Source organism: Mus musculus, chromosome 17 (genome assembly GCF_000001635.26).
Source record: "Mus musculus strain C57BL/6J chromosome 17, GRCm38.p6 C57BL/6J".
NCBI classification, from domain to species: domain Eukaryota; kingdom Metazoa; phylum Chordata; class Mammalia; order Rodentia; family Muridae; genus Mus; species Mus musculus.
Window position 1 is genome coordinate 15,857,813 of NC_000083.6, and position 72,089 is coordinate 15,929,901.

Consider the following 72,089-nt stretch of genomic DNA (forward strand, 5'->3'; position numbering starts at 1 on the left):
CTTTATATCTACAGATAGTTGTAGTCTTCAGCTCTCATCAAGGAAGCTTCCCATTGTCTCAGATAGAGACCATTACAGAAATCACAACACGGAGTTAGGAAGTCCAGGCCCAACCAATGGCTACATCTACAAAATAAGTCCCACACTTAAGGTTCTGAAAACATCCCTAAAGAGAGGTAAAAAAGATTGTAAAGTGGAAGGATATGGGAGTCTGCTATGAAACTGAGTCTTTTAGTAATGTCAGAAGCTACAACTCTAAGTCTACCAACACAACAGCCTAAATATGAACATGTCCTTGTTCACAGGACAATAGACATGTCAAAGTAGATGAAGGTCTCAGTTTTACACAAAGAACTATAGGCAACTAAGGAATGCCAAGAGTGGAAGAAAGAGTTTTGTCCAGGGAAGAACACAATTGGCTACAATTGGTTATCCAATGCCAAATGGTCAGCCCTGAGAACACACACACACACACACACACACACACACACACACACACAAATAAATTATATAAAACCAAGCAGGTTGTATTTAGGAATATGTGCATATATATGTGTGTGTATATATATCAATTATGAAAAAGAGGAAATGAATGAAGGAGAGCAAGGGGACATTCAGGGAGAGAAAAAAATGAAGGGGAAATGACATAATTATATAATAATCTCAAAAATATAAGAAGAAATTTTAAGAAGTCAACAACAAAGACAACAATATTAAAGTATAAGATTGGCCAACAAGATGTTTCAGTGGTTAAAAGCTCTTGCTAAACCATCCAAGCCTGAAAACTTGAGTTCAATCCTTATAATCTGTGATGGAAGGAGTCCTGAGTTATCCTCTGGTTATACAAGGGTGCTGTTACATGCATAGATGTGCATGTGTGCACACACACATACACACCATACTGCTACTATCAATGAATAGATAAATATTGAACAAAAATTATAAGTAAGGCTAGAGAGAAAACTGAGGGCAAAGGTGCTCTAAGTCCCTTTGAAGGTTGGACCTCTGTAGCACAAACATCTTGCTCTGTTTACTAAGCTAAATTCCTTCTCACAACAGAGAAAATTTTTGCTTGTTAGAACTTCAAGTTGAGCCCGGCAGTGATGGCACACACCTTTAATCTCAGCACTTGGGAGGCAGAGGCAGGTGGATTTCTGAGTTCAAGGCCAGTCTGGTCTACAGAGTGAGTTCCAGGACAGCCAGGGCTACACAGAGAAACCCTATCTCGAAAAACAAACAAACAAACAAACAAACAACCCAAAAAACTTCAAGTTGAAAGTTATAGACCTAGAGTTTATCATCACATTTTTTTCCTATTTCAAGTATTCTGAATAATCAGAAAAATATATTCTCTGTCATGTTATGAGGAAGCATTGTTTCTCCAAATGAAGAGTTAATTTGTGGAAAATACTATATACCATGTTGTGACATACTTCCATTTATGTGAATCCATGCTCTGGCATGCCTCTACTACAGAGTAGAAGTAGCCCATACTCTTATCAAATAGGCCAGAATATAAAGCCAAACCCAGACAGAACAGAGTAACAAAGGCATTAGGAAGAGTTGATAAATAGAAAGTTCACAGGGAAGCTGGACTCAGAAGGAACACTCCTTTGGGTAAGAGACACAGGAAAAGACAGGAGCACAGCAGACAGGGCTGTGCAGGCACAGTAGCTATAGTTGTAATGTGCATGGAGCACATTTGGCCTTGGGATGGGATTTATATTTGAAGAATCATATGTAAAGAATTTCTCTTCAAAAGATCTCTCCAAAGTTATCCCTATTGGAGGCTTAAATGACAAAGCAAAACATTATGAAATGAAATATTAGTTGACTACAAGAATCATGGTTTACTGGGATGGATCAGAGGGCCAAGGCCCTTTCTGCATATATATATATATATATATATATATGGCAAATGAATTCAATCTCTGGAACATATATGAAGATGGAAAGAGAGAACTGATTTCACAAAGTAGTCCTCTTTCTTCCTCATGCATGCCATGGTACATGCATAGCCTCATCATGTACACAGGCACAGAAACAGCCACAGGCACAGACACAGACACAGACAGACACACAGACACAGACACACACAGAGACACAGAACAACACAGACACAGATAGAGACAGATAGACACACAGAGACACAGACAGACAGACACATACCCATGTACACATACTCACACAGAGATAGATTGATATTTTACCTCTGATAATTTGAAGTCGGCAACTATGGAGTGAGGTTAAGAGTAATCCTATAGAGCTTCGACTTAGCATATAGAATTCTCCCTGCAGTAGCCATTCAGACAAGACACTACAGGTATAGTGTGTAGTCTGGAGGACATGGGGTTGTTCCTGATGATCCAGCTGATTTGGCTTTCTCACTAGGGGTATGAACAGTGGCAGAGCCAGAGTTTTCTAGGCAGCATGTGATGTCGTTGAAAAGAAGAAAAGATGCTGAGACTTTCTTAGAAGGCACTTTTTTTTTTTTTTGGTCTGTTAGAATCGTCCCAAGACTCATTTACATTCTATCAGCCAAAAAATAAAAGGCAGTGGAGCCTATACTCAAAACTTTCATGGATAGATACACAAAGAACATCACATTTGCTCATGTTCTATTGATTAGAAATGAGTCACATGGACACATTTAACTGCAAAGAACACTGGGAAATGTAGCTTAGACCTGTTACTAAAAAGAGGGGAAGAGATGCATAAATGAGCTCTAGAGAAATTCTGTGCCTTCCTAAAAGTCACACTGTTTGTTTCATTTTTTTCTTTCTTGCAAAAAGATGAGCTCAGCTTTTGCCCATGACATCCACTGCAAATCTGTGGCTATGAAGAGTCATACTTTGTTTGCCATAAGTTGTGCTTACTTCTCAAAGTAAAACATGACATTAAGAAGAGGCTCATCTTCTTACTAAAGACCACTGACTGTCCCATTTTGAGACCCATTCTATGGGTAGACACCAATCCCTCATGCTATTAGTGATGCTATGTTGTGCTTGTAGACAGGAGCCTAGCATAGCAGCCCTCTGAGAGACTGTACTCAGCAGCTGACTGACACAGGTGCAGATACCTACAGACAAATTGAACAGAGGTCAGGGACTCTTGTGGAAGAGTTAAGGGAAGGATCGAAGGCCCTCTGGAGATGGCAACCCCATGGGAAGACCAACAGTGTCAACTAACCTGGACCCCTGGAACCTTCCTGAGACTGAGCCACCAACCAAAGAGCATACATGGGCTAGACTAAGGCCTCCAGCACATATGTAGCAGAGGACTGCTATGTCTGGCCTCAGAGACTTGATGCCCCAGGGTGGGGGAATAAGAGGGGGCTGCACTTTCAGAGGCGAAGGGGGTATGGGGGAGGAGCTCTGTGAGGGGGGACTGGGAGATGGGATCAACATTTGGGATGTAAATAAATAAATAAATAAATAGAGGCTGATCACATAACATACTTGCTGCTGGCACAAGCCCGATGACCTGAGTTCACACGCCTGAGCTCGTGTATAGGTGGAAGGAGGAAACCATCTTCCAAAAGTTGTCTTTTGTCCTATATATGCACACCATGGCATGCATGATTATATCCACACACAGGTCATACACACATAACATAATAACATAAAATAAAGATTATATAACAACACACAGTTTTTTCTGATAACTCTGACTACTTTTTTCAATTTTTCTTGAGGGGGTGAGAAAATGAGGGAGATTATTCCCATGGTCCTTATGTTCTTAAATATAGATTCTTGTTAGAGTGAAGGTTTTCTGACATATAACAACTGTCAGAAAATTTGATCCATGATGAATTTGATCGAGAAAGGGCAATCAAAATTCAACAGGCGATCACTCATTTTTTTCCCCCTTTTCTCTTTAAGATTAGCAGATGTGAATACAGTCATATAGACTTCAAAATTAGTTTTTTAAAATTGACATACATCACAATTACATATTGGAGAATATTTTACAAAATAAAATATTCTTAGAAAATGGAATTTGTAATTTTGCACATTAAAAATATGCAAGTTCTCATGAACATACCAGCAGACAAACAGAACAAACAGACAAACAGACAAACAGACCAAACAGACAAACAGAACAAACAGGACAAACAGACAAACAGAACAAACTGACAAAAGAAGCTGACCCAATGCCTTCCCTCCTGTCTGAAATATTGTCTTTTGCAAGGGAAATTTAGATATTTAAATTTTCTTTCCTCTTTGGTTCTTTCAATAGCGTGTCTGTAGAAAACATGGAATTATAGTCTATAGAAATTCTCTATACAATTTGAAAATAAAATAATACTCTTCTTAAAAAGAAGAGCCCCATGAAGATATTTGAGAAGAAAGAAGGAACTTTGTGTGGCTTTGACAGCCTGTACTCCTATGGACAGAGAAGAGAGCTGTTACCTTGTCTGCCTGCAGCTGACGTTCCCATTCCAGTCCACGTGAGTGTTGTCCTGAAGCTACCGTGTAGTGTTCAGTAATTCCTTCCCTGCCACAGAATCTCTTATATTACCTTTAGAATTAAAGAGTAGGGAGTAAGGCCCAATTTAGGGATGATTTTAGCTTATTTTCACTGACACACAGATAGGTAGGAATATTCCTAAGAATTCTATTCCATAGACAGGAGGGAGAACTGTAGGGAAGGTCGGTTCACTTGTACAAACATCCAAGGGAGGCAAAGGAGGTGTGTGGGCTTGGCCAGAGGAAAAGCAATACTATGTCTGCCAAGACAATGACAGCTGGCCATCTGTGGGCTTTTCTGTATCGGAGAATACTCAGAATTGGGAAAGCTGGGTATTTTCAGTGTGGTGGTTGCTTGAATGTCGAGCAGTTGCTTGTTTTTTCCAAGCCTTCAACATGTATAACTCGTGTTACTATGTTGCTGCAGTACTGGTATTTCATGTTGAAACTTAGTCAAGAAGGAACAGCTACCTTTGGCAAGTGCGTTTTCTCCTGTTGAGTTTTTCTGTTGATCGGAGGATGAAGGAAGACAAACATTTAAGTGGGCTTGTTTTGATGCTTATGACTATGGCAAATTCTCAAAAATATAAAGTATCAGTATTAAATCATAAAAAAATTTAATGTTTCTCATTTACATGTAGCCTTTCCAAGACAAGTAGACTTTGGCTTGTGAGAATTTGATTTGTCATGCTTTTCTTTTACGGCAAGATAAAAACTCTCTGCTTTTTAGACTTTGCTACTAAAAAAAAATCTCTTCAGTAATGTTGATTCTAATGCTTTCTCTCTCCTTACTGACTTATTTGGAAGTGGATGTGTATGCTATGACACTGGTCTGGAAGCTAGACAGAAGACAGTGCAAAGCATTCAGGTCATTTTTCCTTCCACCAAGCGGGTCCTGACTGAACTTAGGTTAGCATGCTTGGCAGCGAGCGCCTTTACCCTCTGGACCATCTTGTCAGCCTGGATATCCTCCTGAAGCTCTGTCAGGGTGACATCCCAGCACTGCAAATATACATGCAACTTACTCGCACTGTCCTCGTGTTATAGCTGGTCTGTATTCTTCAAAAACAATGTAACATGGGACTTTTGTTTGCTACAGATTTGAATACTGACAAAGAGTATAGAATTGCTTTCTGGAGTAGATGATATATTTTAATAAAATGGGTGATATTAATTTTTCCAGTTCCATTTTTCTGCTACCAATGCAGTAATTGTTAGATAGATGGTTCATGTAACATAAGAATTTCAGGCAGAATTCTTTGTGTGTGTGTGTGTTTGTGTGTGTGAAACCCCCATCCCCCTCCCCCTCCCCCTACTTCTATGAGGATGCTCCTCCACCCACCCACCCACTCCCACCTTCCCACTCTGGCATTTCCCTACACTGGGGCATCTAGCACCCTCAGGCCCAAGGGCCCCTCCTCCCACTGATGTTCAACAAGGCCATCTTCTAAGGCAGAATTCTTTTTTTTTAATATTTTTTATTACATATTTTCCTCATTACATTTCCAATGCTATCCCAAAAGTCCCCCACACCCTCCCCCCCACTTCCCTACCCACCATTCCCATTTTTTTGGCCCTGGTGTTCCCTTGTACTGGGGCATATACAGTTTGTGTGTCCAATGGGCCTCTCTTTCCAGTGATGGCCGACTAGGCCATCTTTTGATACATATGCAGCTAGAGTCAAGAGCTCCGGGGTACTGGTTAGTTCATAATGTTGTTCCACCTATAGGGTTGCAGATCCCTTTAGCTCCTTAGGTACTTTCTCTAGCTCCTCCATTGGGATCCCTGTGATCCATCCAGTAGCTGACTGTGAGCATCCACTTCTGTGTTTGCTAGGCCCCGGCATAGTCTCACAAGAGACAGCTATATCAGGGTCCTTTCGATAAAATCTTGCTAGTGTATGAAATGGTGTCAGCGTTTGGAAGCTGATTATGGGGTGGATCCCTGGATATGGCAGTCTCTAGATGGTCCATCCTAAGGCAGAATTCTTAACGCTGTTTGTTTACAGATGTCTTTAGTTGCTGTACACCTTGCATTATTCATCAAATAACTTCAGTTCTATAGTAGGTCTATACATAAAATTCAAGGACTCTCAACACTGGGTGATTTCTGAACTTCTCTATCTCATGCACGCCCATGGTTTTGGATATTTCCTTCTGTATTCCCAGACCCAACTCCAACTGCACAATTGCAAGGTTCCCCACTCCATCTTGTTTTGGTTAGTTCTCTAGGAAGGTAATGGTACAAGATATTTTTTGAAAGATGCCAACAAATCATTAAAATTTTTTATTTAGAAGATAAACCAATGATGAACAGCTAGCAACAAAGACTCTAAGAGCCAGAAAAGTGAGGGAGGTACTATTTTGGCTTAGAACTAAGTTAAATGATAGTTATTTTCGATTGACGGAAATATTTGCTCTTTTTAAAAATGTTTTTACTAAAGTAACTTTAAATAACTTGCAACAATACATTTACAATTAGTTCTCTACATACTTCCCTCTGTTAAATGCCTCCATTGAGGTAGAGGTTTGCTGACTGACCTAAGGTGCTCAGTATGTCAGTGGCTGGATTTTGATAATATTTGTTCACAGTAGACTACAGTGCTTCTCAAGTCCACAGCACAATTCATTTTAGCGTCATCTAAATTAGGAGCTGACATCTTTTGACAATACTCATCACAGTTTCTTGCCAGTAAGAGAACTCCAGTGTGGGAAATTCAGATGGCTAGGAAGGCCAATCTGCTACTAACCTGGTTGTTTCTGTGCAGATTGGAGACATCTAGAAGCTTGTCACCTTTATGGTGGCATCTACATACATGTTTATTGATGAAGCTGATAGCTCTGCAACCTACACATTTTCTTAGCAAGTAGGAGAGGAGATATTTCTGAGTATTTTCTCCAGGGTTGTTCAATATTAACAGTAAAAACTTATTAAAATACCTTGAGTTCAACAACTTTTCTGTAGTGACTCAGGGCAACTGTATGCTGAAAATGGAAGGAACCTGGCTGTTCTTATAGCACCATTGGCACATAGTTTAGAAGTGATAGCATCTCTCTCTTTCACTGCTGTGCAATGCTCTGTCCTCTCAGGTTTACCACTGTGAACAAGTGCTGCTCACAAAGCCCTTACTGATTGGATATGCAGAGCTGCCATGGACTTAGACAACTTCAGGTCAAGCTGAGCTATATACATATAAGGGAAGAGAAGAAAGCCCAGCCTGGAACAGGACCAAGCAATGTTGGATGCTGTAAATGTTAAACAAGGTATTCATTTTCTATAGCACAAGAAATACATTTACAGACTATATTTAGACATAGGTAAAAATTATGCTCTGCATTGAATAATAGCGTTCTAGTGGGAAGGAGTCTGTGTGCCATACATAACTTGTTGCATAATATTCTCTATTGTGCATATCTTTTTGAAAGAGTTGGCTGGCTTATTATTAACAGTTTAGATAGAATTTTTTTTTATTTTCATGCCTTAGGGATATCTGAATATTTAATTTCCAGAGTCTTTAGAGATACTGCCTGATAATTATCCTAATTTGAAAGCTTTTCTTTTTCCAAAATCACTTCAGTAAAATGCAACTAAAATATTCCAGGTTTAGGCACGCTTATACTTTTCTATTGGCTGTACCTCAACACATTTTAATGTTTCGAAGTTTGAAAATGTGAGCCCTTTCGGAGAAAGAATCAAATGAGTGAAGCTACGACTGAGGAATTAAGTTGAACTCTGATGGTTTCAAACATAATAAACAAACAAAACAATACCCACACAGCACATAGAGATATTAAATCACATTTCTTCTTCTTCAAAGTGATTAAGGTGTTGGGAGTTCCAAAAATCTGTAGGTGAAACCAGGCACGGTGGTGTACACTTGGGAGGGCGAGGCAGAAAAAGTAAGTTATATAAGGAGACCCTGCCTTTAAAAATTAAGGGCTGTGGCTATGGCTCAGTGGTAAGGCACTCGCCTTACATGTGTAAAGCTGAGGTTTGATCCTAACACCACAAAACTACAATAATCTTAGCTATAAGGTCAATATCTTTTTATCAATATCACAGTATCTTGTAAGAAGTCCTATATGCTCTTAACTAACAGCAAAAATAATGACTCCATTACTAGGACTATCTGTGTATTACTAACAGCATGAGAATCAACCTTCAAAATCTTATGTTTTAGAACTCCCCCCACACCAAACAACATCAGTAATGCTCTCATTTCATGTCTACACATAAGTTAAAAATCATAGGTACTTAGAAGGCAAAATCAAATGCTAAAAATAGATATATAACACAAAAGTATGCATTGTTTAGTATACCAAATTTATTGTTGTTTGAAAAAAGAAAACTGGAGCTTAAAAATATTTGTTGAGACCTGAGCGAAACTCACTTCTCAGGTCAGAGGTCATGTATCTCTGCATCTTTGACCTTTGAAATGAGCCTCATGATCCCCGCAGACCTCATTCCAAAGGTCAGAGGTCACATCAGCCACACTCTGATACCCTAGGCCCCCAGTAATTGCAGGGACCCCCCCTGTGGAGCTTACTCCCTAGGTTAGGGTTCACATCCACTCCAGCACCCCAGTCAGTGTCTTTGAGCCCAAGTGCGGCCCACTTCTCAGATCAGAGGCCATGTCTCCTGCACTCTGGCACCTAACCCTACCTAACACCTCAGGATCTCACAACTTGATCTAGGTCAGAGGCCGTATACTCTTCCCTCTAGCACCCCAACCCTGATATGAATCTCATATCTCACAGGAATCTCACTCTGCAGTGCCTCAGGACCCAAATGGAATTGTCTTCCCAGTCAGAGACTATATCTCTCACCCTTTGACACCCTAATGCTGACATCTTAGGTCTAGAGCAGAGATTCCTCCCCAGGTCTGAAGCTGCATCTTTTGTTTTCTAGTATCCTGATTCCTAGCACCTCAGTACCTGCTTATTGTCCAGATCGCATGACACACTCCCACCATCTGTGTGTCTGGATCTGTGTGGCACATATTTCTTACCTTCAGTTCAGGCTGTTCTAACCCTGCTCCCCAATTTCCAGCATTTTAGTACCGGTTTGCAACATCCACCTGCTCCTAAAAGAGCTGCAAGCATCACTAAGTTGATTCTAAGTCCAATAAGGGTAACAACAAGTAGAGACCACCCATATAGCCATTTGCAGGAAATGGGTCAGAAGCTCACACCCAAAGTCACAGCTAACAAAGGTATTCAATTCCAAATATATAGGCAACATGAAAAACAAAGTCAACATGTAACCTTCAAAGGTCTTCATATCAATTCCTTGGTAATAGTCACACTGAGAACAATTCAGATGAAAAATACTAGACAAAGAATTCAAAAGAACAATCACAAAAATGTTCAAAGAGTTCAAAGGGCATGAATAAATACCTGACAAGTGAATTTAAAGAGGTGGTAAGGAAGGAGCCACAAGATCTGTGTGTGTGTGTGTGTGTGTGTGTGTGTGTGTGTGTCTGTTTGTGCATGTTTATGTGTGTCTTTGTGCATGTGCATGTTTGTGTGTATGTGTATGTTCATGTGTTTATGTTTGTCTTTGTGTATGTGTATATGTGTGTGTTTGTGTATGTGTTTATGTGTATGTGTGTGCCTGTATGTGTTTGTATGTTTATGTGTGTGTGTGTATGCATATATTTGTGTGCTGGAAAGAGGTTTGGGAAGTGGGAATACTAAACAGGTCTTATGTGTAAGTTGAAGCAGGGAGTCCTAGAGTTGAGAAATTTAAAAAGACTATGAGGGCAGGGGTATAAAGGAAAGGTAAGGATGGTGGAGGGTCAACTCAAACTAAAGTATATAAAGAAGTTCAATAGAAGCATAGGACTTGCTCTTTGATGCTTCCCAGAGCTAAACCAGTAAGACCCTATTGCTGAAGACAATACCCATTTTGGACACTCTATTCAAAAAAACCTGGCTGGACAGGATCTCAAAGTTTTTTCCCTGCTGACAACCTTCATGTTGGTAGATGGTGATGTGAGCTGTTGAGGAAGAAGTAATCAATAATCACATGACCCTACATGGTAAGATATGCACACTAGGTTAATAGTAGCATGAGTATTCTAAGAGTAACCAACCATTTCTTGATTGAATTTGAGGCTTACTTCATGGGAAGGAATACATGTTTAGCACTGTATGGCTAGGGAATTCACAGTGGGGATATGACTATTTGGAAAATATAAACTGCCTCCTGTAGAGAGAATATCTTGTGTATTATATGGATGCATCACCTCTCAATTAAAAAAATCCTATGGCCTATAGGAAAGGGTAGACTAGAAAGTAGGGCATCCGGTAGGCAGAGAAGATTCTGGGATAGAGCCAGATGTGGGAGGAGTCACTGGGGAAGATATAAGGAGTACAGATGCTTGGTTTCTAAGCAGAGGTAACCAGCCATGTGACAGAATCTATATTACTATAAATGGGTTATTTTAAGCTATTAGCTAGTCAGGGAATGAGCCTAGCTATTTGACCTGGGTATCTTTAAGTATATTTTGAGTCTGAGTCCTTGTTCTGGGAGCTTGGGACTGGGAGGAAATGCACGCTTTAATAAACGTTTAAATACTATGTATATACCCATAGATAGTGCAGGTCTCAAGTGTGTTTAGAGAAACCTCTTTGGCAGTTAGGTAATGATCAAAGTGGGAACTCATAAGTGGTAAACGTGCTAAGAGTCAATGAGTGCTAGGCTCCAAACTGAACATCGGTTTCACTTTAGAGGCCCAGGAACGCTGTAAAAGAGGGGATAGAAGGACTAGGGGAGGTGAAGGACGAGGAGGAAGACATTAGGACATTGCCATTTGGAGATGGCATCGCAGTCATTAGAACAAAGCAGCTGTGACTGCCTGCATGGAGTTTAGAAGCGGGCATGGGGGGATGGGGGATAAAGGGTCATGAGGGCGGGAGGGGACTAGTTGGTAAGGAGGAGGTGGGTGGGAGTGGGGGGCGGGTTAGAGGCACTGGGAGGCAACTGTGATCACTGTGCACTGTCTCTAGTGTATGATGATTATGTTGTAAAAAACTTCAAAATTAGTTATGAAAGAATCTCTTGGGGGAGCTGGAGAGATGCCTCCATGGTTAAGAGCACTGGCTGCTCCCACAGAGGACCTGGGTTTGATTCCCAGCACCCATATGGGACTCAACAATCACCTGCAATTCCAGTGCCCAGAGCCCTTTTCTGAGCTTCCTGGCACTTGACACACAGACATAAATGCAGGCAAACACTCACATGTATAAAATAAAAATTGAATAATAAAAAAAAAAAAGAGTCCCTTACAGGACTTTCTCTTACAATGAATTCTTCTATCTCCACTGCTTTATGCTTTTCTGTGTCTCTCTCACTTAAATTGGGATGGTTATGGCTTCACTAGATGATATTCAGATGGCAGTACATTATAGTTTACCACTTTAACCAACAATTACAATTTTATGTCTTGTGAATTACCTCCATTCTCATTTGTATAATTTACTGTTGATTTAATGAAACTGTATCTTTAAAAAATTTGTTGATGATGCAGTAATTATTGCTCAATTTACATTGTAACTATAGCACCTAATTACTTACTTATACAGATATTAAATGGCTATTATACTTACAATAATGAATGATTCATACAGTTTTCCTGATCATGCTCCATTTCTTCCATCAATTTAGACTGTGAGTTTATCCTACATACACTCTAATATATTTTTTTTGTTTTTGTTTTTTGTTTTTTCGAGACAGGGTTTCTCTGTATAGCCCTGGCTGTCCTGGAACTCACTTTGTAGACCAGGCTGGCCTCGAACTCAGAAATCCGCCTGCCTCTGCCTCCGGAGTGCTGGGATTAAAGGTGTGCGCCACCACACCTGGCTTAATAATTATACATATATTCTAATAACCAAAAGTACTATTGTGAAGACACAGTCCACTAGGTAGAGTGCTGGCCTCTTATGTGCAAAGTGCTAAGTTCTATCCCAAGTATTGCATTAAAGAAAAAAATAAGACTATAATGCCATGCATTGGTGATCTCAGTACTCAGGTCATACAGGCAGATCAGAAGCTCAGTCTTGGTTACATAAGGAATTTGAGGCCAGCCTAGGCTCTCATCTCCAAAAAATTATGAATGCTATTATAAACCCTCAACTGTCATTTGTTAGCTCTATTTTGTTTACTTTGGCCTGGGGAGTGGGCTTAGAAAGGGTACAGAGGTGGAAATTCTCAACATTGGCTTTATGTTTCACTACAGACTTCTTGATGTATAATGTACCAATCACAAAAGGAAATCCTGTTGGCTATTTTCGCATGTCTTTCTTATATTCACATTTGAAGATTTTGGGTAATAGTTAAAATAAAATAAAAAAATTGTTTTCTAGGAGGTCAAGTGTCTCTTGTATTTCATCACAAAATACAAATGATAATTTCATTAAGTATTAAAAAATAAAAGAGTAAATTCATTTTCATTTTGCCAGAAAAAATATACTTAACAGCCTGGAACATGTAGTGACAACATCATATTAAATAGTTGGATTGATATGTGTCTATTAAAGACCTTCTATGTATGAATGTACTCATATTAATTATTGCTTCTTTTTACGGTGACAAAGAGTTTTTCAGGTGACCATGAATCTAAGATAAATACCTATTTTTTGTTATACTTGCCACCTCGATAAGTTTCTATGAGGCATGGTTACCACCATAGTGAGTTTTATATAGTAGAAAGAACAATTGGCCCATTCTACCTTTACACTAAGTGAATTTTGTGATGACAGAACTTTCTCAAACTTGATTTCACCATCCTTAAAACAAGTTTATACAGACATCTGGTAAATATAATAATAAATACGGCATAAAAGCTGAAAATGTAACTGATAAATTAAAATCTACCAAATAGTCCTTTTTGTGGTATTAACTTATAAATGAAAGATATTAAACTACCTGTGTAAGACTGGTGCTATCAGTGTAAGGATATTCTTAGCACATACAGGACCCTGGGTTTAATCTACAGCACTAAAAATACCAGGACAAAGAGGACATGGGATACTTGGAAAGGATATAAGTATCCCAACAGACAGTGAATGACGCTGTGTGGCATTGGCTTGCCTTGCCACTCTTTGCTGGTCATCCTTGGGGCTTTGCTGATGCTGGTCTTCTCTGATGACACTGCGTTTTATTGGCTTGCCTTACCTTCTTTGCTTATTATCATTTGGAATCCCCCCAGAGAACTATTTCTAAGCAGGTCCACATCCTCTTTGCCTTATTAACCTTTTCTTTCCACTACCTCTGGTGGGTGGGAGGTTAAAGAGTTTAAACACTCTTACTAAAGTAGGGTTTGAAAAATGTAAGTCTATCTTAAGATGTATATATTTGAGACTTATCTCTGAAGTCATTAAAATCTTTCTTTTATTGTAAACATTTTGAGAAATGGTAAGTTTTATTTCAACAAAGACTTGAAATTTATTTTCAGGGAAATAATCTGGGACACAATAAGTAGGTGGATGGGGAAGCAGGCAGTGAAGTTCTTAAGTAGAATATTGGATTGTCCCATAGTTGGCTCTCTCTAGCTACTGGTAAATGATGTATGGGAGACCAGAGAGGTTAATATTCAGCCAGGATATTCCAGCAGAGCCGGGAGTTTACTTGTTGGAAACATCATACTTTTGGCAAAAATATTAGTGGATTTCTAATGTGATTTTTTTTTAAGTATAAGAACTGTTTTGGGAACATTTTATTAAATACATTTAAAGAAAATCAAACAAAAACCAGAAGAATGTAGAAAATAGTCTTCATTATTTGTTGAGAACCTGTACTGATTAGGAGACACTGACCTACTCAATAAGAATGAAGGATCTAAAACACAGGGTCCCTGTTTTAGTGAGGACCTGGGAAAGCAGTACAAACAGATCAGCATTATTTCATGAGCAAGCAGGAAACCCTTGAGGATCCAGAGGTTGGGGGGGGGGGGTTGATGTCATTGCCAACTGTGTTGAGCAAGACTGCCATTTCCCCAGAGAGTCTTCATTGTTTTCAGCAGACCATGATCATTAGAAACCAAGACTGGCTATGACATGTTACAGTTGGTGTTCTGTTCCTTTGTAAGTGGACAGAGTTAGTAACTACATTTATGATGACAAATATAAACATAGTTTTGTATATACTTTACCTACTAATATACATTATAAATATACATTAGCACATTTTCATCTGTTTTTGAATCTACATGTTTTAAAAAATCATACTTATACTGATACTACTATTTGAAGTTAAGACAGATTTCTGAACTTTGTATTTATAGCATACTCCTTCCGTTATCTGAGAACCCAAGCTCTTATTACCACTGACCTAACTAAATCACTTCTTCTTGTATGTAGGTGAGCAGTGCCTGGTCCATCACATTACAGAGGTTTTCAGTAGCACACATGAGCTCTGGCATACCATGGCTTGCCACCACAATCTGAGATACTGTATTCACATTGATCAGGCCATAGTAATGGTCAACTTACATGTTACTTGCTTAATAAATATTTGACTGATTACCACATCTCAATAACACAATGTTAGGGGCTTTATCAGAGCAAGATACTGTCAAAAGAAAAACATTTTCCATGTCAACAGTCTTAGGCTTTTTTTCTCTGTTAAAATTATACTGTGTTGAGCCTGATATAGCTGTCTCCTGAGAGGTTCTGCCAAATACAATGGTTGGCTAAGAGCCTGACAAATACAGAGGTGGGTGCTCTCAGGCAACCATTGGAGCAAGAGATCACCAATGGAGGTTGGATAGAAGCAGGGGGAGGGGAAGGGTTAAGGGTTTTCTGGAGGGGGACCATGAAAGGGGATAACATTTGAAATGGAAATAAAGAAGATGTCCAATAAAAAATTAAAAAGAAAAAACCAACCCCCCCCCCCAAAAAAAAAACCAAAAAAAATTATACTGTGTTCATGTCACAGTGTACTGAAGTCCACTCATTTTCCTTCCAGGAAATAGAAATGAACTATGCAAATGTATTTCAGATGAGGTTTGAGAAAGACCAAGGTCAATGAAAAGGAAGGAAGGGGTTTCTGTTGACAGCTTAAATCGCCACATTTAGTAATTTAATTATTTTCTCTGGATTTGTAAAAGAAAAACAAAGAGGTGTGTGAAGAAATAGTATAAAGGGAGGCAAAGGGCACACAGGAAAGAGTGAAGAGTTTTAAGAACATCCTTTAGTTAATTAACACTAGTTCCTAGTTATACAAGTAGAAAAGGAGGCAGATAAAATTTATTCTTTGTCCTTACAGTATTTAAGTGTAGGTAAACTTCTATGCAACAGAAAAGAACAAGAAATTGAGGTGGGAAAAAATCTTTATATTGCTTGTTGATGGAGTTTAAGATGTATTATTTGACAACGTGGTGCCTAGGCAATTTGAGCAAACAGCAAAGCCAGAAAGTCACTCATACCTTCTTATTAAGAGTCACTGAAATAGATCATAAAATCCTTGTATGCTCTTTAGTCTGGACAGGTAGCTCATTTGGTAAATTGATTGCTTATACAGTTATAAGTACCGGACTTTGGATTTCCAACACCTATGTAAAAAGCCAGGCACACCTGTAATGCTAGCACTGGAAAGGTGGAGCAGAGAAGGAGGGTTTTTGGCCTTGTTGGCCAGTTGACCTGGAAAAATCAGTAAGCTCCAGTCTCAGTAGGAGACCTCGCTCAAACAAGTTAGGTGAGAATGAATGAGTCAGCTGACATCAATTTTTGACTGGCACACACTGAAATCTAACCACATACTCTGCACTTCCCCTACCCAGGATTCTCTGACATTAAAGCGTGACTTACTATCCCCCAAGAGAAGTGCCCACTCGACACCAGGAAAAGAATCTAAACAAACAAGCATTTCAAGGTTTCTCTGCTCCTTCTTACTAGGTCAATCTGTTGATTTCTATTGTGCATTCTCTTGGCTGCCACTTTTCACAACCAAGCATAAAAACACATGGACTTCCTTGTTTGTTTCTGAAGGTTCCAGTTTCATCTAAAGCTTAGTATATCAAATCGATTTGCAAGGTGTTTCTCATTAACGTGCCTTCTGTTGCAGGTGCTTTAGCCACCTATATATATAGGCAATCTATATAGGCAGCCTAGCAACACATGAGGAAAGGATTCGTTCTTTTATCTCCCATGAGATTCTTTTAGCTAAGTTATGACTTGGAGATAAAGCTTATTGTGTTATCACATATCTGATAGCAAGTTTATCAGCACCTGTGAACCAAGCATCAACAATCTGTGAATGTTAGCAAAATTATCAATGGTATGTGATGGCAACAGATCCCATTCCAGAAGGTTCCTGCAATCCCATTTAGCTTTGCACCTTGGACTTAGTTAACAGGATGTAGGAATTTTGGCATCCTCCTTAATGCTGACTAATGTTCTGGCTTGTATAAATCTCTTCTGCTTATCACATTCAAGTCTCAAAATGGGGCAATTTCAAGGAAGCTTCCAAAACACATGGGTCTGTCTAGTCCTTCTTCGTACTACATAGCAAGGTAAATTGAACCCATAAGCAGCATTTTGTACCAGGTGCAACTTCTGGGTGGCCCTTGAGAAGGAGTCCAATTAGAATGCATTTCAATGATGTAGGAGAAAATTCACAGACAGCTGAATGAGCGTGGGAGGTTGGTCACTGAGAGTTTCAGTCGTCCTCTGTGGACCGCAGGAGTAAAGCTTGCCCAGCTCCAGCTGTTGCTGAGACCTCAGCTCTGAGTTACTAACCAGTACACTTTGCTCACACATTTTACTATTTACCTATCACATCTGGAATTCAAGGTAGCGTCATGGACTGAGACGTGTAAGTTAGAACTCTTTGTCCACAGTATTCAGTGTTGACAAATTATGCTGTCAATTCAGCTTTTGGTGAAAGTAAGGGAAAACAAGTTTTAATAGGATTTCATAGTTTGGTGGTGTGATTCCGTGGTAATACAGTATGCTTGGGTGCAAAATTATTAGTAATATAATACTTTCATGTTGGGTAGTAAGATAGGAATGAGATTTCTGTCTGTGAAGATTAACTGAAAAATTCAAGGCCAGATTGTGAAATATAACATGAAGTTTTCAAGACCACCGTGTCAGATGAGAGCTCCCGAGAGATATGAATGTAATTCAATTCAATGAATCAGAACAAGGAAAGTTGGTGCAGCAACATTTAAGCATAAAGACACCGTGAAGCCTTTAATCCACCTTAGAGGACGGGAGACAAAACATTTGCTGAGGTAGTGGAAAAGATACAGAAAGTGAAAAATAAGTCCCAAAGATGACATAATTAACTCTAAGTCAACGCTAGAGAGGAAGACAACATAATAGTGAACAACTATCTCAAAGGCTGATATCAGAACAGAAAACAGCAGGAAAGCTAAAGGTAGTAGTGCAGTGATAAATTAATTTGAATTTATTTCTAATAAAGAATGGGCTTTCCAAGACAGCTTTGGGAGCAGGTATTATTATGATTTTAAATGCAAAAAAACCACACACAGCAGCAGCAATACAAATAATAAAAATGGGGTATCTATCTTCATTTCAGCCTATTAATATGTGGAAAAGCAGATATTGGCGTCCGGAGTTACTTAGAATATAGATGTATTTTTTACTCCAGGGGACAAACAATCTGTCCTTTGACTTTGTTTGTTACTTTGTCAGGCAACAGGCAAATAATGTTTTTGTTTGTTTGTTTGTTTTTGTTTTTTTGTAACTGCTCAAATAACCTTATGAAATGTGTACTCATTTATACCATAGCAAAGTAAAATCTAGTCACAGTTTTATTAAAATACATCCTTTTATTGTATACAGGGATATAGATGTGGGTTCTGAACTTCAGCCTGTGGAAGAGCAGCAAGGGCTCTCACCTGTTCTCCAGTGCCAGATTTGTTTTTTTGATCATGTCTACCTTTCTCGGATGTCGTATTTATGCTTGTTTGTATTTTTGTATTAATCTTTTCAAAAAGGTTTATTTATTTATTTATTTATTTATTTAATATGCATGAGTTCTCTGTCTTTATGCACACCAGAAGAGGAAGTCAGATCCTATTATGGATGGTTGTGAGCCACCATGTGCTTGCTAGGAATTAAACTCAGGACAGTCAGTGCTCTTAACTGGTGAGCCATCTCTTCATCTCCTTGTATTATAGTCTTAATATAGACTTTTTTCAACCTTATATTCCGTCCCCAATTAGTTTTATTTTGCTTGACTTAGCAGTTTTGGGATATATTCTATTCTGTACTTCATTTGATCAAATGTTTAATTTTCAACATTTCTCCCTTTATTTTATTATCAGTTTCCTTGACAATTTTTCACACATATTGCTGGTATTCTTTTGAAAATGTTGTTTATTTTATCTTATGAGTATGTGTTAGTACCTGCATGTATGTATGTGCACAGCTTATAAGCCTGTTGCCCATGGAATCTGAAAGAAGGCATTGGATTTACGACAACTGGTGTTGTAGATGGTTGTGAGCCACTGTGTGGATTTTGGCAATGGAACCCAGATCTTCTCCAAGTGTTGTATTAATGAGTTCTACTAATAATTGACTCATCTCTTCAGCTCCCATGTTGCTGATCTTATCTATATGCTAAATTGATCAACTTCCTTCATTGGTTTCTTTATTTCTGTTTCAAAGTCAGTGATTACTTTTAGAAGTAGACTTTGTTCTTCAGCATTTATATAGTTTTAGTATTATTGGACTTGGTAATTTGGCATTGTAGTCCTTGTAGTCTTTAGGCTGTCTTGCTTTTCATGCTTGTTGTGCCTCTGTACTGTAATTTGTGCACAAATTGGGTTAGCCATCTATTCCAGTTTTCTTAGGGGGGTATCTTCTTAGTGTAGAGTCTACACTTGAGGGGTAGATCTCTAAAACAACCCAGAGAAGAGAAGAAAAATTACTCTAACTATAACCATGCTAAATGATATAGAAACATTTAAATTACTTAAAGCAACTGACACATGTCTTATGATGCTAGGAAATGAAGAAACATATCACTGAGATCTGTACAGGTAGACTAATTTCTATACTTTTAAAATCCTCTCAGCAGAAAACACCTTGCCAGGATGATGCTCTGGTTTGAAATATTCTGCTGGATCTTCAGAGTTCTCAGTTGGGGTAGAAGCAAACTCTATGACAGGTAGAATCTTGCTTAAGGTAGGAGGGAACTTGCCCAGCACTGTACATTCAGCCAAGAATCCATGGTCGGGAACCTCACAGGTTTCAGATGTGACTCTCCTACTATTCTGCCAAATGCATTCTGCTAAATGCACATAGTATACTGTCCTCTAAATTTGCACCCTCTACTCACAGGTTAGTGCAGTTACCAGACCTCATCAGAGAAGTTTCTTTGTGTAGTAGATGATGGTTACCACAGGAACTTAAAATTGGCCCTAAAGCAGAAACTATGTGTCAATGGTGTATGGATGGTCTTATGTCGAGATGACACAAGCTTGAGTTATCTGAAAGGAGGGAAGCTCAATTGAAAAAATGCCTCCATAAGGTTTAGCTGTAAGGCATTTTCTGTGTTAGTGATTGATAGGGGAGGGCCCAGCCCATTGTGGGTGGTGGCAATCCTGGGTTCCATAAGATAGCAGGCTGCACAAGCCATAGGAAGCAAGTTAGTAATGAACACCACTCCATGGTCTTTGCATCAGCTCCTGACTCCAGGTTTCTGCCTGCCCGATTAGAGTTCCAATTCAGAGTTCCTTCAATGATGAAAGCAATATGGAAGTTTAAGCTAAAGAAACCCTTTCCTCTCCAACTTGCTTTTTGGTGATGGTGTTTTACCATAGCAACGGTAACCCTAACGAAGACAGGTTGGTACCAGGATGGTGGGGTATTGTTGTGACAGACCCAACCATATTGTTTTCCGGAGGATTGTGGAAGGACTTTGGGCTAGAAAAGTCATTACGTGTAGAGAGTTTAGTGAGATGTTCTGTAGGTTCTTGGAAAATAAGAATATTAAGAGCAATTCAAAAGATAAAGTCTCTTGGAAAGTCTTCCCTTGGAAGAGCCCAAAAGTTCATGGCTTAAGTCCAGATATAGGAACTTGATTTATTTACACTTTTTGGAGTTTGATTTTGCTTTGCTTTGCTTTTGACCACGCCCTGTTTCTTCCCCTTTGAAGTAAAAAAAGTATTTCATTTATTTTTGATGTTACTGAAACCCACAGTTGAGAGTCTTTGGATTTTAAAAGAGTGAATTTTTAAAAGAGATTGGTTATTTTAAAGGGAATGAAATTTTAACATGTTTGAATTTGTAAAAATTGTTGGACTTTTAAATTTCTCTATGTTTTTAATATGAGAAGAAAGGATGGAGGTTTAGTAGTAATGTATTTGTCAAGTTGAAAAGGGGTCAGTTGTCCTGGCTAGTCTTATGTCAATTAGACACAAACTGGAGTTATCCAAAAGGAGGGAACCTCAACTGAGAGAATGTCTCCATAAGTTTCAGGTGTAAGGCATTTTCTTAACTAGTGATTGATGGAAGGAGGGTCCAGTGGATTGTGGGTGGTGCTATCCTTGGACTGGTACTTCTGGGTTCTTTAAGAGTGAGCAAGTCATGGGAACAAGCTAATCAGCACCAGAGTTTTCTGCAGCATGGCCTCTGTATCAGCTCCTGCAGTTGAGTTTCTGTCCTGACTACCTTTTATGATGAACAGATGTGGATATGTAAGCCAAATAAACCCTTTCATCTCCAACTTGCTTTTTTGGTCACAGTATTTTATCACAGCAATGGTAGTTCCAACTAACATAGAAGTGGTCTTCCACAAATAGACAACTATATCATACCAGTTCTCCAAGGCTCAGGAGCCATTATGGAAGAGATGATGGGAAGATTTTAAGAGCCAGAGGACTGGGACAAAACAGTGTCTTCTGGACATGATAGGAGAGCTACATTCATGAACTCACATCTATGTTGATGGTTTCTGGGGAAAGGAGAATAAATTTTCTTTAATGATGTTGCCTCTAACCCACACTTAGGAATATATAGCCAGCACACATTGATGGTGAACATCTTCAGATTGAATTTTCCTTTTAGTGTCTTCAGTGGGGCTAGATTTGTAGATAGATTCTACTTATATTTGGTTTAACATGGAAAATCTGTATCTATTGTGATAGAAAGTTTTCCTGAGTTTAGTCTTGGCTGGCATCTGTGGTCGCTCAGAGTTTGAGGAAGCATCTTTACAGGCTTCTCTGGCTTTCACTCTCCACTGAGAAGTTGGCTATTCTCCTAGGTCTGCCTTTGTGTGTCACTCTGTCTTTCCCCCTGGCAGCATTTAATGTGTTCTCTTTGTTCCTTATGTTTAGTGTTTTAAGTATTATGTGTCATAGGGAATTTCTTTTCTGACCCAGTCTACTTGGTGTTCTGTATTATTTCTTGAACCTTGATAGGCACACTGCCTTCCTTAGGTTAGGAAAACTTTTATCTGTGATCTTGTGAAAAATATTTTCTGTACCTTTGGCCTGGGTTTCTTCTCCTTCCTCTATCCACATGATTCTTAGATTTGTTCTCTTCACAATGCGAGATTTACTGGGTGTTATGTACCTGGATTAATTTTGTTTTTTTAAAATTTGACTGTTTGACTGTAGTATCCATATATTCTTCAATGCCTGAGAACCTCTCATGTCTTGTATTCAGTTGGTGAGGTTTGCCTCTCAGGTTTCTGTTTGCTCTCCTAACATTTTCATTCTGGTTTGACCTCTGCTTGTGTTTTCTTTATTGGTTCTGTTTCCACTTTCAGGTCTTGAACTGTTTCCATGATTAGGTTTCACTATTTGTGTTTCCACAGATTTCATTTTTGTATCCTTTTTAAGGTCCTTGAACATATTCATAATTGCTACTTGAAAGTCTTGTTCTACAGCTTTATTGAAGTTGTTAGGGCTTACTGTATTAGTGTTACTGGGTTTTGACTGAGGCACAAACATTAACTTGGCTGTTAATGTTTATGTGTTGGTGATGGTGTCTAGTTATCTAGTATGATTAGGTGATTCTCGGTGTTAACATCTGGTTTTATCTTTGTCAGGTGAGTATTTAACTCTTTGGTTTTCGTTGTTCCCTCTGAATCTTAGGAAAGTTTGATGGCTGTGGGTTGTTGATAGAGAGCTCTTTAGCAGGTCAATTGGTGGCAGAGATGGATAAAATGGAGTTTGATAAAAGGGCAGAGGGGCTTCAAGGATAGGTCATTGTGACCACACCAAAAGACCAGGCACCCAGTGAGTTGCAGATGTGGTGGAGGAGGGGATCCTAAAGGAAGTTTGCAGCAAGACAAAGAATAATCTGAGGAGACGGGGAAGAAAGGGTTAGAGTACTTTGGTGGTTTCTATATGCTTGGCCCAGGGAGTGGTACTATTAGGAGGTTTGACCTTGTTGGAGTAGGTGTGTCACTGTGGGTGTGGGCATAAGACCCTCATCTTAGCTGCCTGGAAGCCAGTATTCTGCTATCAGACTTTAAATGAAGATGTAGAACTCTCAGCTCCTCCTGCACTGTGCCTGCCTCTATGCTGCCATACTCCCACCTTGATGATAATGGACTGAACCTCTGAACCTGTAAACCATCCCCAATTAAATGTTGTCCTTTATGACATGCCTTGGTCATGCTATCTGTTCACAGCAGTGAAACCCTAACTAAGACCTTGGTCAGAACCATCAGTTGGAGTCTCCAGTGAATGGAGTTTAGTTTGGGGGAGAGGCTCCTGTAATTGGGCTGTCACTGGGCTGAGTTTAAGAATGGACAGATTGTAATGGGGAACAGGAAGGAGAGTGTGAGTCACCTACTCTGTCACCAGCCAGGTGGAGCCACTTGGGATTCAGTTTAGAAAGAATTTTTAGGTTTTAGAGGCTGATGTGAAGGAATGGGGAAGAGGTGGTTCAGGGACACTGAAGGTCCAGAGGGAAAAGAAAAGGTGGGTCCACACCATGGTTTGACACCCTGCCACCATTCCTGGGAATGGTGGCAGGGTGAGAGCACGGGTCCCCAAAAGCAAGCTGGAGATGAGATGGGAGAGATTGTAATGGAAGACAGCCAGGAAAGTAAAACAACCACCTCTGTGAGTCCCAGCTCACTGTAGTCCCCAGGAAGAGTGTGTTTCTTTTCTTTTTTTTTTTTTTTAATTAAATAATTTGATTTATTGATGTCTAGTTTCTTTTTTTTTTTCCATTTTTTATTAGGTATTTCGCTCATTTACATTTGCAATGCTATACCAAAAGTCCCCCATAGCCACCCACCCCCTCTCCCCTACCCACCCACTCCCCTTAAGAGTGTGTTTCTTGTTATGGACATGTGACTCAAAGGGACTGGAGGAGGGAACAAGCCCAAACTCACCAAGAGGCTCCTTGGAGTCCAGGAGGACTGGAGGAGGTTGGGAGGAGAGTCTACTATTGGGCTGGGGATGAAACTGGATCATGATAAAGGAGAAAAATAGAGAAAGCCTACCTGAATTCAGATCTGGTGTAGCCACTGGAGAGCCCAGATAGGAAGTGTTTCTTGTTATTCATGGCTGACACAAAAAGATGGGAGGAGGGAGGAGCACTAGAGAGGCAGCCTCCTACAGGGCTGGGAAAGAGACTGGAGAGACAGATGGAGGACAGGAAGAAAAGTGGAAATAGGAGAAAAAGGAGAGTGACTCTCAGCCCCAGGCCATGGAGGTCTTAAGTAGAGAATCTAATTTTGCATTCTTGATTTGGAATTACTATGTAGTTCAGGCTGGCCATGAATTGCTGATCTTGCTCCTTCAGCCTTCTCAGTGCTCTGATTATTCCCAGCAGAACAAAGATATTAATGTTAAGATATGAAAACCAACATCGAAAAACTCTGCCCGTTTTACCACAATTTGAAGTCTGCTGCGCCATGCCAGCTTACAGAGACTGCTTTTCCATCAGGCCTTCAGACCACCCCGTGTCTACTTTGCTTCTAAATAATGACTAATTTAAGGATAGACTGCAAACCCCATCAGAGCCACTAGTCAAGGGTTTCAGTTGATATTGTCTTATCGATAACGACAGTCAGGGTGAGCCATCATTGATTTTGGAGTTCTAATCTTCCTCCAGTTGTCTTTTCAATTGCTCATTTCTCATATAGTCTAGAGGAATTACACAGACATCCAGCTGTGCTTGGACACAGTAAAGCTTCCCCAGTCTCAAGATACAGAGACTTCCTTTTTTTTTTTTTTTTAAAGAACCAGCAATTGTAAAGTCATTTTGAACACATTTGGTATCTTGGTCATCCTGGTTGTTCTTATTATCATTTTATCCAACATCTTCCCCACTTTAAAAATAGTAGAAACACAGCACACTAAGCCAGGGAAGTGAAAGTAGAAATCTGCATTCATTTCTCCAGAGACCTCTTTCAGGAAAGTGGGAAATCTTATAGCTGGAGTGCAAATAATTGCTAGCTTCATGGATCTGTAGACCAAGAGCTTTGTAAAAATGCTCAATGAGAAATAACTTCAGGGTCCTTTTCATTCAGGGTGAGCAATCCAGTGCTTTTTTTCTGAGGTTTCCATGGCAAACTCCTAGAAATTGCTTTAATTTTCTCCCAGGTGATCCTCTAACACCCTGTGCCTGGTTTGCAGTTTTCCTACGTGGAAAGCTATACAAAATCGCCCGTGAGCAACTGCTCAGTTTTATCAGACCTGTGAGTTGGCCCAGTGTGAGCAAGCAACACCAAGGAAAGACATTTCGCACTCCCCCCTTCTTAAGCTTCTAACTTTATACAAAGCCAACATACTGTACATTCCTTAAGCTTTTTTTGAACAGTGTAAGCATCCTGGCTCCGTCGTAATCAGCATTTTCCCAAAATCCTCAGCTAAAGAAACAGTTATCCATTATCATAGGAATGAGAGTAAATTTATTTTTTTGCTGCTGAAAATAAAAAAATCGTTCAATTTAAAGGATTAACAGATATTAAAATAATATTTGTTTAAGGTTAAGCCCACAGCCTGGCAAACAGAACTCTCTTGTACATTAACAATCTGGAGAGACTGTGTGTTACACTTCAAAGGCTTTAAAAGGAGCCTTTCGGCAGCCTGTGAATTAATATGGATGATCAAAAATACATTTCAATTTCTAGTTGAATGATCAGAGACGGACGTTTAATCACAGTTGCTTTCGAACAAATTGAAAATCTGGATAGTTACTGGCAAAAAATAATCTATAAGGAAGATACTGTGCAGGAGGAATTAGAGGAAGGTGAGAAAGCAGAGACCAGCTTAAGTCAGAAAGCAGAGAGAGAGGGGAGGGCTTATCTGCAGGCAACTTTCTTTGGGGAGGCAGTTTTATTTATTTATTTGTTTACACCCCAAATGTTACCCACTGCCTCCCGATGCCCCCTCACAGAGTTCCCCCCTCCACTCCCTCCCTTTTGCCTCTGAGAGGGCAGCCACCTTCCCCTGTCTTCCCCCACCCCCATGCATCTCTACAGGATTAGGCACATCCTCTCTCACTGAGGCCTGACATGGCAGTCCTCTGCTATACATGTGTCAGGGGCCTAGGACCAACCCGTGTATGCTCCTTTGTTGGTGGCTCACTCTCTGGGTACTCCCAGGGTTCCAAGTTAGTTGACACTACTGCTCTTCCTGTGGGGTTGCCAACTCCTTGAGGGCCTTCAATCCTTCCTCTAACTCTTCCACAGGGGTTCCGACCTCTGTCTAATGTTTCAGCTGTCTCAGTCAGCTGCTGGGTAGAGCCTCTCAGAGGGCTGCTATGTTAGGCTCCTGTCTGCATGCACAACATACCATGATTAATAGTGTGAGGGACTGGTGTCGGCCCATGGGATGGGTCTCAAAATGGGCCAGTCACTGGTCGGCCATTTTTTTTCAGTCTTTGTTCCATCTTTGTCCCTGCATTTTTTTTAAATGGGCCAATTTTGGGTCAAAAGTTTTATAGGTTGGTGTCCTTATCCTTCCACTGAGGGTCCTGTCTGGCTTCTGGAGGTTGTCTCTTCAGGTTCCATATCTCAACTGTTGGGCATTTCTGCTAAGCCACCTGAATTGACTCCTGGGAGCCGTGGAGGCAGTTCTTCAAGGAGGTCAGCTAGGGGAGTAAGATTGTAGGCTACGAGAAGGAGACACGTAGAAAATAAGGCACTTCAGGACTGTGTGCTCTCTAGTGGATCAATACTGTTGTTCTCTGGGGATGTTCCTTTGAGAACCTTCTTGATTCTTCCGAAAACGTTCTTAGGATCTGTATCAATTAAGCCACAGGATTTCTCCCTTGTTATTCAGTTTCTTCCAATATTAAGGACATAAAATGGCAGACATCACCGATCAACTCTCCTCCCTTTTGTTAAAGGTTGTGCTATAAAATGCTAATTGCCCTGAACACGTAGGTGCACCTACATGATGGCTGGTAGCTGTATGTTACAGTCTTCGTGTCACAGATCCAAGGAAGCCCTCAGGGAGAATCAATGAAGCTTGTGGTACATACAAGTTGATGTTTTAAAGTTGTCTATATTTTAGTTAAGTTCCTTCCTGAGGCGACAGAGTGAAACGTAGGAGGATGTGAGAAAGAGTCAATGCATGGTCTTTGTGGTTTCATCATGTGGTCTAGCTCTCCATGATAGTCTGTGCCTGTTAACACTGGTAATGTAGAAATTAGATTCTTAGCTCATCTTCCTACTGGCATGGGCAGCCTGAAAGAACAGGCAATAACCGTGGCTCTAAGTTGGTGGAACCTGTACCACGTAGCCTTCATGTAAAGCATCCTCCCTTTGGACACAGTGCCTCTTATTCAGCAAAGAGTGAGTTTTCAGTGATAAGAGCAGTGGGTTCCCTCTGAGCAGTAGTATGAGGGACATCACACGCCATCCCCTTAGTTTCTGGGCTTGTGTATCCTATTTCTTGTCAATGTACTACTTGTTGATTCATTTTATATACGATATCCTGAAATCCTTCAATTTCCAGTTCTGTAGGAGCAAGATAATATTTACCTAAACTTGTAGTAGTCTTTTACATTGAGGTTTCAGGATGGCATAGTATCTCGTGGGGGTAGTGAAGCCTGTAATCATGTTTGCATTCTTTGTACTTTTTCACCCATAAAATTTTCACAAGGCTGTGTGAACTTTTATGTAGATCTTCAAGCATCCTGAAAGTTCTTAGATGGTGGTAAGATACTACACATTGGGAAAGGCACTCATGAGAGTAGGTATCATTTTTTATCAAGAATAAAACTCCACATTTGCCAGTATTGAATAGTCTTGAGGTAAACAACCTGTCAATCAATAGGGTCTACTGCAATTTGTCTTTACTTGCTACCTGCTTATTTCTATCAAGACATTTTTTTCTATTTAATGTTTTTTCTCTCTCTCTCCCTCCATCACCCTTTGTCTTTCCATCCCTTCCTCCTATCCCATTCTCTGTTTCTCCCTCCTCCTGTTCCTCCTCCTTTTCCTTATCTTCTTCTTCTTCCTCCTCCTCCTCCGGACAGGGCTCCTCTGTGTAATCCTGGCTGTTCTGAACTTACTCTGTAGAGTAGAATGGCCTTGAATACATAGATCTGCCTGCTTGTGTCTCCTAAGTGCTAGGATTAAAGTCATGTGCTTCCATGCCCTTCCATCATTTTCTTATTTGTCATTTAGTCCAAAACACTACTCAAATGTCTTGTGGTTAGAAATGTTTCTCTTATGTAATATTGTGTATTCAGTAGGCTCGGCATATGTTATGAGTTGGGTAATCACTTCCCTTTGTGCTTTAAATTGGCTTAGTGTTTGATGGTTTACTTCAGTGCTGGTCAGAAGGAAATTGGATTTATGGAATTCTTTCCACATGCAAGACAATTTATGTACATTATGTAGGTATTGTAATTTTTGTATTTTTAGAACTAGTTGGCAGAGAGCTTGTTTAATGTATTTTAAATATCCAGTTGGACTTCTTAATACAGATTCAAGTACTACCTCATATCAGAACACTACATAGACTAACAGTTTGGGAGGAATTCCACCCTTCTAATGAATGCTTCAGAAGTGGTCATAACTGAATAGCTTGTTTGAGGGCACTACTTTCTGCTCAGCAGATACACTCATATAGCCGTAAAACATTTTTAGTACCTTCCCTGCTTTTCACCTCTTTCCCAGTTGATCATAAATTGTGTGTTAAGTAAATTTCAGGCATGCCCACATCTTGGCAATGGATTTGTTTCATTAATATTTCTGCTATTTGGCCAGGCTTATCTTTGTCTAAAAATTCAAATGCCATGTCACCTAGCTTAAATCTGGATACCTACAATCCTATTGATCATAGTCCAAGTCTTGTCAATTATGCTTCCTAAATATACTTTAATTGTATTTTTCTTTTTAATCAACCACTCCCCAAATTTGACCAAGTCCTTCTTACTTTCTAAAGCCACAGTGGATGCTTACTATATTTGTCTGTAAAATTTTTCCTATTTTTCTGTTACTAATACACATTCCTTCTTCTAGATAACTGTATTAGTCAGGTTGTCTAAAGGAAAGAACTGACAGAGAGTACGTATGTATGTATGTACATATGTATGTGTATGTATGTATCCATCATCTATTTATCTATCTATTTATCTATCTATCTATCTATCTATCTATCTATCTATCTATCTATCTATCTATCATCTACCCCTATGTATGTATCTTATCTATCAATTATCTGTATTAAAAGGAGATTTAGTAGATTGGTTGCTGTAGTATAATAATGGCTATCCAAAACTGGAGAAGCTGAAACTGATGGCTGTTTTGCCTATGAGGCTGACTATCTCAGCAGTTTCAGTCCAGCACTGAAAGCCTGGAGGATTCATGGAAAGCTGCTGGTCTTCAGTCTATGTTGGAAGTCCAAAGAAGTTGGTTCTAATACTGGTGAGGAAATGCCATAGCAATAGCATAGAGGAAATTGCCAGCGGGCAAAGATTAGTTTCCTTCTTCCATGCCTTTTTATGCAGGGTGCCAGAAGGTGCTGTCCATACTGAAGGTGGTTCTCCCTGCTTCCAATAATTTTATTAATATAAGCAGATTGTGTTTTAGTTGACTCCAGATGCAGGCAAATTACAAGCAGGAGTGGCCATCATTGTAACAGATGTTTGCTATCTTCCCAGATACTTAGGATTTACCTATGAAAGTTGCTTGTCTCTGTGGTTATGGAAGTAAGCAATAAGGCTTGACTAACTGAAGTGTTCCACCTCCTAAACATAGTGGCTGGTTAAAGGGGCCTAGGATCCATCCCTCCCATGAGTTTGCCTTCGGAGTTTTCTAATCACAGGTTGCCTGGTATCTCTTGCTTAACTTACATTTTTGAAGCTGGAAGGACAGGGTACTGAGATTATCAGACTGATACAAGTGTGTATGGCAGAGTCATACAGGGCTAGTCTGACACATGAGTGGACATCAGAGGAAATGGGCTGAGTCCTGATGCCATGACTGCATTGCATTTATCTAATCTCTGGCAAATCCAATTTTAGCTTTGTCCTTTCTATTATGAATGTCAATAAATTAAGCCCTTTCTCTTTGGTTTATTTGAACTGACTTGAGCATGTTTAATTGCACAGCATGTGATAAGTGAACTTATTTTCTTGTTTTATCCATGGCCACGCTGTTAAAAAAAATGATGAAATCGGCAGTTAAAGGAATAGAGCTAAAAAAAAAAATCATCATGAGTGAGACAATTCATATCCCCAAGAAGATAACAAGCATATATTTTCCCTCATATATTAACTTTAGCTTTTAAGACTTTATTATGATTGCTACAATCTGGATAAACAGAGGTTGGGAAATTAGTAAAAGTCTATGGGGAAGAAAAGGGATCACCCGTGAAAGGGGAAATAGAATATATTGTTATGAAGAGACTGGAGCAGAGATTAAGTGGGGGATGGGGGAAATTGAGGAGAGGGTTAAAGAGGGGCTATGGGAGGGGCAACTAACACTAAGGGCCATTTGGGGAGCTATATGGAAACTTGCTAGTGAAGAAACTTTATATATACATTATAATTGGGATCATTAAAATAATGGGGGAGATAATACCCCAATTTGACATTTTTCACCAAATGAGATCTCCAGTATCAGAAATAGGTTACATTTAGTTGGGTAACTGGCCAAAACCCCAAACATCACAGGTTATTTCCAAGATGATTGGTTGCTTTCCACAACTGACAATAAGGTCCCTCTGCTGAAGTCAAAACTTTACATATCCAATTAAACATGGAGAAGTCAAGCTGGTACCTAGTTTGAGCCTTCACCCTTACTGACTAGTGATTATAGGATTAGAAGGTACTCGGCATGCTACCAGACGAGAAAGGAATCATCAACCCAGCAGTAAACCCTGCAGCCTACAACAGTGACCTGCTTGGGAGATAGCCTGAGGCAACACTGGCACAAATGTGGGCGCAACCAACCATTTATTGAATTGGATTTAAAAGCAACTCAATGAGATGAATCTCAGAACTGATTGACATTGATGAGGTGGCTATGAAACACTAGGTAGGCCACAGCCCTAGGAGGAAACCAAATACTACAGCTCTAATGGTAAAAAGAATACAAGGATTACTAGTGGCATTCTGCTGTAGCTGTAGATCAGGACCTCGCTCAGCCATCATCAGAGAAGCTTCTTATAGTAGATGGGACTTAACACAGAGACTGGAAAGTTTGCAGAGAGTAAGAAATCTTGGAGCACTCAGTCCTAAATGGGATGTCTTCATCGAGTCTTCCTCTCAGAGCTCATGGACCTGTATGGAGGAAGAGGCAGAAAGATTGTAAGATCCAGAGGTGATCGATGACGCCAAGCAAGTGTGTCTTCCAGACACAACAGGACTGACACATATGAACTCACAGAGACTGAGATAGCATGCACACGTTCAAGACAGACGAGGTCCAAGTGCTAAGGAGGGAATTGGACACAGGTTCCCATCCTTAACCAAGAATCTCTCTGCGATTGGTATGTGCTTGCAAAGGGAAGAAAAATTAGTCCTTCCGATGGATCCTCACTGGCTATATTAACTGTATCATCCATAGATGGCCAATTCAAAAGGAATTCAATGTCATTTTAATAAACATTTTGTCTTGCATTTTTTAATTTGGGCATTTAAAACTTTTAAGAATAATTCCTTGTCTGTGAAAGAAACATGAAAAAAAAAGAAAAAAGAACAAAATAAAAGCTGGGCAGTGGTGGCGCATGCCTTTAATCCCAGCACTTGGGAGGCAGGTGGATTTCTGAGTTCGAGGCCAGCCTGGTCTACAAAGTGAGTTCCAGGACAGCCAGGGCTACACAGAGAAACCCTGTCTCAAAAAACCAAAAAAAAAAAACAAAAAAAAAAAACAAAAAAACATGATATTAGACTCAAGCCAGGTTTAGTGAGGAACACTTTCATAAAAGCATTGTAGGGCTGGAGAGATGACTCAGTGGTTAAGAACATGAACTGCTGTTTCAGAAAGCCAGAGTTAAGTTCCTAGCATCCATGCCAGGTAGCTTACAACTGACTGTAATTCCAGCTTCAGAGAAGGCTGAGGTCACTAGCCTGTGTGGGAACCTTCACATAGACACGTATACATACAAATAATTAAAAACATTAAAAACAAATCTTTAAGAGTCGAATCCTGGGTTTTATATTAGACTAAAAAAGTAGCCATTTCCATGGAAATTCTATCTCCAGTACTTAGCATTTCTACAACACTCATTGTTTTAATTTTGAAACAGGTACCATTAAGAAAATTGTTGATTGAAATTACTAGATCTAACCAGTTAGTAATAACATACAAATATTATCCTTATTATTATTTTAGCCAACAGCAATTTGGTTTCCAAATTCAAAACACTTCTCACTAATGGAGAATAGCAAACTAAAGTGAATGAGATTCTTTTTAGTAATTTTCTATGCTCATTGGCATATGTGCTTCAACTGAATGGGTTGTTCTCAAAATTTCTTGGTAACTTTAGGCAGCTAATCAAGATAATGGATATGTGTCACAGGAAACAGCTGTGTCTCCTATCTGTTCATACTGTTGGAATTTTCATAGTAATTTCCAACTCCTGTCTCTGGTTACCTGGAACAGGCAAAAGACCTGGGTATATCAGAGTAACAATTTTCACACTAGACATTCTTATGTATGGAAAAGGAGGGCTCAATGGCACTCTAGGTTGGGGAATCTATGGTTTGAAGGAGGCAGGTTCATCTTAGCTTCATTCTGCCAGCAAACCTGGGAACCTTAGGCTGCAACTGTACAGGAAAGGAAACAGTTGAAACAGTGGCTTTCTCTTTGTAACAGCTTCTCTTTGGGTAGGTCTTGGCACTCAAATGAATTGTTTAGAAGAATTTTCCTGATAATTGAAAAATAAAACTGTTGGCTATCATGGTTAAAATGGGTAGGGATTTTTTTTTCAGACCAGTTTGACGATATGAGAATTTACCTGTCATGGTCACTTCTTCAGAAATGGCAGACTCTAGCTCCCTTTTTCTAGGTCTAGCTGAGTGGAGGTGCTGACCCCAGCCAACAGCCATCTGCTTAGGCTGACCTGGGAAAGTTGTTGCCTGTTCCCACAGTAGTGTCTTTAGAGGCATTTGAGGTAGGTAGGCCTTTCGGCTGTCTAAGTCAGTCCCTGTTCCCTGAGATTCTGTGGTTTGCAGTTATTTGTTTTATCTTAACCTGCTTACTCTACCTTAACTGTCATAATGTTTTCAGAGAAGGAGCCCGTAACTTATAAATGAAGAAACAGGTTTCAAAGGGGAAATGATTTACTTGTATAGACCACACCATTATCCAATAACTTTCCCTGGGCCAAAGTCTCTGCATATTTTCTTGAGCTCCTTGCCCCAGTGCTTATGGATAACTGCTTGAATTTTATCCATCTTTTCTGTTAAAATCATACATTTTCAGAAATCTCTTCCGGAATTTGTAGCATTGTTTTCCCACAGTGACAAAACTGGCTTATTTGGCCCAAAAATTACTTCTTAATTTGAATAACCCAATTTAACCACAAGTTGTATTTGTTTAAAACCCAGCTTCCATTGAAGCACAGGGGAAGGAAAAAGACGTGAAAGAGAAGTGGAAGGCTTGATAGAAATCTGAGCCTACAGATACCACTGTATTCCAGAAGAGCAATTAGACACTGCCATGCCCAGAGTAGATTACATACTCTATGTCACATCTGAATAAGTGCATATTCTGTGTCACAACTGGACAACTGCATGCTCTATGTTGCATTCCCCCAGCCCTCTATGATTGCTGGCTATCCTAAAGAGGAGGCTAACTTTGGTTTTCATTGATTTCATGTGAGTTGTCACAGTTCACACTTTACAATTCACATGAAAGCCAATGTCCTTCCAACAACCAGCACTGTTCACTTAATACGTCCATTTTTAATGACCCAATAAATAAATTGTCTGCTATAAACTTTTGTCAGGTCATAAGAACAAAGCTGAAGATGCTGACAGGACCAATAAAGGAGTCTTTATATTTCGACACTCATTTGTATGGGCCTCTGATTGAGAAGAGATGGGGTCACCCCAAAGCCATTTAGAAACAGAGCTATGGGGTCAGATGCCACTGACAGAAGCATTCAGTTTAGGAATCACTAGTCTGTTGTTCTAGCTTTTGTCTCTCAGCATTTTAAGTAAATGTGGGCACACCATACTTCTGTGTTCCATGGGACTCACAGAAGTACTCACTGGTTGGGGCTTGCCCAATAAAATTCATTTTTGTGCTCCATGGAAAGAAAACTTAGAGTAATATGGCAACTTGCTAGTTTTAGGACCACCATGCAAATTCTCTGTGTTCATTGCTGATTTGACAGCTGCTGTCCTGCTGTGTTCTTGCTCTAGGCTGTGCAAAGACAGAGCTGTTGAGGAAGTCATAAACACTTGGTTTAATTAAAACCATTACTGTCACTATTTCTCATCTCATACCTCTAAGTACTAAGGTATAGATTACACAATAAATATACATGGAGAAAGCACAATTATGTTTATGGCTTATAAATAGTGCAAGAAGAGCCCTACAGTAATTAAATTGGAGGGAAGTTTTCTTTTGGGTTAGAGACTACAGGCAGGCAGGCAGGCAGGCAGGCAGGCAGGGAGGAAGGGAGGGAGGGAGGGAGGGAAGGATGAGGAGGACAGAGAATATGAATGAAAGAATATTCTAACTTGACTGATTCTATGCTGAGTCAACCAGTGCTGTTATTTAAAGGCCACAAGCCACAGGCACTATTCTATTTTCTGCTCCAGCTGGACAATTTCGCGTTTCATGCAGATCTGCACATTAATGCCAAGAAGAGTTCTGTCCACCCGTTCATCTACTGACTTGCTATTTAGTTTCAGGAACCTGCCATGTTCAGCCAGATGCTGTTACTAATATTGGAAGTCATTGGAGGGAGGAAGTAAATTCCGTTTACTTCTGGGAGTTTCTTGTGGCTAAATATGTTGTTGCTTTTTAAATGGGTAACTAACTTATTCTGGTTTGTCTGGGGGCTTTTCTGGTTTTAAAACTGAAATTTCTATATTCTATGAACCTCTGCAGTGTCGGAAAAGCCAATTTGGTTACTAATCCTTGTTATGGATGACTTTAAAATTCCATTATTTTATTATTTGGGAAATCTTCTTTTTTGTGATGGCTATTTAACAGCTAGCATTCACTGAATTCCCCAATACAGGCTAACCACTTGTTTTTGACGTTGTTTAAATGCATTTGCCTTACCCTCTCAATTCTAGTGAGAAGGAATGATTTATCCTGCTCCACAGAATGTGTTCTGTATAACTCTAGAGAGTAGCTCAGAGATCAGGCAATCTTTCTGGAATGGGACGGTCATTTTAGTATCCCTATTTTAGTTTTTTTTTTTTTTTTAAAGCCAATAGATCAAATGCCTTGGCTGTCATGAAACAGTAGGCAGAAATAAATGGTGCTTTCTGTGGCAACCCTCTATGAGCACTGTGAATGCGGCTGTATTAGTATCCATTATTATAGCCATTGCAATGGATGTTGTGTTTATGCCATCACTTCCTCAAAACAGCTACCATGGTTGCATTTGTGGTGCATAATGCAGCAGACTTCCTCCAACTAAATTGTTCGACTATGTTTTTGTTTTTTTTTTTTAATTTTATAGAGCAGGTGTTGTACATAATGGTGCCTAAACACTACATGCTGTTTCTGGATGAAAGTTATCTGAGATGATACCGCCCAATAGAAATTTCTATATGATATCATGATCTATAACTGAAGTATAAAAGCAGAGTAACTAATCATGCACGGCCTTGGAGCATTTGAAAGGCATGCACACAGTTGTGGAAGAATTGATGAGATGGCCATACAGATCCTGAAGCTGTTAAATTGATCAAAAAGTAAAATTATAATTTCTTACATTGGTAAAAAATTTATATATTGATACAGGCTTAAGGTTTTCATTGATATAAATCTTTATATTATGTTACAAAATTTGAAATTAATATTGTTACTCTTAGATAGACATTGTGCCTTTACAACTAGAGGCTGCCTGGGGCTGAGAATAAAGAAAAACAAACCTGGGTATGCCCCGTAGTTAAAACATTCCTGGGAACATCTTGACCATAAGATAAAGGGGAATGTGAAGACATAACAGGGCTATCTAAACTGAGTCAACAACTCACAGAACTCTGACACCCTGCACGTACATGTAATTTTTCTGCTGATGTTTGAATAAGCCAATAGTGTGTCGCTATGCTGAATTCCATACCCCTAAGCCCCTTACCCCATAAAAACCCCTAGCTTTCGAGCCTCGTGGCCAACATCCGTTATCTCCTGAGTGGGATGCATGTTGGTCCGGAGCTCCGTCATTAAACAACCTCATGTAATTACATCAAGATGGTCCTTCGTGATTTTTCGGGTGCACACCAAATCGGGAATTGAGTGGGGGTTTCCCCACTAGGTTCTATCACATCAGCAGTCTCTACAAATTGTTTTAAGGGTTAGAAGCTATGTTTTTGTACACACACACACACACACACACACACACACTGATGGGTTGAAGACTAGTTATAGTTTCATAATCAAACTTAAGTTGTTTAACATTAAGGAAGATGATCTAGTTTTAAAAAGATGGTTTTCAGATGGTAATACAAGTTAAAATCAAAACATAATTCAGATATAAAATTGTAAACTCTTTAAGTTAAGATAGATGTTAGAATAATGTACCTAAATTGACAAAGTTGATAGACTAGATATTATTAGTGTATCTCATACCTTATATTTTGTATAACTGCTATAGTTATGTTTATCTGAGAGAAAAGGCCTTTTATGGACAAAAAGGGGAAATGTTGTGGATTTGGTCTAACAGTTGTATTATGTTAATTGGGTCTCCCAAATTACAGGATAATCCACATATAAGACACTGAGGGTCCCTGTTCTCAGTTTGTTTTGATTGGTAAATAAATTTGCCAGCAGCCAATGCCTGGGCAGGGAGACAGAGGCAGGACTTTAGGATTCCTGGGCAAGGGACCAAGGGAGGAGGAAGAAGATATAGCTCTGTCTTAGTCAGGGTCTCTATTCCTGCACAAACATCATGACCAAGAAGCAGTTGGGGAGGAAAGGGTTTATTCAGCTTACATTTCCACATTTGCTGTTCATCACTGAAAGAAGTCAGGACTGGAACTCAAGCAGGTCAGGGAGCAGGAGCTGATGCAGAGGCCATGGAGGGATGTTCTTTACTGGCTTGCTTCCTTTGGCTTGCTCAGCCTGCTCTCTTATAGAACCAAGACTTCCAGCCCAAAGATGGTCCCACCCACAAGGGGCCCTCCCACCTTGATCACTAATTGAGAAAATGTCTCACAGCTGGATCTTATGGAGGCATTTCCCCAACTGAAACTTCTTTCTCTGTGATAACTCCAGCTGTGTCAAGTTGACACAAAACTAGCCAGTACAGCTGCCGTGCTGGGAAAGGAATAAAGACCAGGCCTGAGAAGTGCAGAAGAGAGAACGTAACGATCATGGAAGAGCTGGGGAAGAGCTGCCTTAGTACCCCCATCCCCTGGGTGAAGGGCAATAAAGATGGAATATAGATTTTAATAATAACTCAGGAACATCGGAGGGGAGGTGTTAGCCATGTAGAGCTTTGGGAGTAGCCCAGCCATTGAGCTGTTTAAGACATATTAAAATATGCTATATGTGTGTGTCTTTCATTTGGGAATCCAGAATATTGGGACAGGTAGTGAGGAATGTGCTGCCACCAGGTTGATTTGAGTAGAGTTAATTGGTGAGTATTACAATTTATAATTTTTATTTTATAAATATAACATAATATTTATAATAATAAATAAGTAATGTCTATTGTGAAAATAATAGCAGTTGTTCATGTTAGAAATGTAATTCCTGCTAGTGTGTGAGTAAGCAGATAAGAGAAATAAGAGCTAAAGACAGTAAAGAAGAAGAAATGATGAGCCCAGAGTCTCACAGTCTCACCCAACAATTTATCTGAGGGTGTAAAGATCACAGAGTAATTTACCTTGGGGATTAGAACCTGTATCTAGGAATTTTCACGGACAGTGCACATAGTCAGGTGAAGGCTCAACAAATTGAAGATCGTCAGGAGAACTTTAGTTTTAAGGAAAATGCTGTCAAAATGATGCTTTCAATATCAGTTAGCCCTAGTTATTACCTTCTTCCACAATCTTATTGTGTTTATGCAGAGTCTTACATTGTACGCCTGGAGTATACATTTTGTTTCCATTTACTTTAAGACAATTTTAACAAAAGCATTTAATAAAATTCTCTCATCAGTTTTGTCCAAAGCAAAGTCTGCTCTAAATAATAAATGTTTGACCTTTGACTCCTTAGAATGGTCAGGTGTAACAGGGAGTCATGCCCAAAGAGAGCTAATAATTAGACCAAGCTGGATGGCTAATTTCTCCTGGAAAAGCCTTTTGCTGGCCTTGCCTGGCCGTTTTGCCACACACCATTAGTCTTGAATAGGCTCCTCCCAGGAACGCATCCTATGTTGGCTGCCCATTGGGAGCAGGTGCTGTGCCTTATTGAGCAGTCATAGCTGCCGCTGGGGCCTTTGCTGTTGCCTACAGCTCCCTGCAGGGCTTGGCCTCTCTTGGGAACCAGCTGCATGAACCTTGCCAGCCACATTTTTTCCCTGCCTGGGTGCTTCTTGTAACTCCTGCTCTTAGCTTGAGTTACCTATAGCCATGGTCACACAGATCACATAGAGTTGTGTTTGCCTTATAAAATACAGATATACTGGTTGAATTTACATATAGGATAAAATAATGGCTCTGTTTTTACTGTGCCTAAAACTTTCTATGGGATATACTCTCACTGGAAATATTATTCAGTCCTATCTACAGTCTGTGTTTAACTAGACTGCTTGTGCTGTAATTTGTCAGGCCTGGTACTGTCATCAAGGGTGTTACCCTAGCTCCTGTCCCTTTGGTTGTTCGCCTAGCCTTTAATGGCTGAGCCATCTGTCCAGCAAGGGACTTCTAGATCTTAACTTAGTTGATACAATGCCACATTTTGGGAAGAGTTCACAAGTATTTTTCACAGTATAGTTTATCTTAGAAATTCTCTCTCTCTCTCTCTCTCTCTCTCTCTGTGTAATGACTAAGATTTTGATAATGGGAGCAATTACAGAATTTGGGTCATAGGTATGACATAATGATTCTGATGGGAAAACTGACTTGGCTGACACTGGTTGGTTGCTATGGAGTTTCCTTTAACCATCAAGAACAGCCATTCAAGCTTAAAATGATCAATTCAGAGTCTGGAATCTTTCCTTTTATGGGGCTACTGAGGAGCAGAAGTAAACTGATGTGGTTTCTGAGTTGCTTGCTTCTAACATTAGCATATACTGCTGTTTACACGTTTCTCTTTGGTTTTAGACTCTGCTGAATGAGGGTGTGCAGCAGTTTCTGCACCCTATTAAAACGAAGAAGAGACAACCATGCTAGTGATGTATAACGAACAGTGTATAGATAAAAAATACACACCTTATATTATAATACATTCTTATTAGATAGAGTCTAATACAGACACTAGGCCATGCATTGTCTACCTAACTGCTGACAATGGAGGGGACACATTAGGACTTTTTAGCCCACCTGGCAATTCTGGCTGTATCAGGGTTCACTATGCACTAGGTAAATCCACAAGACTCAGTCTGAAGAACAATTCTTTCATAGTTGTCTGTTTCTTCTCTGTTTAAATCTTGGATTAGTGGGTTTAAAATAGCAAGGCCGTGTTCATTCAGTTAGGCTGGTGTAAGCTCCACTATTCTCTGTCTCGACTTCTTTTTTTTTTTTTCCATTTTTTATTAGGTATTTAGCTCATTTACATTTCCAATGCTATACCAAAAGTCCCCCATACCCACCCACCCCCACTCCCCTACCCACCCACTCCCCCTTTTTGGCCCTGGCGTTCCCCTGTACTGGGGCATATAAAGTTTGCAAGTCCAATGGGCCTCTCTTTCCAGTGATGGCCGACTAGGCCATCTTTTGATACATATGCAGCTAGAGTCAAGAGCTCCGGGGTACTGGTTAGTTCATAATGTTGTTCCACCTATAGGGTTGCAGATCCCTTTAGCTCCTTGGGTTCTTTCTCTAGTTCCTCCATTGGGAGCCCTGTGATCCATCCATTAGCTGACTGTGAGCATCCACTTCTGTGTTTGCTAGGCCCCGGCATAGTCTCACAAGAGACAGCTATATATGGGTCCTTTCAATAAAGTCTTGCTAGTGTATGCAATGGTGTCAGCGTTTGGATGCTGATTATGGGGTGGATCCCTGGATATGGCAGTCTCTACATGGTCCATCCTTTCATCTCAGCTCCAAACTTTGTCTTTGTAACTCCTTCCATGGGTGTTTTGTTCCCAATTCTAAGGAGGGGCATAGTGTCCACACTTCAGTCTTCATTCTTCTTGAGTTTCATGTGTTTAGCAAATTGTATCTTATATCTTGGGAATCCTAGGTTTGGGGCTAATATCCACTTATCAGTGAGTACATATTGTGTGAGTTCCTTTGTGAATGTGTTACCTCACTCAGGATGATGCCCTCCAGGTCCATCCATTTGGCTAGGAATTTCATAAATTCATTCTTTTTAATAGATGAGTAGTACTCCATTGTGTAGATGTACCACATTTTCTGTATCCATTCCTCTGTTGAGGGGCATCTGGGTTCTTTCCAGCTTCTGGCTATCTCGACTTCTTGAATGTGCTACATGTACAATAAGAATGTTATTTTTTTTAAATACTGAAGTATGTTCTTTATTCTCCTGATATGATTATGTGCACTATTTAATTCCCACTCTTATTATAACTGAACGTTTACAAAGAAACCAAAGGGAGAAAGAGACAAAGGTTGCTTTTGGAATGATAAGCTTGGCTTCCTCCTGTTTCTTTGAAAAAAGTTGGAGGGAAGGAAAATTGCTTTGATGCAGAATTTACTTTTTTTTTCTTTCAGGAAACACTCTATTGACCAAAACAAATGGTGGTGAGGTGGTGACAGTAATAATTGGCAGCCTCTGGTGTCTAAAGCCATTTGTTTGAATTATTTATATCACAAACCGATGAGACTCTCCTAAGAGCAAGTCAGATAGGCCAGTGAGTATCATTTATGTACTGTGGCCACATATCTGGTTGACTGGTCTCATCTGCTGGAGCTGATGCCTTAAAAGCTCAGGGGAGGAGTTCACTTCAAAACAGCCCCATACCCGTCAGAGTTTGATTAGCCCTTCAACAGCTTCATTCTGAGCCTTGCCAAGAGCAGGCTGGTACAGAGAGCGACAGTTCCTCTAAGGCTATCTGCCTATAACAGCTGAATAGCAGGCACCATCACAGTTGGACCACCTCCTTAGATTCTTAAGGGACATTTTTACACTTTTTCCTTAAAAAAAAATGTACCTTAAAACGATTGGGAGCTAATAGAACTGGGATTTGTTGTTTTCGAGCAGTGTTCGATGTGATTGTGATAGTTGGGTTGTCTCCTGGCATAGATTATCACTGAGGCTCAGATGGTCTTGGTGTTTTCTCCCACAACTCATTAACTCTGTTTTCATCCATTGTGGTATGTTATGGCCAGGAGGGGAGGGCTGGGGGGGGGGTGGTTCTAATTATTGGTGAGTCCATTAAATTAAATTGTCTCAAGAAAATTTACATAGTCTTCCTTATGAGCACACGAGTATAGATTCTATGTGGACTTTGTGGTACATTGCCCACAAACATTATCTTCTTTAAATTTTAAGTCCATTGTATGAATTTCAAGGAAGATTTTCTTTTAAAGCTTTAAGAGAGCAATGCATTTGTGACATTTTCCTAGTAGCATGTATTGATTTTTGCCTTGAGCATTGCAAAGTATCTTTGGGAATTAAATGAATGTATAACACTGTCTAGATTTTTATATTTGTGCCTATTTTATATTCAGTCTCTTAATATATTTTAAAATGTTCACCAAAATTTCATGAAAAAAATTGCTCAGGGTATCATGGATTTTTTTTGTATAATTAATCTGTTAGAATTATTTTGATGTCAATATATAGCAATCAAAAGTAATTGGACAACTAGTAGGTAAAATAAATTGTATTTCACAATATTAGGAAAACGGGAATGAAAATTATTTTTTACATATATTTAAAACACAAAAGAAAGTATTTCCCCTAGAGAATGATTTTCATTTTTATCTGTCTTTTTCCTTCCTTCCTTCCTTCCTTCCTTCCTTCCTTCCTTCCTTCCTTCCTCCATCATCTATCACTTGTGTATCATCTATTTTTCTATCTATCTATCTATCTATCTATCTATCTATCTATCTATCTATCATCTATCTATGTATCTATCTGTGTATCTATGTAAATATCTATCTTGTATGTATGTATCTATCATCTGTCTGTCTGTCTATCTATCTATCTATCTATCTATCTATCTATCTATCTATCATCTATGTATCTATCATCTGTAATCTATCTATCTATCTATCTATCTATCTATCTATCCATCATCTGTCTATCTATCACCTGTCTATCTACCATCTATGTATCTAGCTATCATCTATTATCATCATCATCTAACTGTATCTCGTTTTGGGGACTACATATTTAAGTTTAAGACATGTTTATTGCTCCAGGCTTCAGGACTGCAGAGGCCTGGGAAATGTGTTCATCTTTTACTCGTTCCCTCCTTGCCGTCCCTTCTTCCTACTCACCTTTTCTGTTGACACTCTATAGGTACGGAAAACATCCCTATCATTTTCTTATCCTTAGGCTTTACCAGGGTATGTAGCTTGGGGCCTTAATGAACTTATAATTGAAGCAAGATTTATAGATGTTTACTGTAGAGGGTGGCTCTGATGCTTTGATCGAGAATCTGTGTTTACTGATGCTGAAGGTCCTTGTTCCCAATTGGATTTTGATCTATCAATAAAGATGCCAGTAGTCAATGGCTAAGCAAGGGGGAAGGATACTGAGAGTTGCATGGGTAGGATGCAGAGAGAGATAATCAGAGGACCGGGAGAGAGACGAAGGGAGCACAGTAGAGGCAGGAGAAAAGCCAACCAGCAACATGAGTTTTCCAGTAGGTGATCACTGGCCACTTCCGCCACTGGGCCTGGGGTAGCACGGGAATGTGTAGGAGTACTCAGTCATTGAGTTAGCAAAGGCATTTTAATAATAACTGGTGTGTGAGTTTTCTATTCCTGGACCTGTGATAGCTCCTGGGTGGGTACACACATTCGACCATCTTGGAACACAAAGTAGTGTAGGCAAATCTACACGCAACAGTTTTAGTTTATAGGTCTTTCCAAAGAGCTAAACCAAGCTGCTGATTTTTACTATTATTTAAACTACTTTAGTTTTGTCTATGTAATATGTATGATGTAGATACCGTGAGCTTTCTCTGTTCTTAGGTATGCTTAACTGTGAATTGCACAGGACTTAAGATTCATATGACTACAATTGATCAGAAATTAGGAGTTGATAAAGACGTATATCTGTCTATCTATCTGTCTGTCTATCTATCATCTATTTATCTATCTATTGTCATCTATGTATCTGTCATCTATCTAGATATTTTATATCTACAGAGTTAGTTATAAGACACATTTCAAAAGGCTGCTCAGAACGTTCACAAGAATATCTGCTGTCTACTTTGGTAATGCACCGTGGCTTTGAATTTTTATTTTAAAGATTTATTTATTATTATATCTAAGTACACTATAGCTGTCTTCAGATGCACCAGAAGAGGGTGTCAGATCTCATTATGGATGGTTGTGAGCCACCATGTGGTTGCTGGGATTTGAACTTGGGACCTTTGGAAGAGCAGTCGGTGCTCTTAACCACTGAGCCATCTCTCCAGCCCGGCTTTGAATTTTTTACTCTCACTTTTCTTAGAGTTGATGGCCAGGGCTTGTGAAGTAGGAACTGAGATCCAATCTGAGAATTAATCTGGACTTCTGAAAGTATAGGTGCTCTGAACCATGGAGCTGTTTCTCCAGTCCCTTGGTATGTTTTAGTGTTTTTGTTCACAGTTTTAATATTTTTGTGGCCTTTATGCCATTAAAGAATTTGTTTTTTTTTCTCTTTTTAAACAAATTGGTGTTTCCTGTGGATTGTGTCTTTGTCAGAATCCTAGACTATTAGCACCATGACAAGGATACCATTATGGGAAAAAACCACTAACACAATTAAATATAGAATTCGAGCTTCCAGGATACTTTTTGAGTCTAAAACAAAAACTCACACCTGGTGTATTATGTGCACTCGCGTACACACACACACACACACACACACACACACACACACATACAAGTTAATGTCAAAACAAGAAGGGGTTGGAAACATGATTGTCATTGGGATTTTCATAAGTGGGTTACCATTTTTCTGACATAAAATGTGAACTAAGCTAAAGTTCATAGATATGAATGAACATTGTGTGCACAGAGAATTCAAGGTGCTGACTTCAGTAAGGGAAATGGCTTCTCTGGAGTCTTTGTTTTGGCCTCCAGATTTTTTCTATTACTTCCAGATGAAGGTCAATATAATTTTATCATTCATCCACAATAAGGACTAATGTGGCCTTATGTAATCTATGAAAATAACAAAGGATTAATGAAAAAATAACTGATGACACAGAAATGAGAACTATATGTGATTTATTACATAGCCCAATCATGTTGCATGCATTTCTTAATGATGAGACACCTAGCAGGTGCTTCACTTGCCAGTTTTATCATTGTGCAAGCTCATACTCTATTCATAAAGACCAAGATATTATGATATCCTGAAAGGATACAATCTTATACCCATTATTGACTGTTATGGGACATATGCCTATATAGCAAGTGAATGACTCTAATACTTTGGAATCATATATACACATGTATGTACATCTATAATATATACTTCACTTTCAAACTTTAAAATGTGTGAAAAAACTCAATGCTATGAGCAATAAAGAACAGATCTTCAGAAGTGGAATAAAGGTCTCCAGATGAGGTTTTTCTTTAATACTCTATTTTAGGTGACTTGAAGGGAAAGTATCATGAAGGAGAAAGAAATGGGTGCACAGTTAACTCAATGTTACTCAGCTAAGAAATGTTACCAAGAGGCTAGCTATCTGGCTAGTTGTAACACGTACTTTAACATAATATACAGAAATATTGACTCTGCTTAGTGAAAAAGTTTTTCTTTGTACTTCTCATTTGCATATAGAAAGTGGGTGCTGAAAACTAAGTTTGCCAAGTCCAGGAAAGAGTATACTGTTTACCAAGGAGTAGAATAAAAAGTTGACAATATATCAAGTCTTTGTATCTTATAATGATTGAGCACTAAGAAATTATGGATTTATAAGAAAGGAACAAGGTTACGAACTGGTGAAGGTCACGTGCAAGTAGAAAGAAGACACTTTGGACTCTTGACATTTTCATGAATAAGCTTTTGATGAAGTGCTTTTTTGCTGCACCTAATCTTTAACAATGTTTAAGTAGCTTCTGGTTGTAACCACCCTCCAGTAGCTGTTTTAGCTGTAAGAGTGGATTCCCAGTCGCTTATCAGTTCATATACAGAATGATCATACTCGGAGCAATTTGCTTCATTTCCTGTCTCTCTCCTACTGCTCAGTTCTCCCAGGGCATTAGATGTGGGGTACTTCTCCAACGATGCCAGGTTATTTCCCTGTGAAGAATCTTAGCATGAAAACATCCAGAACTCTGATGTCTTTTTTGTCTTCATCACAGCACTGTCTGATAGTTATGTGCTAGGTTTCAGGATGTTCTGGGAGGCCTTTCTCAATTATGTTAAGTTATGCCCTCTCCTGGCTGACACAACTTTATTTTCAATTGGAGTTATTGATTTATTTCACATTGCCTTTTATAACTTGTAACTAAATTTATTTTTTGCATTTTCTTGACTTTGCCCAATAATGCTCCCTCCCAGTAGAACACACAGTTGGTGAAGGTAGGATTCACTTATTTATCAGGCAGTTTGTGTTCTATTAGCTACATTAGGAGATATTGTTAAATCAATGGGAGAAGCCAGAGAGTAGTTTAGTTATGTTTCTGTACTTAAACAGAAATGTCCTTGTTCTATCATGCAAAAAGATGATTTCCAAATATCATTTATATAAAGAACTTAGATTCTCAAATCAAACATGTCATTTATTTTTTATAGTAGAAAGAACTTTACAAGTTACATTTAGACAAGCTTCAGGTAGCTCACCAATATCTTCATGGGAATAAGAATTTATTTATACTTATATACGATTATTTTATTTCTATATGGTAGAATGGTGGCTTTAGATAATGCTTGGAGACTGCACTCACCTTCATTATTTTACTTATTTACAATATGAATGCATATTGTTAGTACATTCCTTCTCTTTTATTTGAGAAACTTTCATTTAAACCATTAATATTAGAAGTCAATAGAATCAAAGTGATGTTTGAGAGAAAAATATTCATTTTCAACAGGAAAATGGTCAAGGGGATGGTTTCAGTGGCAGCTGACAGTATTCTGCACAAAAGAAAATCAAGACTCCATTCTCACAGAGGATTCCACTCTCCAGTTGTCTCTTGCTTAAATTCCAGTGGGAATGGGTTTTGATTCCTTAAGTGCAAAGCCCTGGGCCTGTAGTTCCTCCGCATATTTGAATGCAAACAAAGGGTTGAAAGTAGCTTTGAAACTACAGAGGAGCACAAACTCCAAGTCTTAGTCAAAACTTGCCCTGTTGAAGTATAGACTCTTTCCTATGTTAACTGCAATGTAAAAGGCAGAAACGAATGATTTCATTTGTTTGAGAATATTGGCTAGAAAGGTGGAGTTTTAAAGAAGCAATCAGTGTTCAGCTGGAGGTTCACTGCAGTGGGAGGGCCCAGGAGATTGCTCCCTCTTTATTTTAAGCACAAAGAACTGGGATTTCACTGCATTATAAACCATTTCATCAACATGTCTGTAAAATAACAAGCATCTCTGGGCTTTGTTTCTTTCTTGTAACAATGTGACACCAAGTCCACTGAAGTCAGGGAGACTTTTGAGATGAAGCGGAAGCAGCAGGTTGAGATTATTAAAGACGCAGAAAGAGAATCATAAACAGAATCAAGGCCTTTTCTCCTTTATCCTTCTCTCAGAGAGGGCTCGCTTATAGAATGGGATTGGTTCTTTTGTGAAGTCTTCAGCGGCTCTAAAAGGATAATTGGAGCAATGGCTTCTAATGCTTCACTGTTTTAATCTAAGCCAGTGATTTAGAGGGGAAATGGAAGAAAATCTCTTAGACTGAGGGAATTTGGATCCAGACAGTGGGATAAGTTGGCTTCGAAGGGAGAAATCAAAGACTGTATCATTAATTTGCTCAGGAAGGTTCTAAGACAATGGTTTCAACCTGTGGGTTGAGACCCCCTGTGGGAAGCGCTATTTTCAAAGAAATTTACATTACGATTCATACAGTAGCAAAATTACAGTTGTAAAATAGGTGACCACAACATGAGGAGCTGTAATAAAAGGTCGCATTAGGGGGCAGGGAACCAGTGCTCTACGACAAATGTTCAGTGTGTGTCCATTGCCTCCTGTCCTGCAGAGGTCATCTCTTCAGAAGAGTGTGTCTTCTCACATGCTCTTTTACCCAGTCAATGCATCGATAGTTCTGCATAATTGTAAGGCTAGTGAAGATTCATAGAGGATGCTACCAGAGCAATGCTCCTTTTCCTTTAATGCATAGAGCTGCACCTCTGTTCTTCCTAGGTCTTCATTGTATATGTAGAACGGTGTAGTAACTGAAAGCTCAGAGTTTTCAGTAAGAAATTTCTTTCATCAGGTATTGATTATGTCACTGAACATCTACCCAGAGTGATTCTATTAATCACATCCTGAGTTTCTAAGTTAAACATTAAAAAACACTGTCTGCTTGGTCATTGCACGTACATAGCACTGAGCAGTTCATTCTGGGACAGGCTCATGACCAAATTAGAATTAAAGGATGTGCAGTGAGGCTTTTGCTGATATTGCTGGGCCAGGATCTTGTCCTATCCTATGAGGCATGCTTGGCTAGGTCTGGGTAAAAAGCCTGGAACTTGTACCATACAAGGAAAGCTTAGAGCCAACATAGAGGTGGATAAGACTGCATCTGTATGCTGATGGTGTTACCTGCTATTTCATGAACTCCCAACTGTGAGATTTTTTTCTAAACAATAGGTGAAAACCAACAAAGAAACAAGTGGTTTGCATAAGCATCAAATCCTGGACCCTCTCAGGAGGAGAAAGGCACATGGCAGCAGTGTCCCCTGGCTGTTCTTGTTCTCATCCTGTCTTGTGTGTCCTTTCTTAGCTCTTAGGTTTATATAGATTGGTCCTAGGTTACCTCTCTAGGTTTTTACCAACATTTCCAAGGTTAGACTATTTATATATCCAAGTCTTCTCCAAATCCCTGCTGGATCTTTCTCTGTATGGATATAGTTGTTCAGCTTGCAGATGTAGATTGTGACCTTGTCTCAGGTCTCCATACAGTTGCCAATCCTGTAGATTTCGTTTCATAGCCATGACTTACCTTGTTTGCTGCAGATCTCTATCTTCCTTGTATACAGCCACTGCCTTCTCATTTGTCGAATTCCATCATTATATGAATTGCTTCTATAGTTATGTTTCTTTAAGAGCATTTTTGGAGAAAGTAAATTATCTTTGGAAGTGGCCTTATTGTGAGTCTCATGGACTGAGGCACATATACTAGGGACTCTAGTTCAGTGCTGCCATATTATTATTATCATTATTATTATTATAATATTATCGTCATCATTATTATTATTGGCAAGGAAATTGCATCCATTTCTAGCATCATTTTACCAAACTAACTAAACTTGGTTCTTTGTTTAGCAAAGGTATATTCTCCAAGATTTAAAGCCAATGCAGAGAATTCTCAACATAGGAATCTCCAATAGCCAAGAAGCACATAAAAAAAATGTTCAAATTCCTTTGTCCTCAGGAAAATGCAAATCAAAAGAACTCTCTTTCAAAGAGGATCCTCCTCTCAAAAACCTCTTGTGTCCAGATCTTAGATTCAGTGTCTATTTTTCAGAAAATACAAAGTAAGCTAGTTAAGGCTGACCCAGAAAAAGGCAATGAAATTGACAATCTTCTCTCTTGTGCAGAGACCTTGAACAATTTTACACCCATCTTACACCCATCAGAATGGCTAAGATTAAAATCTCAAGAGATAGCAGATGCTGGCAAGGGTGTGGAACAAGGGAGACACTCCTCCATTGCTGGTAGGAGTGCAAGCTTGTATAACCACTTTAGAAATCAATTTTGTCAGTTTCTCAGAAAACTACCTCAAGACCCAGACCCAGCTACACCATTCCTGGTCATATACCTAAAAGATGCTCCACCATCCCACAAAGACACTTGCTCTACTATGTTCATAGCAGCTTCATTCATAGTAGCTAGAAACTGGAAAAAAACTAGAAGTCTCTCAATTGAAGAATGGATTTAAAAAATGTGGTACATCTACACAATAGAATACTAGTCAGCTATTAAACACAAAGACATCATGGATTTTGCAGGCAAATGGATGGAATTTGAAAACGTCATCCTGAATGAGGTAACCCAGACCCAAAAGGACATGCATAGTATGTACTCACTGATAAGTAGCTGTCTTAGGGTTTTACTGCTGTGAACAGACACCAAGACCAAGGTAACTCTTATAAGGACAACATTCAATTGGAGATGGCTTCTAGGTTCAGAGGTGTAGTCCATTATCATCAAGGCAGGATCATGGCAGTGTTTAGGAAGACATGGTGCAGGAGGAGCTGAGAGTCCCACCTCTTGTTCTGAAGGCTGTTAGGAAAAGACTGGCTTGCAGGTAGCTAGGATGAGGGTCTTAAAGCCCATCCCCATAGTGACACACTTCCTCCAACAAGGCCACACCTCCAAATGGTGCCACTTTCTGGAAAAGCATATCCAAACCACAATCATTCATATTTATCACCAGCCTTTTGTGAGGAGCGGGTGTGGCCGAGGCCCCAAGATGGCGCCCAGGACTGCTGCCAAGTCTTATGACTGGCACCTGACTTCCTCATATCCCTCAAGATAGCCACGTACCTTGAGCTGCATTGCGCAGATGCACCACGACGTAAGATCGGATGATGTGAAGAATGTAGTCCTGAGCCAATGAACTGTGCCTATGTGGACTGGGGTGATGGGGAGTGGACGAGAGGGGATAAAGGGGGATGACCAAGAGAGGTCAGGGAATTCTTTTTCCTACACATTTGTGACGTTCCTGAATAAAACTGCCTTGAGAAGGATGTCGGTTTCATCGCTTCTTTTCTGCTGGTCGGAGACGGTAGCGACAGCCATTAATAAGAATAAGATGAGAATAGCTCTCTATAATAGTATCTATTGCTTTATAATTAATATCCTCATTTCCTGGCTCATTTATACCTGTCATAGTCTACTTGACTTGTACTACTGTACTCTGACAGGACCTATGACATATCCCTTAATCTGTACACAGGAGTACCTTCTATGAAACAAGTACATAGTGGGTAGTAGAATTTGGGAAACTTCATCTTACAGAGAATGCCGTTTTTAGATATAAAATGATGTTATATATAAAACATATAAAATGATTAGTACTCAATTTCTTATTTAGCATCAATGACTAAAACAAGGAGACAAACAAGAAACACATATTTTTTTGTACCTAAAGAATATGGTAATGTTGGACTGAGCAAGTCAGACATTTGATCCCAAAGAGCCAACAAGAAAGGAATAGGAAGATGTGTTGTCCTTCTAAGGAAGGACAAGTTTGGAATCCTGTGGTTATTTCTGTCAGCCTGGCACTAAATCTTGTGAGCTGGTGGTTACCAAATAGACCCTAGCAGGGAGTTAAGTGGATGGATTTACTCTGTCTGACATGTAGGCTGTTCTCCTGTGGCATAGCTTGTTCACTAGGAGAAATGGGAAGGAAGGGTTAGAAGGCAGAAAGGAAGTCAAACCAAAGGGAAGCCCCAGGGAATAATATAAAACAAAACAGAAGACCTTTGTGAGACCTCCCTAACTCCATGATCACAAAGGAAAAGTGCCCGATGTCTTAGCTAGGAAGGAACGGCAGGCTCATGGTATAGAACCAGTTCTCTGACATAGTGTCTTGACTTTGGTTTACAAGGCATAAGAAAGCCTGGATTCAGCTTGGTTGCAGAATGCTATGCACAGCATGGCCAGCTTTGAGGTTCAGTTTCCTAGTATCACACATGCACCTGCCCATGCATGCGTGCACATGATGAAGACGGGGATGTGTGAGCCCACCTACCCCAGGGAAATAACTTTTATAGAGTTAAGAATTTTTTTCCTCTGGCACAAAAAATGCTTCTATTCTCCAATTACTGTTATATTAGAATTCCCACTTCCCCTAAAGAAAGAGAAACAGGCAGAAAATAATCAAAATCAAGGCTGAAATCAGTTAGAAACAAACAAACAAAAAACAAAAAAACCCCAACAACACAAAGAATCAACAAAACGAAGAGCTCTCTTCTCTCTGCTATTTTCTTTTCTTTTGTTTTTAATTAGATGTTTTCTTCATTTACATTTCAAATGCTGTCCCTTTTCCTAGTTTCCTTTCCAAAAATCCCTTATACCCTCACCCCTCCCGCTGCTCCCCAACCCACCCACTTCCCCTTCCTGGCCCAGGCATTCCCCTATACTGGGGCATCAGATCTTCGCAAGACCAAGGGCCTCTCCTCCCATTGATGGCCAACTAGGCCATCCTCTGCTACATATGCAACTAGAGATACAGCTCTGGGAGTACTGGTTAGTTCATATTTTTGTTTCTCCTATAGGGCTGCAAACCCCTTTAGCTCCTTGGGTACTTTCTCTAGATCCTTTATTGGGGACCCTGTGTTCTATCCAATAAATGACTGTGAGCATCCACTTCTGTATTTGCCAGGCACTGGCTTAGCCTCACAGGAGACAGCTATATCAGGGTCCTGTCAGCAAAATCTTGTTGGTATATGCAATAGTGTCTGGGTTTGGTGGTTTTCAGAGCTGAGACTGAAGGAAGGACCATCCGGAGACTGCCCCACCCGGGAATCCATCCCATAAACACCAGCTACTTTCTTCTTCTTTGTTTATTGGATATTTTCTTTATTCACATTTCAAATGTTACCCCTTACCCAGTTCCCCTCCAAAAACCCCCTATCCTTCCCCCATGCCGCCTGCTTCTATGAGGGTGCTCCCCAACACACTCACTTACTCCAACCTCAGTGCCCTTGCATTGCCCTACACTGGGGCATCCAGCCTTCACAGGACCAAGGGCTTCTCCTCCCATTGATGTCCAACAAGGCCATCCTCTGCTACATATGTAGCTAGAGTCATGTGTCCCTCCATGTATACTCCTTGGCTTGTGGTTTAGACCCTGGGAGCTCTGGGGAGTCTGGTTAGTTGATATTGTTCTTTCTCTGGGGTTGCAAACCCCTTCAGCTTCTTCAGTCCTTCCCCTATGCTCAGTTCTTGTTTCTAACCTTTATCAATTGTTTTCTGCCTATATTTAGTTTAAGGTAAACTTTACCATACAGTTAGAACAGTGCTGGCATGTACTAAGCCTGAGATAACTTTCATTTTCTATATTATAATTTTTTTTATTTGATGAATTTCTTTGCTTCTCCCAAGTGACTGCTACAAACCGTTCATTCTCATCTCTTGGTTGGGATATTGTATTTTTCATGAATTCATCCTCATCTCTTAGTTGGGATATCGTCTTTTTCACTATTCTATGAAAGAATACTTTGATATGAAATGAACCTTGAAATGACTTGAGCACGTCTAGTGAGAAGTTAAGTATTATTTTTATTTTAATGATTTGGAGGAATTATTTTTGTCTTCCATCATATTTGAAGAAAGTAGTAAAGATGATTATTTTTTTACTCAAGAACTGAATAAATTGTCAATGGAGTTCCTCCTATATAGAAAATTGTATGTAAATCTTTAAAAAACAAACATATTCTACTGTTAACAAACACATAGAGATGTACTCAGAGATACACAGAGATACACACAGACACAGTCACAGACACACAGACATACAGACACACACAGACACAAACAGACATACAGACACATACAGACACACACAGACAGACATACATAGATACAGACACACAGACACAAACACACACACAGACAGAAAAACAGACACACAGACACATACACAGACACACATACAGATGCACACAAATACACACTGACACAGACACACAGACATATGCACAGACACATGCACATACACACACACATATGCAGACACACAGACATAAGCACACACACACACAGAGAAAAACAGACAGACACATACACATACATACAGATGCGCACAGACACACATTGACAGAGACAGACAAATAGACACAAGCAGACACATCAGACACATGCACACACATACACACATAAGACACAGACACACAGACACAAGCACACACACACAGAAAAATGGACAGACACATACACAGACACATATACAGATGCACACACACACACACCCTCCATTGTATTCATATTCTTGATGGATAGAAAGCAGAGGAATTAACACTCCTGGACGAGAGTTTTTTCTAATCTCATCAGGATGTTTTTCTGATAACAGACAGGAGCTCTGTTTTGTTCTGTTTTCATTTCATTTACCACTGCACCCATCTGAGGTCACCCACTGTTTATCAAATTAGCTAAACTAATACAGACAATGAAAACAAAAACCCTCACCTCCTTAATTCACTTGTCCATATAAAGTCTGCAGAGATTTATCTGTATGTCAGCATAGTGAAAGAAGAGTAATCATAGCCAGTCTAAGATGTGAGAAAAGTAAGACATTTAGGGTTCAAGGTTGGATACAGCCTGTGATGGGTGCAGCTCAGGAGCTGGTCCATCAGTCCAGCTTTCTGACATCCTTGTTTGGTCATATTGAACAAGAGTTATCTCCCTAATTTACAAAATAAGAACAGGGGGTACTGCTTCAATGCCATGACTGTCTGCTGTCTGCCTTGCTCCCCACCATGATAATCATGGATTAACCCTCTGAATCTCTAAGTGAGCCCTCAATTAAATGCTTCCTTTTATAAGTTTCCTTAGTCATGGTGTCTTTTCTCAGAAATACAACAATAACTATGATAGAAGTTGGTACCAGGAATTTGGGGATTGATATGACAGGCCTGACCATGAAGCTTGTTGGCAGAATGTGGACTTTGGGACTTTGGATTAGGAAAGTCTTTGAATGGTGTAAGTGGTGCTTAATAAGCCTTCCTAGTGGGAATATGGAAGAGAGTCATATTGAGAGCAATGTAGACTATGGTGGCTGGATCAAGAGGTTTCAGAGGGAAGAGTATTAGATACTATTTTGTGGTATTTTGGGAGAGAATATGCTGCTTTCTGTTGCTATCTGTCCAGCTATCTCTTGCAGGCCAAATTAAAGAGCTGTAGATTAATGTGCTTAGCAGAGGAGATTTCAAGACAGTTTAGTATTGGTTGTGCCATGTTGTCATTAGCGATCATTCCTATGAAGATCTATGGTGAAAAAGAGCAAGCTGGACAAAGAAATACAAAATGTACAGTTTGTGAAGGACAGGAGTACCAGGAAACATAATGTTGGAGTCAAGTCTGTGCTCATGGGATATGGAAGTCCTAATGTTGAATGGAATAAAGAGAGTGGTGTCCTCAGGGCAAGTCCCTACCCAGCTAATCCTGAAATCTGTGAAAGAAAAATGCTGGAGGAATTTCCTCTGCTTAAAATCCATCAAGTTAAAATTTATGCAAATCTAATTTAAGAAGGGTGGCCAGATTCTGTGCTAAGCAAACAGAAGAAGTTGGCAGCTTCAGTCACATGGTTCTAGCTTTATCAAGGATACAGGAAAGGGATTGTGGAATCTCCCTCTGCAGTTAAGGTAAGCTACTATGACCAGCGGTGTGGCAGAAGAGTTCCTTCACGGAAGCTCAGTGAGGCTATTGCGTAAAGCTATGAAGATGAAGCCTAGATTGTCTCAGAGACCCCAAGATGCTGAAGATGACAGAGCCATTAGATACCTGCAAGGAAAAATGCATACAGGAAGTAGAAGCATCCCAAGGAAGAAAAGTGTATTGCAGTTAACTAACAAAGCCAGAAAGGGTAGAGACCATATTAAAAGAACCATTTAAGAATTAGAATTTGCCAGACTGATTTCCAGAGTGGTTGTACAAGCTTGCAATCCCACCAACAATGGAGGAGTGTTCCTCTTTCTCCACATCCTTGCCAGCATCTGCTGTCACCTGAATTTTTGATCTTAGCCATTCTGACTGGTGTGAGGTGGAATCTCAGGGTTGTTTTGATTTGCATTTCCCTGATGATTAAGGATGTTGAACATTTTTTCAGGTGCTTCTCAGCCATTCGGTATTCCTCAGGTGAGAATTCTTTGTTCAGCTCTGAGCCCCATTTTTTAATGGGGTTATTTGATTTTCTGGAGTCCACCTTCTTGAGTTCTTTATATATATTGGAGTCTGGCGGTTCCTCAGAAAATTGGACATAGTACTACCGGAGGATCCCGCAATACCTCTCCTGGGCATATATCTAGAAGATGTCCCAACTGGTAAGAAGGACACATGCTCCACTATGTTCATAGCAGCCTTATTTATAATAGCCAGAAGCTGGAAAGAACCCAGATGCCCCTCAACAGAGGAATGGATACAGAAAATGTGGTACATTTACACAATGGAGTACTACTCAGCTATTAAAAGGAATGAATTTATGAAATTCCTAAGCAAATGGATGGACCTGGAGGGCATCATCCTGAGTGAGGTAACCCAATCACAAAGGAACTCGCACAATATGTACTCACTGATAAGTGGATATTAGCCCAGAAACTTAGGATACCCAAGATATAAGATACAATTTGCTAAACGCATGAAACTCAAGAAGAATGAAGACCAAAGTGTGGACACTTTGCCCCTTCTTAGAAATGGGAACAAAACACCCATTGAAGGAGTTACAGAGACAAAATTTGGAGCTGTGACGAAAGGATGGACCATCTAGTGATTGCCATATGCAGGGATCAATCCCATAATCAGCTTCCAAACACTGACACCATTGCATACACTAGCAAGATTTTGCTGAAAGGACCCAGATATAGCTGTCTCTTGTGAGACTATGCTGGGGCCTAGCAAACACAGAAGTGGATGCTCACAGTCAGCTATTGGATGGGTCACACGGCCCCCAATGGAGGAGCTAGAGAAAGTACCCAAGGAGCTAAAGGGAACTGCAACCCTATAGGTGGAACAACATTATGAACTAACCAGTACCCAGGAGCTCTTGTCTTTAGCTGCATATGTATGAAAAGTTGGCCTAGTCGGCCATCACTGGAAAGAGAGGCCCTTTGGACTTGCAAACTTTATATGCCCCAGTACAGGGGAAAGCCAGGGCCAAAAAGGGGGAGTGGGTGGGTAGAGGATTGGGGAGGTTGGTATGGGGGACTTTTGGGATAGCATTGGAAATGTAAACGAGGAAAACAGCTAAAAAAAAATATGAAAATTAAAAAAAAAAAAAAAGAATTAGTTTGCCCTGCTGGGTTTCTTTCAGTCTTGACTTAGTCTGGTATTTCCTTAATATGTCTCCTGTCCTCCCTTTTGGACTGCTGTTTACTGTGTGCCATTGTATATGGAAGTATTTGATCTGTTTTTTGATTTTGATTTTGCTGAAGATTAGAGTTCAGAAACTGCCTTGAGTCTCAAAAGAGACTTTTAAACAGTGTTGAGACCGATAAACTATGGAGACTTTGAAGTTGAACTGAATACATTTTATATTATGAGGCTAATAAGCCTATGGGGACTAGGGCATGGAAGGTGGTCCCCATAAGCTCGTAGATTTGAATGCTTGGTTCCCTATTGGGAAGGAGTAGAAGGTGTGGTCTTGTTGGAAATGGTGGGTGGGCTTTGACGTTTCAAAAGCCTATGCCAGGGTCAGTCTTTCATTACCTCTCTATCTCTCTGTCTCTGTCGTTATGTCTTTCTTTCTGTCTGTCTCTGCCTCTCTCTCTCTCTCTCTCTCTCTCTCAGCAACTTTTGGGTCAGATGTAACCTCTTAGATACTGCTCTAGCACCATGTCAGCCTGCTTGTCACCACATTTCTTGCCATGATGACAATGAACTAAAACTCTGATACTATAAGCCCCCAGTGAAATCCTCCCTTTTATAAGTTTTTGTGGTCATGACCTTTTGTCACAGCAATAGAACACAAACTAAGACTGTGCTAAAATATATGTGTATACTATATGTGTGTATGTGTGTGTGTTTTCTACTGAAGTCTTTCAATAGAACGATTATGATAAATATAGTGGTATTAAAATAATCTAAATTCTGAAGAATAGATATCTGTTGTGAGAAAAAGATAATTTTATAAATTAATTGAAAATAACTTCACGAGAGTAGTTCTGAAATGTCACACATGTAGACATTAGGACATGTGCAGAGCCTCTCTCTTTTGTAACTGAGGCCCTTGGAACAATGTTACCATTTAGAGAACAGAGAGAGTCTACCTGGGATAAGATGATTCCTATGTCAACAGTAAGTGACCCTGCTGTGAAGAGTGTACTAAGTAAATATGTGAATGACCAATCTAAATAATCTTTTCTCCTCCTTGTCTTCGTCCTCCCCTCCTCCTTCTTCTTCATTTTGAGACAGAATCTCATATTTCCATTTTGGGCTTGAATCTACTATGTAGCTGAGGAGGACTTTGAACTCCTGACTCTTCTCACTTCTGAGATTAGAGATTTGTATCACCAAGCCCAACTGATTTTTCTTTTTAGCTCAATTTAACTATTCTTTTAATTGTAGCCTCTCTCTTGGTTGGGGTCATCTCAGGCTTGTAAGCTCAGCTTTGCAAGTAGCTGGAACTAAAAGCACACACTACCATATCCAGTATTAATCTAAACACTCAAAAGAATACTTAACAAACTTTCGGGAATTCTCTACCTGAAACATTTAGATTGTTACTAGTAAAATGAAGAAATCCAAAGGTTGGTAAACAAATTGAATAGAACATTAAGTAAAATTAAGAAACAGAGTAAGAGCCCAAAGCCTATTTTTTCTGTTCTTTGGATCAAAAAATATGCTTTTGGGACCAGAGGTTAAGAACACTGCCTGCTTGCAGAGGACCCAGATACAGTTCCCAGCACCCACACAGTGACTCACAATCTTCTGTAACTCTAGTCCCAGAGGATCTGACACCCCTTTCTGGCCTCCCAAGTATACAGAATACATGAAATAAATAAGTAAATCAAAGCTCAAAAATATTGAAAAGTGTGGTTGATGGTTAGTTTAACATTATGAAAAATAGTTTTGTGGGGAGGTCAGTGGGAGGCTTTGTAGTTCATGCTTGTTGTGGACTTCTAAGAGAATGTTTTCATAGCATCTTCTAAGAAAATCTTATTTTTTAACAAACTAATTAAAGAAGAGAAAGACAAACTTCCACCCATGAAGGTGGGAAACACTTCAGTGAGCGGCATTCCTTATATGAGGGTCACAGAGCAGCCCCAAGGACTAATGAACTGCTTAGTCTCTGCTTAGTCCACTCTGAAGACAGGTGCTGCGATTCACGTGGAGGTGATTATGAGGGAATGTATAGAAGTTTGAGGCGAGAAATATTGGGTACTTTGTTTCTCACACATTGAGTGTATCTCCTTCAATTATCACAACTATAAGTGACACCCAAAACAACTTAGTGGAGAAACAAAACCAACCTTCAAAAATTGCGAGGTACTCTTTAAACCGCACAGTATCATCTAGACACCACAGTGATTGGCAGTGTTAGCAGCATCACCTTGGGAACCAGAGTGTTTTATGTAGTGCTAAAAGGATCTGGCGGGGTTTACAGAAGACCTCGGCCTTCTGTGCCGAGGTTTCAATTCTTCGGTGTTGGTTCCTTCTAGCTGTCTTTGACTTTCATATTTTAAGGTTTATTTCCCTGGTGAAGCTCTTTTCTGGATGTTCATTTCTGCATGCTTGTTTCTGGGTTTCTGCCTGCTCATTTCTGGATGCTCTTTTCCATCGGCGAATGGTTATATTGTGTATCTCAACCTTACAAATGACAGTTGAGGCAAAGGCCTGTTTCCTGTGGCATCAGCAGGCTATGAACTCTAGTGAAAATGTAAATGCTTCCTTTAGGCTGAGATGCAGGCAACTGAGGACTGCAGCATTGGAAAGCTTCTTTAGTTTTTACCTTATAAAGCTAAAGGAGACGTGTTTCTTGGAGGCCATGTTTTAAGATTCCAAAGTGTGTATTTTATTTCAGCTCTAAACTGTGCAACCAGACTTGTAGGGTCAATTTTGTTTTCCTGTGAATCCAAAGATCTTGTTACAAAAGGCAAATATTTTTCTTCAAAGGGGTTAAATAAACACAACAAATCTGAGCAAATATCAGCTCATAATTCCTTTAATAGATTCTATGTGCTCTAAAGTTTGCTTCTGTGCTCAGATGGAGAAGTTAGGCTCTTTCCTCAGCCAATTTAAAAAAGAGAGAATTAAGGTGATAAAACATACCACATGAAGCCCTGATACAGCTGACCAGTTTACAGCCATGGACATTTCAACACTATTGATCAGTCTCATTTGATGAACTTCCCTCTGATGTGTGGGACCTGATTCAGAGGTCAGGTTTAATCAGAATATGGTCTAGTGACATATATGTATCTTGCTTTTCGAGTCTTTTGTTCTGAAAAAATTTTACGTCTTCAGAAATGTTCAAATAGTACCATAACCAAACCTCTACATTGCCTTCACCTGGATGTGCAAAATTTTAATAGTTTATAACATTTTCTTTCTATCACTTATCACCAGCTGACTACCATGTTCATAGCGCAGAACTTCAAATACCCCATTGTTTCTTGAGCCAATAGAAAGCAAACTAGAATATTCTGCCACTACACCTCTACAGTCAGTACTTACTACCTAAAGATAAAGATGTGTTCCTACAGTCCCACGCTGCCATTTTCACTCCTAGGGATTTAAGGTGTGATGTTGCCAGGTATCGTGTACAGTGCTGAGTAATTGTAATTCTAGCACTCAGGAAGCTGAGGTACAGGGTTGTCAAGTGGAGACTATCCTGGGCTACACAGTGAGATCCTGTTTCCAAAAACCAAAACAAACCAAACAACAAAAAAACTAAACCAACCCTCCAAAACAAACAACAACAACAATGTAAAACAAGCAACCAAACACACAAAGCAAAGCAAAAGCATAATAGCTCACACGCAAAAATGTGATACAGTAGCGAATAATATCTAACAGAGTTTAGGCTAACATTTCTTCTTCTTTTTTTTTTAATTTATTCTTTATGATGTTCACATCACACACCCCAGTCCCACTCATCTCCCTCTCCCCTCATAGCCACCCTTTGCCCTGGCTATCTCCCGTCACAAGATAAAACACACTTATACACACAAACCCACCACTGCCGCCGCTGCCACCACCACCACCACCAACAAAAGCAAGGCATAGAAAAACATCTTGTTGTGAAAGCTGTAGTGTCACAGTGTGCCCCACAGTATAGCCCTACCTTTACTTGCAAATGTTCATTGCAACGAGTCATGGGTCTGTTTCAAGATCTAACATCAGTATTGGATCCTCATCGGGATTCCTCCCAGTTACCCTGTTGTCCTGCGTCATAGAGATCCTGCAGCTTTGGGACAGCAGAAATGGCCCTTTCAGTCATCTCAACCTTTTGAGGATTATATAGATTTAGGGGTAGGCCAATTCAGAGCCCTGGATATCTGGACCTGGGTGGTAGTTGAGCTGGTCGGTCCACTGGCTCTCCCTTATCTGCACTACCAGGGCAAGCTTTCCTTAGACCACCCAATGCTGTCATAAGCAGGACACAGGGTCAGCTCTTCTGCTCTCATGCTCCCAGGCAGGTTCTCACACACTCCCGCCTCCAGAGCCAGCTCTACTTTGCTGCTCAGTTAAAGTACAGAGCCCACTCTCCCAAGTGCAGCAGCCACTGATGGAGTAGGACTAACTCTCATGACTCCAGGGACAGCTCTCCCAGCTACTGCAGGTGGTGAAGGAGGGAGGGGAAGGGCAATCACCCTCACACCCACACCACCTCAGGCCACTTCACGCCCGATTGGCTGAGCCAGCTCTCCTGAGCTTTCTCATTAGGGCTCACATACCGGCTCCCCCTCATCCAAGGCCGTCACTACTGTGCAGGGGGCCTGCTTCCCCATGTGACACAGATGGCAAGGGGCAGGACCAGCTCATGTTCTCTCATGACCCTGGTGTATGCTTTCAGTACTGCCTCAGGAGGAAAAGGGCAAAGGGGCAGAAGGCATCTCCCCTCTGCCTAGGCTACCTCATAGCAGAGGGGTAGGGTAGCAGGGCCAGTTCTCCCATGCTCTGGCCCTCAGGAGGGCTCAACTGCGTCCCCCTCCACCAGAGCCAGCTCTACTGTGCTGCCCAGATGAAGTGTGGGGCCCGTTCTCTCAAGTCCTGCAGCCCCGGATGGACAGGGCCAACTGACCTGCACTCATGATGCTGGGACCAGTTTTCCCCAGTGCTTCAAGTGGGAAGGTGTGTGTGTGTGTGTGTGTGTGTGTGTGTGTGTGTGTGTGTGTGTGTGTGTACGCACAATTAAAGGCCAGCTCTACTGTGCTGCTCAGGCAAGGTACAGGGACTTGCTCTCCTGAGTGTTCATGCTAACATTTTTTGACTGCTAAGGTTTTCTTTAAATGTCCCTCAGATTGTTTTAAGTTGCTTCCCAAATTAAAATCAATGTTCTTGTATTGAAGTTGGTTATTTAATATTTTGTCTTCAATTCAGAACTACCTTTTTTCATGAGTTTTATGGCAAAAAGATTTTGAAGTGTTTAGCCTAGTTGCCTTGAAGAATTTCTATTACCCAGATATTTTTGATTGTTTCCTTTGTGATCTAATTGCAATTATTTTATTGACAAGAATAGTGTATAGGTGGTATGTGTTGCTTCCCATATCACCATAACTGGATGAAAAAAAAAAAAAACCAAAAAACCAGTGTTAATCGCTTGGGTAAGGTGGCTTGTGAAACATCTCTTTCCTAAAGGTACTGCTTGTCCTTGGTAGATTAATAAGTAGTCTATGGGAGAGTTCTGTTATGTAAATAATGCCAGACTACTCTTTCTCAACAGTCTCTCATCTAGTGATTTCAACACTGGTGGGTGATCCTTATCTGTATCAGTTAATGTACTGTTGATTGACAGCTGTGTATCTTCATCTCGTTTTGATACTTTTTATTTATACCCTGAATGAGATTGTTGCAATTTTTGAATCTACAGTCATACTGTATTTCTATATTTTACACTATACTCTGTTTGTTCATATATGATTTTTCTCAAGTTGATTGTATCTAGAAACCATCTTTTCCCAACATTCAAGCAAGTTTAATCTCCCATTCTTAATGGATTCATTGGGCAGGGCACATATTATAGTTGCTACTTTCATTTCCCAACTATCTTTTCTACTAGAAAAAAAAAATCATGTTAAGAACTGTCGGTGAGCCAGCCCAAGGAATACAACTATCAGATCTTACATGCAAACTCATGCTAGGAAAGACGTTGAACCAGTTGGTAATTTTTTATTTTTTATTGTTAGAGAACAACTGATACCAGTCTCTAACATTTCTCCTAACTATTCCATTTGATTGTTGGTTAAAAAAGAGATGAAGATACAGGCTTACAGCAGTGCAGAGCACACTCTTTAAGAAGCAGATGCATAGAGAGACCAACAGAAGAGAGTGTGCCCAAGCTTAGTAGGGAACACTCTTGAGAGCCCTGCTGTACAGGGAAGAGAGAAAGGGGAGATCAGGGTAAGATATGGTGGGTCCTACAAGGCTTTAGTGGATCCTGCTGAGGGCTTAGAAGCCAAGCTGCTCTCTCAGGCTGTGTAGATTTGAGAGGAGGGTGAAGAGTCTTCATTGTTTCCAAACATCCTATTCATTTAAAAAAGGAAGGTGGTAAAAGATTAGCTATAGAATTTTCTGTCAGTCCTAAAGAGGAGTCTGAGTAGGCAGCCCAGGGTCTGACTGGGGCTACATACTTCTACACCGGAAGTCTATTTCTTTTATTTTATATTTGGAACAGGAAGGAATTGAAAAAATATGATTAAATTCGTATGCAATATATTTCTAAATTCAGTAGAAAACAAAAAACAAAAAACATTGGAGATTCATAAAATTAACTGAGTCCTGATTTTGATGTTAATTTGCATAAAATATGATTTTCTATTTTTGATTACAAATGAGACAGTTATATTTATAGGGTTATAAAATATAACGTGGTATATAGAAGACATACAGAAGAAAGTGTATACTTTCTAATTATTATGAAATTGTTTCATATTTTATCCTAAATTTTTTTATAAATATGTATTCCTCCAGTTAGACTTTTTCTTACCCCAAACAGGATTATAAATCTCAAATTTTTGAATTGATTTCAACATATGCTGTTTACTTGTATACATTCATGAATATTATTACAAAATAGAAATTATCTGTGTTGGTGACAGATTAAACTGGACAAAGAAAGAGGTATGCTACACTGAATGCATAAGGAACTCAGCACGTAGCAGTGCCATAGCCAAAGGACTGAGGCTGGAATTTCCTTCAGATCCTCTACTGTAGAACGTTAATAAGTGTGTTGAGGGAGGTTGAAGATGCGTATGTGTGTGCGTATGGTATATGTGAATATATGCATGTGTTTTGACTGTTGTGTAACAGTTTCCTCCAAGATTAAAACATCCCATCCTGCAGGGAGGCTCCTTAAAACAACTCAAAATAGCTGCAGAAAGTCCCTGAATCTGACCATATTCACTAGGCCCCTCCACCTCAGTGGGAAGTAAAAATATTGTAGAGACAAGCCAGGTTATAGAGAAGACTCTGAGACCAAAACTGGTTTCCCAGGAGAGATTTAGACCACCAGAGTCACTTGGCAAGGACACTCTCCAACCTGCTAAGCTGCTTGCAGGCTGTGCAGTCCGCTCCAGGTTTCCAGCTCCGTGATCTGTCACCTGTGCTGGGGCAGGCATTGATCATGCAGCTGTCTTTGAGTTATTTCTGATCTTGTAAGTAACCTCACATCCATATTCTTGTAAACAATTCCAGTACAGCTCATTGGTTTATCAAATTGGACTTTGGTGGTACCTTTCCTTTGGTTTGTCATGGGATTCATATTTGGGGCAAGTAGGTTGGTGTGTTGCATCTCCCCAGAAAACGTCTTGTCACACAATAATGTGCAGGTATGTTTGTCTGGGTGAACACACATAGAAGACAGAGGTTGGCCTCGAGTATTTTTCTCTACCATTCTCCACCTTACTTTTTGAAATAGTCTCCTCTCACTACCTATAGTTAGCCATTGTGGCTAGCCTGGATGGACAATGAGCCCCAGCATCCTTCCAGTGCATTATAGACACAAGCCACCATGTACAACTGGCGTGTGGGTATGTGGGATTTGAACTCATATCCTCCTGCTTTCATGTCAAGCACTTTACACAACTGAGGCATCTCCCCAGGCTCCTGTTGCAAGATTTTAAAAGTTAATTTACTTAGGTCAGTTAGAACAACTCCCATTCTTCGACTGTGAATACTTTACACATTTCTTTGCAAGTTTAAAATACAGTATTAATTTGCATCCTTCCACTTGTATATAAGCATAAGCTTTGTGCTTAGTACAATTTATAACACATAGTAAGAGCTGGTTAATAAAAGAATGAGGGAGAGCTTAGAATCAAGTCCCACTTTAGTTCTGAATATTTACTTAGGACATGGAGTAAGCCCCACTTATATCAAATGCAACACTACATAGATGTGTAACTTAAATAGGTAAGACCTGTGAAGACCTACAAAATCACCTGGCAAGCAGCCTGGCACATGGTGAACACTCTCAGAACATTAGATATTATGCCCAATTTACTTCCATCTCCTCACACACGGGAGCGCCCAGTAATGGGGAAGGGCCCTCTGCAGCCTGGGATTTCCAATTGGAAAGCCACTGGAGTGCCCTTCTGGCCAGCTACCTTTTCATCTGCAGATATGTTATTGAAAATTGTAGACCAGTCCTGTCAGTCTAAATCACATTAGAAGTATTAGGCGATGCTCTGCTAAAAGAAAACCGGATTTGGCAATTTGATTTCAGGGAGACTTGAAAGGTCATAGAAGACAGGCCAAGGCAGGGGAAAAAAAAAAGTGGGGCCTTGGGCATCTGCAGTGAGACACACCTCGGTAAAAATGACAGTTATGGACAGTGTCATCTTCACGGTGTAACATCTTCAGTAAAAACACCAGCTGAGATAGAATTTCTGTTCCTTGAGGAGGTGAGATGAGATGCTAGATTATCTAAATGGAACATAGTTTGTTACTATTCTTCTCATGTGATTTCTAATTAAAATAGTACTTTTGCATCATTAAATCACTAAATAAGAAAAATAATTTTAATTCCCCACTAAGGCTCTATCATTCTGCTTACTTTTATTCGAGTCTACTTTTAAAAACAGTGCTACACTTTAGTGCTCAGACTAGTATCTCTTACCCTTTTAAGGCAATTGCAGGATGACTTAATGAAATGTGCTTATGTCCTAGAACACATTTCTTCCCCTGGTCGTTTTAGCAATACTGTAATTTTCTGGTTGTTTGCAGATGAAGATTTGGAGGCAGTTATAGTTATGAAAAAAAAAGATGTATAAGCTTGAAGCATAAGCTCAGAAGAGACAATATTATCGGTTTGATGTCTAGCTATCCATTAGTTACTAGATGTCTCTGAGTTTCAATGTTCTAATGAAAATGATAGCCTCCCATTGGTGAGGTTTTATTTTTAGAAGGCTAGATTGGAAAATGAACGTGTTAAGCACTGATGCACAGTAAATGTTCAACAGACTGTTCTCAAAGTTTTGATTTGACTGTGTGAATGTGAGAGACAGTCCAGCAGGCATTGTTTTCCTGACAGGTGATGTTTACACAACGGTGCTGGAAGATTGTAAACATCTGTGCTTCAGTTACCATTTTCCTGATTTATTTAAGCAAGGATTTTGTCAACTATTTCATCTCACCAGACACAGGCAATGCATTTAGCACAGATGGCTTCTTCAGTCCGTCATCAAAGCCTGGGTGTGGTGTCCCATCGGGACAGGGTAGCATTGAAAGTTAGAGGCAAGGAAATTTGAGATTTTGAATTTTGAGTCTCCTGGAGTGTCTTAGTTCCTGCCTGCCTCCACCCTGGTGTGGAAAAGCATATTTGTTGAAATGTACTTTTCTTTGTCAGTAACAATAGGCCTAGCTCATTTGGAAACACATGAAAATGCCAGAGAGGGCCAATAATCATTTAATGCCTACTGAAACATTTGCTTTTAGAATGATTTAAGAAATTTGAAATGGCTTTTCTTTTCTTTTCTCTTTTTATTAGATATTTTCTTTATTTACATTTCAAGTGTTATCCCCTTTCCTGGTTTCCCCAGAAATGGCTTTTCTGTAAAAATATTACATACTCACTGTAGATATTCAGAGATAAGGGAATAAATATTCCTTCCACCCAATGAGACAGTTATTGCTATTTTGATTAAGAATTTTATTTTGATTATTTGTGCCCACATATTTGCATATATGGATAATATGAATACCTATAAATTTTACTAAAATGGAATCACAACGTATAATGTTTATGACATGTTTTAGTCACATAATGAGGTAGTTTAAAAAGTCTTTTACATTATGTGAATTTTCTACACGATCTCTTTAAATATGGAAGTATGCAAACTATGAAATGAAATGTTAAGTCCCTAATCTTCTAATCTCTGAGACTGAGTTTATTTTATCAGACACAGGCAATGCATTGACTGCATAGATGGCTCTTCCATTCAACAGCTATGCCTGGGTGCGCCATCCCCCGGGACTGGGCAATGCTAGGAATTAGAGGCAAGGAAACTGGAGCTTTTGAATTTTGAGTTTCCTCAAAATTTATTTTCAGTCTTCAGTGCTTTGTTAAGAAGATGGGAGCAGAGGGGCAGGGGAGGCTGCAGTAGGTAGTCGGCTGCATTAGATTTGGAGGAGAGGAGAGCGAGTGAAAATCTGAAGATCTGCTTTTCTGGCCATGGAGGGGTGGGGTAGCTCTCTGGTGCTCAGGGAGTCACCTCTAGGTTTTGTGATCCAAAACATAATGCTTGCGAAAACAATACTTATGGAGACCTCCAGCCTGAAATACTTTCTCAGAAACAAAGCCTGGACATTGAAAACTGAGCAGATGTAGTATGTAAACAGTTGGCCTTTTCAGGAGGATGGATGCATCATGATGCAGCCTCAAGTTCTTTGAAAGCATCATCGGTGACTCCGTGTTTACGGTAACTTAATGATGTTTTCCCTGGCATTGTTATTCTGCGATTGGAGTTTGCAAAGTGCTGCAGAGATGAGAAAGCCCAGCACGTTGGGTTTAAAAGTTGCTCGCCGTTACAGTTTCCAACACAATGTAAAGAGAAGACCATTATCTGTCATTGTCAAAGAAACTTGGACTGTAGTTCATACCAATTAAAACAAGTTCTAATTACATGAAACCGGAATTGCCCTCCCCACAGTCAGTTTCAAATGAAATGCTTTAAGGGTTCATCCAGGTTTTTTGTTTCTTTGTTTCTTCCTTTCTTTCTTTTTCAAGTATCTGTAGACTTGTGTCTTCCTCCTGAGCAAGAGACACACAATGGTGAGGATGCAGGATGGATTCGCTTGGTGAACTACACCACAGTGTGAGAGGGTCCCAGTATAGTGCTGCTCAGAAAGTCGAAGTCACTTTAGGATAAGTGGATAAAATGCTGAGCTTTCTCTTTTCAATGCAATTCAGTGTTCATAAATTGTTTTTATCTACACTGTTGATTTCTTCTCTTAAGTCTGTATAAAGTCTAATCATACAGTCAGTTAAAAATATTTATTAAGGACTGACAGGATGGGTCAGTGGGTAAACAAACTTTACCAAACTTAGCAACCTTAGTTTGATCTCTAGATCTCACATGGTGGAAGGGAAAACCTGACTCCTACAGTGCTGACCTCAACAGGTGTTCCCTGGAACACATGAATATACAGACAAGATAGACAGACACAGTCACATACTCTCTCTCTCTCCCTCCCTCTCTCTCACACACACAATATATATATGTATATATACATATATACATATACATATATGTGTATATACATATATATAGACATATGTATATATATATGTATATATAAAGTCAATCAGACAATCAAACAAGTTTTTATTAAAAACACTTGGAAAGGGCTTGGGAGATGCTCAGTAGTTAAGAGCAGTGGTTGCTCTTCTAGAGGACTGGACTGCTTTCATCAGCAAATGTATTCCTAATGCCAGGAATGGGTTGTATCTAATTGAGATCTTGGCCACGGGAATCACAACCATGGCTATTGCCAAGGCTATTTGTTTCTCTTTCCAAATTGATGACAAGGGTCTATTGCTAAAGTTGTCTATATAACTCATTGAACATTTTCCAGAAAATTGAGCTGGTTCCTACACAGAGCCTTCACTCCTATGAACGAATGCTCATAACACTGGAAGTTACTCTTCATGCTACCAAAGAAGAAAGGTAATCCAGCTACAAACCTTCATCCTACACTGATGACCTTCCCACAAGGTATGCTGGTACAATGGCATAAAGTTTGTGGAAGTAACCACCCAGTGTTTGATTTAAGGCCCACTACATGAAACAGAACTCATAATGCTACTTGTTGGGTGGTCAAAACTTTGAGATTATAGATATGCTAGGCAACTATGAGAAAAATCTAATGTTTTCTAAATTAACGTAGAACAAAATGACTCCTAATGGTGCTCTGCTCTACTCATAGATCTGTGCCTTGTTCAGCCATCATCAGAGATGCTTCCTCCTGCATCAAATGGGAACAAATAGAGAGACCCCAAAGTTAGACAGTACGCAGAGAGTGAGAGATCTTGGAACATTCAGCCCCCGAAAGGTTGTCTTCATCAAATCGCTTTCCTTAAGAGCTCAGGCAACTCTGCAGAAGAGGAGGCAGAAAGAATGCAAGAGACAAAGACAATGGAGGACACCAAGGAATCAAGGTTGCCACTTTAGTTAATGATGGTTCTTAAATATTTCAACCTCTCTTCTAGCCCACTACCCACCAGAGGTAGTGGAAAAGAAAGGATGGGGGGGGGGGGGAAGTGGACCTGTTTAGAAATGGTTCTTTGGAGCAAATCCCATTTAAGTTGCCAGGAAATTAACAGTTTAATTCACAGGTCAGCAGCAGCAGTAGTCCAATTTGGTAGAGTCGGGAAAGCTAACATGAATCAGCAGTGGTGGCACATCCTAGCAGAGACATCCAGGCCTCAGCTGAATCTGCACAAGTAAGCAGGAGGAATTAGGACCATCAGGGATGCTAGAAGTTCTCAGCTGTGCCTCTCTCAACAAAGTGAAGATCAACAAAGACACATGGTTAAGTAGTGTTGTACAGCTAGTTCTACAAGCAATTCCATCTCATCATCTGTTGTGTGCTATTTATACTCCCTGTAAATATCAAGTGTCCTCCACGGGTCCACGTGTCCTCACAATGTGTGTTGCCCCAGCGCATGATTCTGTCTCGGCTGACATCACTCTGCCAATCTGCCTGAGTCTGCAGAAACAGCAAAAAGTTGTAGTACATCACCAGATCACCAGAAGTTTTTCTTTGGTGCGTTTCTTTCTATGGAGTCCCAACAAATGGAGCTCAACTCCACAGTGTAAGGCAGACCAATACATGTGTGTCATCAGAATCCTTCATCACGTACCCTTTCACCTGTTTGGTTTACTAGAACATCCTTTCACCTGTGTCTGTTTCAATGTAATGTTCCAAGTCTGCCTTAGCAAAATATCCTTTTATTTGTGTCTACTTCAGGAAAACACTCCTTCACATGTTTGCCTCAGAAAAATACCATCCGATACAACTGACTTTCTGAAGAGCCCTTAATTTTCCACTTCATAAGGTCTTCTAAACATAATAGGTCTGGCCCACATATGAACTCATAGAGTCTGTGGTAAAATACACAGGGCCTGCACAGATTTGTAGTGGAGTTCCAAGGTTGAAAAAAGTGGACTCCCCAAGCCCCCACCATACCTAACCCAAAAACTATCTTCTATTGATAGATTCTAAGTCAAAAGTTAGTTTTTTACAAGGAAGTCTCACTGTGGACACAAGCTGTCGCGCCCGCTCTTGACCAGCAAGAACGACGCGACCACCAGTCCTTCTAACAGCAGTTTACTCAGTCCTGATTCTTCTTGTTTATATCTCCCCCGAACCCTGGGCCTCTCACTCCTTTTATACTCTCTCTCATCCACGCACCGCAGGCCACGCCCCCTCGCCAGTCACGAGGCTTCAGCTAATCAGGGCAGCAGGGGCAAATCTCCACCAAATTGGATTCACCTGTATCCTGGTACACCTGCGCAGCACTCAAGATGTTTGTCTCTTATATGAGGAAGTCAGGTGCAAGTCATATGACTTAGCTGCAGTCCCTGGTGCCTTTGGGACTGCTGCCACACCCGCTCCCCACAATTCCCCCTTTTTTCTTTTTTGGCAGAGAGAATGTCTGTAGATAGCCCCCCGCAACCATGCCCCTTACCTGTCTTTGGGAGACAAACAGCATTGGTTTGATCCCTGTCTTAGGTTGGTGACATGCCCAGGGAGTCTTATCACTGACTACCTCTCAATCATGCCAAGCCACTCCTGGGGAGATTGTGTTTTGCTTGCGGCAGGTGCATCAAAAGGCCAGGATGTTAATTAACCTATGGCCAGATCTAAATTGCTGCAAGCAAGCCTCATGGGTGAAGGTAGAGGTCTGATCCCCAGTGTGCAAGCATAGGGGCCCTACACAAAACCATCCCTTAGGCTCATCACCCAGAGAGGTCTTGGCCAGGTCCCGTGTCGTTTTTCCTGGGGGAAGGGAACTAGGACACTGAACCTTCATGCAATCAGACGTGCCTTCCACAGGATGCCAACAGCAAGCTATCCTCTGTGCAGTGCTTAGCCTCGCACCCCATGGCATAACGCAGCATAATTTCTTTTAGAGCAGCAAACCGAATCTGAGGAGATTGTCCCGCCTCCACTGCAGCAAAAGCCTACGCTACCATGGCGAAAGTGCGGGCCGCACACTCTGCACCTAACACATGTGCCAAACACAAAACACACACACACTATAACAAGCATACATCCCAGGGCTCTCATCCCCGCTCATCTTCCCTGAAGCAAGGGATAGATGGCCAGCGGGGCTATCTCTTTAAGGGGAATTCAGGGATCAAAAAGCGTGGAAAGAATATCATGTCGAGCTGGTATCGGCTTCTGGAATACCGAAAGGATCTCCCATCTCGGCTCCATTGTTTGTGCTTGTGGGAATATCCACCACATCCACAGGGGCAACTGGATCAGGAGCCTCATTCTTGCAGCGTCTCACCAATCTCTCTGGCACCCAAAGAGGTTCCATCTGGTCCTGGGGGAACACACAAACAGACCCTCTCGCCCACGTCAACACCTGATCTGGTCGATCCCAGGGGGGATGGACACAATACCTCGTGGTAATGAGACCGTAACCTCAATCACCTGTGTGTTCATCTGGGAAGTCAATATGAAAGTCAAGTTTTCACTAGCTTCCCCTCTGTTGGGCAATGATTTCCGTGCCCTTATGGCAATCTGATTCACCTGCTTAAACACCTGCACTGGATATCCTGACTGTTGTTGTGCAAATCGACCTTGACCAAGCAGCATATCCCTATCCCATGCTGGATTTCCTGCAGCAACGTTAGCAGCTGCCTGTTCATTTTAGGGGTGCGGCTATAGCCTGTTCCCCCCTTTTGTTTGTATACTCAGTTGACATCCAAAATGCTGCAAACATTGTTGAACTCCTACCAATGCCAAATTTACTACTGCAGTTGGATAATGTTCCATGGTCTTACCCATGGATATTCTGGGATGAATCCAGAGCAAAGGTCCTTCTTGCCAAACTAAACCAGTGGGCTGCATTTCTGTGTGCAGTATCAAAAGGTTGATGGGCACTCCCTCCTTACATCTCATTAATTGCGCTTTACTCAGCTCCTTTTCTACAATGGATAAGGCTTGTCTAGCCTCAGGGGTCAGACTCCTCACTGAATTTAAATCTGGATCTCCTTTCTTTTTCTTTTTTCTTTTTAAGCCCTTCTCTTCCTTTGACATAGTCTCTTGTTGCTCTGCAAGGATTTTCTG

General features: G+C 40.1%; 1 long non-coding RNA gene across 3 annotated transcripts; it reads right to left on the reverse strand.

The window, feature by feature from the left end:
• Positions 1-19,268: 19,268 nt before the first annotated feature.
• Positions 19,269-50,105, reverse strand: Gm41533. 3 transcript variants are annotated; one of them, XR_876634.1, is made up of 3 exons: positions 49,950-50,105; positions 30,973-31,150; positions 19,269-19,338 (listed from the first exon to the last, which is right to left on the reverse strand). It is a non-coding gene; the product is annotated as a predicted gene, 41533 (long non-coding RNA). The 3 variants fall into 3 exon arrangements; XR_876632.1 differs by lacking the exon at positions 19,269-19,338 and having other exon boundaries at positions 30,807-31,150; XR_876633.1 differs by lacking the exons at positions 19,269-19,338; positions 49,950-50,105 and adding an exon at positions 49,490-49,909 and having other exon boundaries at positions 30,807-31,150.
• Positions 50,106-72,089: the final 21,984 nt, after the last annotated feature.